The sequence below is a fragment of the Chiloscyllium plagiosum genome, unplaced genomic scaffold (genome assembly GCF_037043375.1).
Source record: "Chiloscyllium plagiosum isolate Xiang-an unplaced genomic scaffold, Cpla_swu_hap1 HiC_scaffold_9, whole genome shotgun sequence".
Classification (NCBI taxonomy): domain Eukaryota; kingdom Metazoa; phylum Chordata; class Chondrichthyes; order Orectolobiformes; family Hemiscylliidae; genus Chiloscyllium; species Chiloscyllium plagiosum.
Genome location: NW_028270147.1, coordinates 10,545,418 through 10,617,506, shown reverse-complemented (window position 1 = coordinate 10,617,506; position 72,089 = coordinate 10,545,418). Strand labels below are relative to the sequence as shown.

General features: G+C 43.5%; 1 pseudogene; it reads left to right on the top strand.

The window, feature by feature from the left end:
• The first annotated feature begins 12,203 nt into the window (after window positions 1-12,203).
• LOC148149084 (uncharacterized) lies at window positions 12,204-58,489 on the top strand (annotated as a pseudogene).
• The last annotated feature ends 13,600 nt before the right edge of the window (window positions 58,490-72,089 follow it).

The window sequence follows — 72,089 nt, the reverse complement described above, 5'->3', positions numbered from 1 at the left end:
TGTCGAACTGATGAGACAAGCAAACGGACAATTACCCAAACAGGATATTGACAGCCTTGTGTGTGATTAGACCGGACATTTATAACTCTGGCTCTGCTTGGGCAACACAGACCACCAGCTTCCCAGCTACAATCCCTGGTCTGCTCAGAATTAACTCATCCTAGCATGATGGTAGGGCTGATAAGTTTGGAGGAAGTGAGGACTGCAGATGCTGGAGCTCAGAGCTGAAAAATGTGTTGCTGGAAAAACGCAGCAAGTCAGGCAGCATCCAAGGAACAGGAGAATCGACGTTTCGGGCATAAGCCCTTCTTCAGGAATGAGGAGGGTGTGCCAAGCAGACTAAGATAAAAGGTAGGGAGGAGGAACTTGGGGGAGAGGCGTTGGGAATGTGATAGGTGGAAGGAGGTTAAGGTGAGGGTGATAGACCAGAGAGGGAGTGGGGGCGGAGAGGTTGGGAAGAAGATTGCAGGTCAAGAAGGCAGTGCTGAGTCCGAGGGTTGGGACTGAGATAAGGTGGGGGCAGGGGAAATGAGAAAGCTGGAGAAATCTGCATTCATCCCTTGTGGTTGGAGGGTTCCTAGGCAGAAGATGAGGCGCTCTTCCTCCAGGTGTCGTGTTGCTATGGTCTGGCGATGGAGGAGGCCAAGGACCTGCATGTCCTTGGCGGAGTGGGAGGGGGAGTTAAAGTGTTCAGCCCCGTGGCCATGTGGGTCCTTGACCTCCTCCATTGCCAGACCATGGCAACACGACACCTGGAGGAAGAGCACCTCATCTTCCGCCTAGGAACCCTCCAACCACAAGGGATGAATGCAGATTTCTCCAGCTTTCTCATTTCCCCTCCCCCCACCTTATCTCAGTCCCAACCCTCGGACTTAGCACCGCCTTCTTGACCCGCAATCTTCTTCCCGACCTCTCCGCCCCCACCCCCTCTCTGGCCTATCACCCTCACCTTGACCTCCTTCCACCTATCACATTCCCAACGCCTCTCCCCCAAGTCCCTCCTCCCTACCTTTTATCTTAGTCTGCTTGGCACACCCTCCTCATTCCTGAAGAAGGGCTTATGCCCGAAACGTCGATTCTCCTGTTCCCTGGATGCTGCCTGACCTGCTGCGCTCTTCCAGCAACACATTTTTCAGCTCTGATAAGTTTGGATTCTGGATGAAGGAGTTGAAAACTCACCAGCTGTTGACCCTTGCTGATAAGTGGACATTCGAATGCTGGAAAAAGACAGAATCTGGCTTCAATCTACTGTTCTCCATGAGTGCTCAGTGTCACCTGTAAGGCACAGTTTGGAATTTCCTGATTCCTGATGAAGGGCTTTTGCCCGAAATGTCGATTTTCCTGCTCCTCAGACCTGCTGTGCTTTGCCAGCACCACTCTAATCTTGTCAAAGTTTGGAATTTGTTAGCTGGGTGACCGCTTTGCAGAACACCTTTGGCCCATGCACAAGCATGACCTTGACCTTCCCACAGCCGGTCATTTTAACACAGCATCCTGCTCGCATGCCCACATGTCTGTCCTTGGCATGCTGCAATGCTCCAGTGAAGCACAGGGCAAAATGGAGGAACAACACCTCATCTTCAGTCTAGGCACTTTCCAACCTTCTGGACATAATATTGAGTTCAGCACCTTCAGATCTTGCACTCACTCCCAGTCCTTCCCTTTCTTTTAGCTTTTCTTGTTATATTCCCTGTCACCATGCCCTCTCTCCCTTCCCCTGACCCCAGTGGGACTGTCTGTTCTTTCCAGTCTGGTAGTTAGATACACCATTGTTCTGCCATTCTCCTATTCCAATTACTTAATCTGCACCATGAACATCCTTTCAACCGCTGCACTTCATTCCCCTAGTATTACATAAGTGCTGCCCCCTCCACACTTTCCTTCATCTCTGATGAAGAGTCATCTGGACTCAAAACGTTAGCTTGCTCTCTCTCCACAAATGCCGCCTGGCCCACTCTGATTTCCAGTGTTTGTTTTATTTATGGTCAAGATTCCAGCATCTGCAGTAATTTGCTCCTAAAATTTAATTCAACTGATTCAGCTCTTTGAGAATTCTGGATCTCTTTATTTCTGGCCTGGTTGCACAGCTTCAGTCTCTCCACTTCCCTTTTTCTACCACTGGTGGCTATGTCTTTAACTGCCCCTGAGAAATGGTGGCACAGTGGCAATGCCAATGGGCTTGTAATCCAGAGTGTGGTGCTGGAAAAGCACATCCGAGGAGCAAGAGAATCGATGTTTCAGGCAAAAGCCCTTCATTAGGAATGAGGCTGTGAGCCGAAGGGATGGTGAGATAACTGGGAGGGGATTGGGGCTGGGGGGAAGGTAGCTGAGAAGTGGGGGTAATGGTGATAGGACAGAGAAGAGAGTGGAGCGGATAGGTGGAAAGGAAGATGGACAGGTAGGCCAGGTCATGAGGGTGGTGCTGAGTTGGAAAGTTGGAACTGGGATAAGGTGGGGGGAGGGGAAACGAGGAAACTGGTGAAGTCCACATTGATGTCATGGGGTTGGAGGGTCCTGAGGTGGAAGATGAAGCATTCTTCCTCCAGGCATCGGGTGGTGAGGGGTGTGGTGATGGAGGAGGCCCAGGATCTGCATGTCCTTGGCAGAGAGGGAGGAGGAGTTGAAGTGTAATCCAGAGTCCCCAGCTGATATTCTGTGCCTACAGTTTAAAGATAAGGGGACAGAGATGTCTTCCCCCAGGGAGTGGTGAGCCTCTGGAATTTACTACAACAGGAAGTGGCTGAAGACAAAACATGCCATGTTTTCAAGAAAGAGGTAGATACAGCCCTTGTGGCTAAAGAATGGAACCATAGAATGATAAAACCATGCAGTACATAAGAAGTGGAGAGTGTGGCGCTGGAAAAGCACAGCCAGTCAGGCAGCATCCAAGGAGCAGGGGAACCAATGTTTCAACACCACACCCTCGACTCTGATCTCCAGCAGCTGCAGCCCTCACTTTCTCCTAGTACAGAAGGAGGCCATTCGACCCACTGTGTCAGTACTGGCACTCAAAAGAACAAGGAGACATTATGGACTGCAGGATGCTGGAAGTCAGAGTCAATAGATGTGAAGTTGGAAAAGCACAACAGGTCAGACAGCATCCAAGGAGCAGGACAATCAACGTTTATGGCTGAAACCCTTGTTAGGACTGCCGAAGGATTTTGGCCCAAAAAGTTGACTTTCCTGCTGCTCGGATGCTGTTTGATCTGCTGTGCTCTTCCAGCTTCACATTTGTTGATATAAAGAACTACCCAGCTAGTCCCACAGTCCAACTCGATCTCCATAGTCCTCTAAATTCACTACGTCCAATTAAAATGAGAATGATATGTTATTGTCACATGTACTCCGGTATAGGGATACAGGAGAACAGTGAAAGGTAAACAATGTCATAATTCCTGGTGCCATCTGAGATACAAAGGTACCGTAGTGCAAAGTGTTAGGTACAAAAGTAGAAAAACAAGAAATACAGTTACAAGTTCAACATTAAAGTCCTTCTTAAGTGCTTAAGCAAGCTGGCATTGCATTGTCCACAAGGGTTCAATCTCCCCTACTCTGGGCTCACTCTCCTCTGTGTTGGATTAGCTGTCTCACTGTTCCACGTGCTCTGTCACTGTTCTCTGTGCTGGCTCGATCTATCCACAGAAAGTAAGTAGATTAAAGCAATTTTTTTAAAAGCTATGAAGGAGGAAAAAAAAATGTTAAAGTGGACGGAGAGTGGACGAGCTCTGGGCAGAAGCTCACACACTGTGCTTCTGTTCTGTCATTATCTGGGAGATCAAAACATACATCAAAATACATAGCCAACTGGCCACTGAAACCTCCTATGGAATCCGCCCCCATCACTCTCCCTGGCAGCATATTCCAAATCCTAACAACTCTCTGAGTAAAGAAGTTTTCTCTTCATCTCACTCCTAGCTCTCTTGCTGACAATCTTGAAATGGTGTTCCCTCATTCCTGACCAGTGGAAACAGAATATCCATCGTTACCCTGTCAAATTGTTCATAACTTTGAACACTTCAATAAGGTCACCTCTTAACCTTCTTTGGTCCAGGGAGAACAAGCCCAATCTCTCTAATCTTTCCTTCTATCTAAAATCCATCATTCCTGGTATCATTCTAGAAAATATCCTTTGAACTTTCTCCATGGCTTTAACATCCTTCCTTAAATAAGTTGCCCTGAACTGAACATAATTCTCTCAATGTGGTCTGGCCAGTGATTTGTCAAGGTGTAGCCATCACTTCCTTGCATTTATATTCTACACCTCTATTTATAAATACAAGGATCCTATAAGTCTTTTTAACAACTCTTCAATTTGCCTGAATAATCCACATGGACCCCGAGGTCCCTCTGCCCCTGTACTCTCATCAGCGTAGAGCCTGTATTGTCTCTCCATGCATTCCCTCACTTTTCCCTGCATTGAAATTCCTCTGCCAGGTGTGTGACCAACTTGTCAATGTCCTTCTAAAGTTGCTTAGCATCATCGACACAATTCACTATTCTCCTTTGCTTAGTATCATTTCTATATTATATATCTTGCTCTCAACACCCGTCTCCAAATCATTTATAAAAATCAGAAAAAGCAAGGATCCCAACACTGATCTCTGGGGAACACCACTTTCAAGGACCAAGGAATATGAGGAGAGGGCACGATTAGGGTATTGATGTCAATGATCTGCCACGATCATATTGAATGATGTAATTGGTTCGATTGGCCGAATAATGTTTCTCCTGCTCCTATGTTCTATATTTCTATCCTACCATGACAGAAATTTGAGCTTAATAAAATCAGGAATTAAAATGCTACATTGTTTGTTGTTCCTTGAGGGAGGAAGTCTCTGCCTTAACTGGTCTGTCCTCTATGTAACACCAAACCCATAGAAATGTGGTTGATTCTGAACTGCATGCTGAAATGGCCAAGAAGGTAAACCAATTCAAGAAAAGGGCAACAAATCCTGGATTTGACAGTGACACCCATGTCCCATCAAGGTTAAAAAAAATAACCATTTGATCCGCCCTCCTGCAGCCTATCTCAAATTGTACCACTCTCTCTTCCTTTAAGACATCCCTCCCAACTTGTCTGACTTGGAGACTGTAAGGACTGCAGATGCTTGAAGCCAGAGTCAATACGAATAGAGCTGGAAAAGTACAACAGGTCAGACAGCATCCGAGGAGCAGGAAGGTCAACGTTTTGGGCCAAAACCTTTCCCCTGTCCTGACGAAGGGTTTTGGACTGAAATGTAGACATTCCTGCTCCTCGGATTTGGAGATGTTGGTGTTGGACAGGGGTGTAAAAATCACACAACACCAGATTTAATTGGAAGCACACTAGCTTTCGGAGTGTTGCTCCTTCATCAGGTGATAGTGGAGGGCTCAATCCTAACACAGAATTTATAGCAAAAATTTACAGTGTGATGTAACTGAAATTATACATTGGAAAGTGATTGTCTGTTAAGTCTTTCATCTGTTTGAATACCATGATAGTTTCACTTCTTTCATGTGTAAATCACAAAACCTTTTTTTAAAAAGTCGCATTCTCAGGTTAGCTGTTAACAATGGTGATAGCTAGACAATCACTTCTGCTCTTTGGATGCTGTCTGACCTGATGTGCTTTTCCAGCTCTACATGTTTTTTTTAGATTAGATTAGATTAGATTAGATTACAGTGTGGAAACAGGCCCTTCAGCCCAACAAGTCCACACCGACCCGCCGAAGCGCAACCCACCCATACCCCTACATTTACCCCTTACCTAACACTACGGGCAATTTAGCATGGCCAATTCACCTAACCTGCACATTTTTTGGATTGTGGGAGGAAACCGGAGCACCCGGAGGAAACCCACGCAGACACGGGGAGAATGTGCAAACTCCACACAGTCAGTCGCCTGAGTCGGGAATTGAACCCGGGTCTCTGGCGCTGTGAGGCAGCAGTGCTAACCACTGTGCCACCGTGCCGCCCACATGCCACCGTGCCGCCCATGTATTGACCCTTACAGCTTGTCTCCTTGACTGAGGCATTAATTTACATTCCCAAGATCCCTTGTGTGGCTTGGGGTCCATCTCTATCTGGCTTTATTCCTTCAGAGTGCATTGGGATGTTTTATTATGTTTAAAGATGCTTTACAAATGCACATGCTCTCAGATACTCTTTCAGTCACTCACAGATCCACACAAACTGTCTCATACACACTTCTGTTGCTCCACACCACTTTCTCAAACTTCTCACATCTAAAGCACGAGAGTTTAAAATGTTGGTGAAACAAAGAATGGTGGGTGGTGGAAAAAAACAAAACAAAAAGCAGAAACCACTGGAGAATGCCTTCTGCTGAAGAGTGGCATGGTGGCTCAGTGGTTAGCACTGCTGCCTCACAGTGCTAGGGACCTGCGTCCCATTCCACCCCTGGGTGATTGTCTGGGCGAAGTTTGCACGTTCTCCCTGTGTGTGTGTATGTGGGTGTGCTCTGTTTTTTTTCCCCATAATCCAGACATGCGTAGGCCAGGTGAATTGGCCATGCTAAATTGCCCATAGTGTTAGGCACATTAGGTAGGGGAATGGGTCTGGGTGGGTTACTCTTCAGAGGGTTGGTGTAGACTTGTTGGGCTGAATAAAGTGAGGACTGCAGATGCTGGAGATCAGAGCTTAAAAATGTGTTGCTGGAAAAACGCAGCATCAAAGGAACAGGAGAATCGACGTTTCGGGCTGAAGGGCCTGTTTCCATACTGTAGGTAATCTAATCTTTAAAAAAAAGAAGGGTCACTGGGCCTAAAATGTTAACTCGGCTTCAATTACACAGAAGTTGCCAGACCAGCTGAGTTTCTCTAGCAATTTCGGTTTTTGTTTAAAATGCTGGCAGCCTTTCAGAGTGCCAGCAAGTATTTTGTTTCAGGTCCCATTCTTCCCCATCCATTTCAATACAGTGCATCGATTCTTTCTTAGATGCCATTCTCACTGCTGTTTGAAGCTTTAGTTACTTTTGATAGAAAGAGGACACTGTTACTTGGTCCAAAACATGGACCTTACTAACTGTAAGGCAACGCAGTTTATGGCTTTAATGGGAAAAGCACAGTTGTTGTATTGGACTATTGGTCTGCAGAGCAGAATGTTGGAACTGGAGAAGAACGTTGAGCTTTGATCCATTTGTTGTTTGTTAATTTGCTACAAACCATGTAGCTTTTAGATCACATGATACTTCAGGAGCCAGATTGACTCGAAAGAGACAAGTGGTCAATGCTAAATCCATTCATTTTAACCACTGGGATCTCCACCGGTGTATAAGTAGTATAGCTTTCCATTACTGAGTCTGAACAATGAGCTCAGTTAATTTAATCAGTGATCAATACCAAACATTAGCTATCAAACAGAAAATATTTAACCTGGGTGAACATACAATGCTAGATCCTTTATGCAAAAGCCAGGGTAGGCAAAACCCAAATATAATGTAAAACATTCAATGGAAAATGCTGAATACACTCAGCAGGTCTAGCAACAAACATGGAGAGAGAAATAGAGTTGAAAATCTGGGTCATGAGATGGAACTCAAGTTGATTTACATTGCATTAACAGAGAATACAGTACATTAGTACAATATCCGAGTGTGACATTCTGTAATGATGTTATGAAGGTAAAGGGAAGGATGACCTGACTAAAACTGCAGACACCAAGAAATTACAAGCAAATTCATTCAGCGTTCGTACAATAATATCATACCTTCCAATTTCAATGCCACATGACCTTGTCAATGATATGTTTGACTTTGGGTTCTTAAGGCTTAAGTATTATGGTGGAAATTATAATAATCTTCGAATAGCATGGGCATTAATGCTGAGGAAAGTAATTAAAGGAGCTATAATACAATTTAATTCTGAGTTTTGATTATTAAGACAGAAGGCTTGCTCAGACAGTGAGATTTGTATCACTTGTGGACTTGCTGACGTTGATCAGGGAGCAATAGGTGAGCAGGATTTGTACAGTCAGCTGCAAAACGAGATAAGTCATATTACAAAAGAGGATCTTAATTACTTCATTCAGCGATTTTAATGCAGAGGGTGAGCATCAAGATGAAAGTGACAAAGTGTCACTTGGCATATTCTGCTTTGATATCATTGGTGAAGGAGCTGCTTCAGCTCATGAAGATAAGTGACTCCCATTAACCGATAACGACTTTGACAACTTGAGCATTGCTAACGCTGAGTGAAATGTCTCGGGATGCTCAGCATTGAGGAGAGCACATGGAAGAAACAAGAGGATGAAGGGTTTGCAAAATGATGCTCAAAGTAAGATGCATTTTAATTGGTTGCTGAAGGGAAACCACTGAGGGAGATTGTCGCAAACAGTAGGGCATTATGACTGAACAAAGAGCCTCCAGTAAGAAATCCACAGAGACACAGCAACAAATGCAGGTTTGAGACCTAATTTCTGCAGCCCCATGTTTGGCTTTAGGAATGTAAGTTTGGTTCCGTTTTTAAAATTCCTTCATGGGATATGGGCATTACTGGCGAGAGTAATTGTAATGAGATCAGCCAGGTGGACACATAGTATATGAGTTCCCTAATTGGGGACTGTTGATCTGGCCCAATCAGGGAGCCCTGGCTGACAGATATAAACAGGAGTGTCAGAGGTTTCTGTTCACTCTAGGAGTTGGTTCTGAGGGAGTTGGGGCAGTGTCAAGGACTCTCCACATGTAACTAAAGGATGACTTGGTGATGGAATACCAGCCATTGTGGAGTTATTTCACTGGCTGGTAATTTACTTATTATCCATCCCTTATTGCCCAGAGGGCAGTTAAGAGTCAACCACATTGCTGTGGGTCTGGAGTAACATGTGGGACAGACAAGGTAATGACAAAGGTTTCCTTCCCTCAAGGACATTCGTGACCAGGTGGGGGGGGGGGGGGGGGGTTTCCAACAATTGACAATGATTTCATGGTCGTCATTAGACATTGAATTCCAGATATTGTATTGACTTCAAGTTCCACCATCTGCTGTGGCAGGAGTTGAACCCAGGCCTTTGGATTAATAGTTTAGTGATAATATCACCATGCCATAACCTTCCTAATTCCCGAATTCCCATCCATGACATGCTTCAATAGCATGGGGTAAAAATACCTTTTATGATTCCAACATGGGTGATAAAGGAATCACTGGCCAGGTTTGTTAACCATCCCTGGTCACCTTTGAACTGAATAGCTCACCAAGCCATTTCAGAGTCCACTACATTGCTGTGGTTCTGGATTCACATGAAGAGCAGTATATTTCCTTCTCTGAAGAGCCAGAGAGGCTTTTGGCGCAATTTATGATGTTTGCCACAGTTATCATGACTGAGACCAGCCTGATACTTCAGATTTTCAGTAATTACCACTCCAGCTGAATTACTAACACGCTACCAACTCCAGTCTGAGATCTAGTCCTGCTTCAAGCAGTTCTGTGCTTGCTGATCTACTGGTGGATTGAGCATTTCTGTACCTTCCACATGTGCACTGCAATTTTCACAGAATCTCTCTGGCTCCTGACAACGGTTTACACCAGTTTAGTGATATTTCCAAACACGGGACTGACTTCTGTTCTGGAGTTGGGAAACTTTCAACAAGTGAGTTTGAAAGGTATTAACAATTTTTCATATATCATACTGTAATGCTGCAAGAATGATTAAGTTGTTTTTAGTAATTGATGAAGAACCAAAGATAAATCTTCAGATGAATTGTAGTACATAATCCTTTGGATAAAGTATAATGTTTATTTTCTCTGCAAACTGTCCTCTGTATGACAAATACTGAAATGTAGATTTGACCTGTAAAGTGGTCTTTTTCTGATAATCTTATCAATGACTGCTTGCCTGGATATTTGTTGGTTGGCTTTGAAGATTAAACAAATAGCTAAGTTCTTTGACTGATGTCAAGGTCTTCAACTTATTCAGTAAACCCTCTGGAATTTTGTTGATAGATCTGTCACGGACACTGTGATTTGATTATTTTGAAATTTTGATGACTTCCTAAAAGAGTAATGGTTTTGGTGAAATGGATTTTAGATGAATGTTTTATTATCTTGAAAGATATATGAGGCACTTATAAGATTGTTTAAAGCGTTTGAATGACTTTATTTATTTTAACAGTTGCATGAGCATTTCAGAAGCTTTGCAACTTTATTATAAGACTCAAATAGTGGATTTTGGCACTTGGAATGGACTTGTGGGAGCACAGTTGTGTGAATTGGGCAAGAATGAAGGAGTACAGAGCAATATGGTGGAGATGCTGAGTGTCTATGGTGAGAGGAGGCATGAGGACTGAAGTTTGACAGACTCATACTTATCTATCTATCTGGTAAGAAATGGAGGCAGGATCTTCTAATCCTGTCCACTTTGGCATCTGGGAGAAAGGGTCTTGTATCCAACCCACCATAGCATCCACCCACCCATCCATTTCCACATCAGGCCTGTTTCCAAAACTGACAACCCTGACCATAGCCCCCATCCTCACCTTGAAAGTAGCATGACTCAGCAGTGTGTTTTCAGGAAATGGCTTAGTGCTGTTATTGCTTGATTATTAATCCGACACCTGCCACAACAGATGTCAGAATTTGATTTCAATAAAGTATTTGGAATTAAGAATCTAATGATGACATGAAACCATTCTTAATTGTCATAAAAACCCATCTGGTCATTTGAGGGAAGGAAACCGCCATCTTTTTTTAAGCCTGTCAATCATGTGACTCTTGATCTTACAGCAATGTGGTTGATTCTTAACTGATCAGTTAGGGGTGGGCAGGTAATACCTGCCTTGACAGGTAAAATCCAAGTGCTTGTGTTAAATCAGGAGAGGCAACATAGCATAACTGAGCATGCAAACAGCAAAGACAAGTCTCTTAAGGTCAATGGAAATAGGGTTTCTTGCATTATTACTGGCTCGTTCATCAATAATTAGGATAAAAGAAGAGCTAAATATGATTTAAGTGGGGAGAGACCACGGAAAGTTGCAAAACAGAAGTCAAAAACAGGAGTATGTGGAAAAGCTCAGCAGGTTTGGCAGCATCTGTGAAGAGAAGTCAGAGTTAACATTCAGGGTCCAGTAACCCTTCATCAGAACCTTCTTCATCAGGGATTTGGGAGTCCTTGTGTATAAGTCACAAAAAGCTAGCATCCTAGTTCAGCAGGTAACAGAGATGGCAAATGAATTGTTAGCTTTTACTTCAAAGGGGAGTCTTACTAAAACTAGACAGACCTTAGGTGCAAAACAGGGCGCCTGTGATGTACGTCATTGTGATATATGTTATTTCACGCTCATGTCACAAACCTTTTGAGGAACTAAACATAAATTTGTCCACATTCCAATGCATAATTTTCAGCAATGTATAATTCCTAATTTACGTGAGTGTACTCTCAGTATCCTATTAGATAATTCTGAAGTCACTTTATGGTCTCTCAAATTGTTCATGGAAAGTGCTCTTTTGTAATTGATCATTGAAATCCTCCAAAAATGAGTAGCCATTGTAGCGCCAAGAATAAGCACAGTAGTATTACACTAGATGCTAAATTAGAAGTGATAAAACATATTAGAAAAAATGAACAGGCTGCTGTTTGAAACTTCCTCCAACAAACATACACACAATTGTGAAGAATCCTAATGGAATAGAACATAAAGCATTTTTTGATGTGTTCAGAGGTTAAACCCAGAGAGTGGTACGAGTCTGGAATGTGCTGCCGGGGTGGAGGTAGAGGCAGAAACGATAGGAGCATTATTGTGGAAAATAAATGGAATGATTGCTGGCCTTAAGGATACAACAAGAATGTTCTGATCAGTCAGCCCTCATTCAGGACGAGGCCCAAAGCCTGCATGAGCAGGTGAAAAAGGAGTTGAAGAGGAAGAAGCAGCGAAAGAGAATTAATTCAAAGCTGCTCGCAGGTTTCAGACTCAATAAAGTTTAAAATGCAGGGAGAGTCAGGCAGTGCCAACTCTCCAACATGGTTCCTGCAGAAGTGTCTCTGTAAAAACTTCAGAAAGTCACTGAAGAAGGTACAAAATTAAAAATCACACAACACCAAGTTATCGGCCAACAGGTTTATTTGGGAGCACTAGCTTTCGGAGTGCTGCTCCTTCATCAGGTAACAATGAGCTCCGAAAGCTGGTAGTTCCAAATAAACCTGTTGGACTATAACCTGGTGTTGTGTGATTTCTAACTTTATCCACCCCAGTTCTACACTGGCACCTCCAAATCATGACTGAGGAAGGTGGATATGATCCTGGACAGGTACTTTTAGATATGTATCCTACCAGGACATGTATTTTTGTCAGTGAGAACAGGCTTTGAGACCTCAAAGGACTAACTAGCTGTACTTGTAGGACAACGGTAAACGTCAGGAGAAAGTGAGCACTGCAGATGCTGGAGAGCTGAGGAAGGAGATGTGGTTGTAGTAGCAGGTCTGCTTCAGGACATGGCTGAAGAGCTTCAGGACAGAGGAGATGACCCGAGGGGTGCAGTGCGAGAGAGACTCACTGAGATCCTTGTGGAGTGAGGAGGAGAACTTCTTCATGGGCTGAGCATCCTGATGGAGGGCTTATGCCCGAAATGTCAACTCTCTTGCTCCTTGGATGCTGCCTGACCTGCTGTGCTTTTCTCGCGCCACACTTAAAGTCAGAAGTCACACAACACCAGGTTACAGTCCAACAAGTTTATTTGAAATCACAAGCTTTTGGAGTACTGCTCCTTGGTCAGGGAGAAAGTGAGGACTGCAGATGCTGGAGATCAGAGCTGAAAATGTGTTGCTGGAAAAGCGCAGCAGGTCAGGCAGCATCCAATGAGCAGGAGAATCGACGTTTCGGGCATGAGCCCTTCTTCAGGAATTCCTAAAGAAGGGCTCATGCCCGAAACGTCGATTCTCCTGCTCCTTGGATGCTGCCTGACCTGCTGCGCTTTTCCAGCGACACATTTTCTGCTTCTTGGTCAGGTAAACCTCCAAAACCCCGAATGGTTGGTGGATTAATTTTTGCTAGAAATGAAAAGTACTATGAGGAAAATAAGCTTATGTTTTGAGATTCTTCTTGTGTGAGATAATACTAGTGCCTGTGACTTGGATTCCGAACAGTTGTGTTGAATGATCAAAGTTCTCTTTCTGTCCCCAAAGACAGTTTGGCTTCTGCAGCCTATGGACAAAGGTGTTACTGCAAGCTTCGAGGTCCATTATTGAGGAAGGCATGCGCAATTGGCCCATGAGACTGATGACGATAACAAACTCACAGTCCAGGAATTCTGGAGGAATTGTAACATTTTGGACACAACTTTATTGACTAAAACTTCCTAGAAAGTAGAACTGTACAGCACACGAATGGGCCCTTCGGCCCACAATTTTGTGCCAAACATAACATCAAATTAAACTAATCCCTTCTGCCTGGCCTTGCTCCATATCCCTCATTCCTTGCATATTCATGTGCTCATCTAAAAGTCCCATATGGGCGGCGCAGTGGTTAGCACTGCTGCCTCACAGCACCAGGGTCCCGGGTTCGATTCCAGTCTCGGGCAACTGTCTGTGTGGAGTTTCCACATTCTCCCCGTGTCTGCGTGGGTTTCCTCCAGGTGTTCCGGTTTCCTCCCACAGTCCAAAGATGTGCAGGTCAGGTGACTTGGCCATGCTAAATCGCCCGTAGTGTTAGATTAGAGTGGTGCTGGAAAAGCACACCAGGTCAGGCAGCATCCGAGAAGCAGGAAAATCAATGTTTCGGGCAAAAGCCCTTCATCAGGAATGAGACAGGGAGCCTCCGGGGTGTAGAGATAAATTGGGGGGGTGGGGGTGGGGGTGGGACTGGGGAGAAGGTAGCTAAGAGTGCAATAGGAGGTGGGGATGAAGGTGATAGGTCAGAGAAGAGGGTGGAGGGATAGGTGGGAAAGAAGATTGGCAGGTAGGACAGGTCATGAGGATGGTGCTGAGCTGGCAGGTTGGAACTGAGGTAAGGTGGGGGGAGGGGAAATGAGGAAACTGGTGAAATCCATATTGATTCCCTGGGGTTGAAGTGTTCCGAGGCAGAAGATGAGGCGTTCTTCCTCCAGGCGTTGTGTGATAAGGGAGTGGCAGTGGAGGAGGCCCAGGACCTGCATGTCCTCAGCAGAGTGGGAGGTGGAGTTGAAATGTTGGGCCAGGGGGCGGTGGGGTTGATTGGTGCGGGTGTCCGGAGATGTTCCCTAAAGCACTCTGCAAGAAGGTTTCCAGTCTCCCCAATGTAAAGGAGACCACATCAGGAGCAACAGATACAATAAATTATATTGTTGTTTGTGCAGGTAAAACTTTGATGGATGTGGAAGGCTCCTTGGGGGCCTTGGATGGAGGTGAGGGAGGAGGTGTGGGTGCAGGCTTTGCAATTCCTGCAGTGGCAGGGGAAGGTGCCAGGAGGGTAGGGTGATATTTTGGGGGGGCATGCACCTGACCAGGTAGTCACAGAGGGAATGGTCTTTGCGGAAGGCGGAAAGGGATGGGGAGGGAAATATATCCCTGGTGGTGGGGTCTGTTTGTACTTGGTGAAAATGTCAGCAGATGATACTGTTTATGCGGAGGTTGGTCGGGTGGAAGGTGAGGATCAGCGGGGCTCTATCCTTGATGCATTTGGAGGGGTTTGAGGGCAGAGGTGTGGGACGTGGATGAGATGCATTGGAGGGCATCTTCAACCATGTGGGAAGGGAAATTAGAATCTTTTAAGAAGGAGGCCATCTGGTGTGTTCTATGGTGGAACTGATCCTCCTGGGAGCAGATGCTGCAGAGGAGGAGGAATTGGGAATACAAGATAGCATTTTTGCAGGAAGTAGGGTGGGAAGAAGTGCAATCCAGGTAGCTGTGGTCAATTCCCCATCCAAAAACACCAAGCATGTAATATGCCTTCTTTACCACCCTATCTACTTGCATGCTACTTTCAGGGAGCTGTGGACTTGAACCCCAGATCCCTCTGTACATCAATGCTGTTTAGGGTCCTGTCATGAACTGAATATTTTCCCTTAATATTTGATCTCCCAAAGTGCAGCGCCTCACACATACCTGGATATACCATACATTATGGAGGCTTTTGGTAAGGCTAGTGAGTTCTATTTAAGTACTTACCTCGAAGCCAGCTGTCTTTTTTGCAGCAGAGAGCGGCGGGAGCTGAGTGGAAGTGAGGTCAGAGCACTGCGGCTGTTGGGAAGGTTAGTGAGTTCTATTTAAGTAAGTGTGTTCTAGGCCCCAGGTCCTACACAGTAGGGCCTCCCTCCTACCCTTCTTTGTGATACCACAGATCACAGCAAAAAACAACGGGATCAAGGGAAGTGTCTGGTGAGAAACGTGTGAGTCTTTGGCTCAGGAGTCTTCGGCAAGGAGGCTGAGTGAGGAGATTACAGTTGAAGAGGGTGAAGACTTGACTGCCAAGCTGATTCAGTGTGTTGCGTTCATGATGTGGGAGGTCAGGGATACTGATGGTGTCTCTGGCTCCTATAGCTGTGGCAAGTGTGCAAACATTCAGCTTCTGAAGGAACCTGTTGCAACACTGAAGAAAGAACTAGATGACCTCAGGTTCATCCGAGAGAACGAGAATTTTCTGGACATCTTCAGCGAGGTCATTATACAGAGCATACCAGAAGAGAGAAGGGAGATGACGATGAGGAAGGAAGAGATGATTCAAGCAGAAGAGACCCCAGGGGAAGTACCTCAGGTGAACAGGTTGAATCTCTTGGAAACTGTTGAGACAGATGACACTGCCAGTCCAAGAGGCGGACAGGCCTGCCAATTGAAAATTGGCATGGAGGCAGAGCCAAGGAGTCAGACGTCATGCAGAGCCGTGGTAATAGGAGACTCCATAGTGAGAGGGACTGAAAAGGGTTTCTGTGGCAACAGGTGGGATTGGAGGATGGTGTGTTGCCTTCCTGGTGCCAGGATCCAGGACAGCACCGACAGAGTGCAGAGACTCCTCAAGGGCCAAGGTGAAGAGCCAGAGGTGGTGGTGCATGTCGGCACAAATGACGTCGGGAAGGAGAGGAGGGACATTCTACAGCGGGACTTCGGAGAACTCAGAAGAAGGCTGAGAAGCAGGACCTCCAGGGTGATTATCTCTGGTTTGCTTCCAGTTCCTTGAGCTGGAGAGGGCAGGAACAGGGAGATAATGGACTTGAATGTGTGGCTGAGGAGCTGGTGCAGGAAGCAAGGAATTAAATTCTTGGATCACTGGGGTATGTTTTGCAGTAAGGATAAATTATACAAGAGGGATGGGTTGCACCTTAATAGGTAGGGGACCGGCATTCTGGCAGGCAGGTTTGCCTCTGCAATACAGGTGTGTTTAAACTAAGTAGTGGGGGGGGGGGGGGGGGGGGGGGAAACAAACTGGAAATTTAAGAAGGAAGTCAAAGGGAAAGTGAGAACAAGAGAAGTTAAGAAAGACAACAGAATCAACAGAGCAGCAAACTCAAGAATGGACAATACAGTATAGTGAAGTGAAATAGGGATTGATAGGAAAGCTGAAGGGAGTAACGAATTAAAAATATTATATATGAAAGCACGAAGCATAAGAAATAAGGTGGATGAGCTTCAGGCTCAGTTGTAAATTGGCAGGTATGATGTTGTGGGGATAAATGAGACATGACTTCAAATGGACAGGGCCTGGGAAATACTCAAGGCTATACGTGCTATCGAAAGGACAGACTGATGGGCAGAGGGGATGGGGTGGCCCTGTTGGTAAGGAATGATATTCAGTCCCTTGCGAGGGGGACATAGAATCAGAAGATGTAGAGTCAGTATGGATAGAGCTGAGAAATTCTAAGGGTAGAAAGTCCCTCCTGGGAGTTATCTACAGGCCCCCAAACAGTAGTCTGGCTGTAGGGGGTAAGTTGAATAAGGAGCTGAAATTGGCCTGTCGCAAAGGTATTACTACAGTTGTTATGGGGGATTTCAACATGCAGGTAGACTAGAAGAATCAGGATGGTACTGGATCCCAAGAAAGGGAGTTTGTGGGGTGCCTCCAAGATGGATTCTTAAAATAGCTTGTACTGAAGCCTACAAAGGAGAAGGCAATTCTGGATCTGGTGATGTGCAAGAAACAGATTTGATCAGGGACCTCAAAGTAAAGGAGCCATTAAGAGATAGTGACCATAATATGATAAGTTTTAATCTGCAATTTGAAAGGGAAATGGGAGAATCAGAAGTATCAGTATTGCAGTTGAACAAAGGGAACTATGGAGCTATGAGGGAGGAGCTGGCCAAAGTTCAATGGTGCAATACCCTAGCAGGGATGGCAGTGGAGGAACAATGGCAGGTATTTTTGGGTATAATGCAGAAGGTGCAGGATCAGTTCATTCCAAAGAGGAAGAAAGATCCTAAAGGGAGGTAGGGGTGGCCATGGCTGACGAGGGAAGTTAAGGACTGTATAAAGGTAAAAGAGAAGAAGGATAACATAGTAAAGATGAGCAGGAAGCCAGAGGACTGAGAAACATTTAAAGAGCAACAGAGGATAACTAAAAAGGCAAGACGCGGAGAAAAAATGAGGTACAAAGGCAAACTGGCCAAAAATATAAAGGAGGATAGTAAAAGCCTTTTTAGGTATGTGGAAAGAAAAAAGAATGGTTAAGACTAAAATTGGGCCCTTGAAGACAGAAACGGGTGAATTTATTATGGGAACAAGGAAATGGCAGAAGAGTTGAATAGGTACTTTGGATCTGTCTTCACTGGGGAAGGCACAAGCAATCTCCCAGATGTAAGAGTGGCTGAAGGACCTAGGATAATGGACGAACTGAAGGGAATTTATATAAGGCAGGAAATGGTGTTGGATAGATTGTTAGGTCTGAAGGCTGGTAAGTCCCCCGGACCTGATGGTCTGCATCCTAGGGTACTGAAGGAGATGGCTCTAGAAATCGTGGACGTATTGGTGATCATTTTCCAATGTTCTATAGATTCAGGCTCAGTTCCTGTGGATTGGAGGGGGCTAATGTTGTCCCACTTTTCAAGAAAGGAGGGAGAGAGAAAACAGAGAATTATAGACTGGTTAGTCTGACATCAGTGGTGGAAAAGGTGCTGGAGTCAATCATAAAGGACGAAATTACGACACATCTGGATAGCTGTAACAGGATAGGTCAGAGTCAGCATGGATTTACGAAGGGGAAATCGTGCTTGACTAATCTTCTGGAATTTTTGACGATGTATTGATGAAGATGAACAAGGGAGAGCCCGTGGATGTAGTGTACGTGGACTTTCAGAAAGCCTTTGATAAAGTCCCACATTGGAGATTAGTGAGCAAAATTAGGGCACGTGGTACTGGGGAAAAATATTGACTTGGATTGAAAATTGGTTGGCTGACAGGAAGCAAAGAGTAGTGATAAACAGGTCCCTTTCGGAATGGCAGGCAGTGACCAGTGGGGTACCACAAGGTTCGGTGCTGGGACCGCAGCTGTTTACAATATACATTAATGATATAGATGAAGGTATTAAAAGTAATATTAGCAAATTTGCTGATGACACAAAGCTGGGTGGCAGGGTGAATTGTGAGGAGGATGTTATGAGAATACAGGGTGAGTAGGTGAGTGGATAGATGCATGGAGATGCAGTTTAATGTGGATAAATGTGTGGTTATCCACTTTGGTGGCAAGAACAGGAAGGCAGATTACTACCAAAATGGAGTCAAGTTAGGTAAAGGGGCAATACAACAAGATCCAGGTGTTCTTGTACATCAGTCAATGAAAGCAACATGCAGGTGCAGCAGGTAGTGAAGAAAGCTAATAGCATGCTGGCCTTCATAACAAGAGGAATTGAGTACAGGAACAAAGAGGTCCTTCTGCAGCTGTACAGGGCCCTGGTGAGGCTGCGCCTGGAATATTGTGTGCAGTTTTGGTCTCCAAATTTGAGGAAGGATATACGGGCTATTGAGGGTGTGTCGCGTAGGTTCACGAGGTCAATTCCCAGAATGGCGGGACGATCATATTTTGCAAGATTGGAGCAACTGGGCTTGTATACACTTGAGTTTAGAAGGAGGAGAGGGGATATGATTGAGACGTATAAGATTATTAAAGGATTGGACACTCTGGAGGCAGAAAGCAGTTTTCCGCTGATGGCTGAGTCCAGAACCATGGACACAGTTTAAAAATAAGGGATAGGCCATTTAGAACAGAGTTGAGGAGAAACTTCTTCACCCAGAGAGTGGTGAATATTTGGAATGCTCTGCCCCGAAGCAGTGGAGGCCAAGTCTCTGGATGCTTTCAAGAAAGAGATGGATAGAGCTCTTAAAGATAGCGGAATCGAGGGTTATGGGGATAAGGCAGGAAGATGACACTGATTGTGAATGATCATGATGAATGGCGGTGCTGGCTGGAAGGGCCAAATGGCCTACTCCTGCACCTATTGTCTATTAACATCTGCCATTTCTCTGTCTATATCTGCAAATGATCTATATCCCGCTGTATCTCTTACCAACCTTCTACACTATCCACGAGTCCACTGATCTGTATATCATCTGCAAACGTACTAACCCACCCATCTACATTTTCATCCAAGTCCTAGGGTCATAGAGATCTATAACATGGAAACAGACCCTTTGGTCCAACTTGTCCATGCCAACCAGATATCCCAACCCCATCTCGTCCCACCTGCCACAGCCATCCCATATGCCTCTAAACCCTTCCTATTCATATGCCCATCCAGATGCCTTTTAAATGTTGCAATTGTACATCACTTCCTCTGGCAGCTCATTCCATACACATACAACCCTCTGTGTGAAAATATTGCCCCTTAGGTCTCTTTTATATCTTATATATCTTTCCCCTCTCATCCTAAACCTATGCCCTCGAGTTCTGGACTCCCCCACCCCAGGGAAAAGACTTTGTCTATTCACTTTATTCATGCCCCTCATAATTTTATAAACCTCTATAAGGTCACCCCTCAACCTCTGATGCTCCAGGGAAAACAGCCCCAGCTTATTCAACTCCTCCCAATAGCTCAAATCCTCCAACCCTGGCAACATCCTTGTAAATCTATCTGTGGAATTCTTCACCATGAAAAGCTCTGGTTTCCCTGAATATGTTTAAGAACAAAGCGGACAAATTTCTCGTGGTTAATTGTACCAAGGGGCAAGAGGAGAGGGAAAGAGAATGGCATTGAGGTAAAGGATTAGCTCAGCTCATGTTGAATGGCAGAATGGACTTTATATGCCAAATGGACTTCTGTTCTTTTTTTCTATATTGATAAAGCATGGCACTAGACAAAGTGAAGCAGGACAGGCAGCCTGCGAGGAGCAGGAGAGTTGAGGTTTCGGACAAGACTCTTCTTCAGGAAGTCCTGAATCCTGAAGAATGGTCTTGTCCGAAACATCAATCCTCCTGCTCCTCGGATGCTGCCTGACCTGCTGTGCTTTTCCAGCACCACACTTTATCAACTCTGATTCCCCAGCATCTGCAGTCACAACTTTCTCCCTATTTTCAATGTTTCCAACATTAATTAAGCATCTTAATTAAGCTACTCACATCAAACAATAGAACATAGAATGTTACAGTTCAGTACAGGCCCTTCAGCCCCCGATGTTGCGCCGACCTGTGAAATTAATCTGATGCCCATCTAACCTACACCGTTCCATTATTATTCATATGGATGTCCAATGCCAATTTAAATGCTCTTAACGTCGGCGATTCTACTACTGTTGCAGGCAGGCCCCTACTACTCTCTGAGTTAAAAAAAAACACTCCTGATATCTGTCCTATATCTATCACCCCTCAATTTAAAGCTATGTCCTCTCATGTTAGTCTTCACCATCTGAGGAAAAAGGCTCTCACTGTCTAACCCTGTGATTATCTTATATGTCTTGATTAAGTCAACTCTCAGCCTTCTTCTCTCCAACGAAAACAGCCTCAGTTGCCTCAGCCTTTCCTCATAAGACCTTCCTTCCATATCAGGCAACATCCTGGTAAATCTCCTCTGGACCCTTTCCAAAGCTTCAACATCCTTCCTATAATGCAGTGACCAGAATTGTACGTAATATTCCAGGTGCGGCTGAAGCATGACCTCGTGGCTCCGAAACTCAGTCCCCCTACCAATAAATGCCAACACACTATATGCCTTCCTAACAACCCTATCAACCTCAGTGGCAACATTCAGGGATTTATGCACCTGAACACTGAGATCTCTCCACCCATCTACACTGCCAAGAATTTTCCCATTAGCCCAGTACTCACCTCGATCTTCTAATGTTCTTCTTCCATCTCTCAGACTATCTCCCTCCTCTCAGTTGCATAGTTTACCACTCGCCTCTCTTGGGATCTCACCATTTCACAATCCATGGCAACCATGGACAAGGGGAGAAGGAAGAATCTAAGTTAGAGAGTTCCTGTTGAATAACTTGTGATGGGATAACAGGCAGAGTCACCTTCAGCTTGGGTCAGTTTATCTGAAGGCTTGAAGGTACCTGGTAAGTCTCTGTGAATATTTTCAGCACATCTCCATGATTTTTGTTTCTGCAAAAATTGAAAAAACTTTTATATCAACTCCAGGTAGCTAGCAAGCAAGAATTTTAAATTATAGGACAAATATATTCAGTTGACGTTTGTCAACGCTTCTCATTTGACAGCCTGTTTTTCTGAATCTGTGGGTTGAATCTTCAGAAATCGGAGCAGGTGCAAACAGGCAGGTTTTTTTTATAATAGCTCCAGACTGTGTTGTAAATGAATATTGCATGTTAAAAGTTGACAGCCAACTTAAATTTCATGGCTTCCCCAAAAGAAAACATAAAAGTTCAGACATAGTATCATTGGGCTAATAATCCAGAGCCTTATGCTTATGATCCCAGTAATGAAGCCATCATGAATTATGGTAAAGCCTAGCTGATGATCTTTAGTGAGGGAAAATCAACATGTGACTCCAGACCCACAGTACTGTGGCTAACTGTCAGCTACCCCCTCAAACTGTCTGACAAGCCATTCAGCTTAAATGTGATGGGACTGGGCAGTGACACCTCCAAACAATAAAAGATAAAGTTCTGAGAGCATCAAAAAATAGGCCATTTGGCCTCACTAACCTATTCCATGATGTGGAGGTGTCAGTGTTGGATTGGGGTGGATAAGGTCAGAAGTCACACGACACCAGGTTGTAGTTCCAGAGGTTTATTTGAAATCACAAATTTTCGGCGCGCTTACTCATGCCAATGGCAGGCAGTAAGGTCGAATCATAGAACGTCGACACTGTGGAAGGAGGCCATTTGGCCCATCAAGCCTGCACTGAAACTCCAGAGAGCATCCCACATGGATGCCTACCCTATAACCCTGCATTTACCATGGCTAACCCACCTAGCACGCACACTATGGGTAATTTGGCATGGCCAATCCACCCCAACCCACACACCTTTGGACTGTGGGAGGAAACCAGAGCACCTGGAGAAAATCCACACAGACACTGGGAGAATGTGAAAACCCCATTCAGAGAGTTACCCAAGACTAGAATCAATCCTGGGCCCCTGGCACTGTGAAGCAGCAGTGCTAACCACTGAGCCACCTCTTGCTAGTCTTCAATGCGATGGAAAGATATTGGAATGTCTGTCATCATTGCCCAATACTCCAGACTACAATGTTCATGTAAAGTTGCATGGTGTTACAGCAATTCAGACTCTTTACATGAACTGTAATACATTAAACACCAAATGTTAAAGGTTAGTTAGACAGAGTCCAGGTATGTTTTCTGGTCAGAGTTTTATTCCAGCTCAGGCATTGCAAGCTTCAACAAACCACAGAATGATTGACACCCATAAATTACACCCCATTCTCAACCAGTTATGTCTTAAGTAACATGTAATTATCAACAAGGTTTACCAGGAAGTTGCCTAATTTGGACAGTATTAGCTATGAGGAGAGATAAGACAAACTTGGTTTGTTTTCATTTGAGTGTCTCAGGATGAGGGGCAAACAGATAGTTGTTTTCAAAATTATGAGAGGCATGAACAGAATGGATAGTCAGAGTCTTTCTCCCATGGTAGAAATATCAATTACTGGGGGATAAAAGTTTAAGTTAAAATGGAGAAAGTTTAAAGGAGATGTGAGAGGCAAGTTATTTATACAGAGGATGGCAAGTGCCTGGATCACGTTGCCTGAGGAGGTGGTGTAAGCAGGTACGATAGCAACGTTAAAGAGACATCTTGACAGAGTCATGAATAGGCAGAGAATAGAAGAGTATGGATCATATAGAAAATAATGGTTTTTCGTTTGGAAAGATGTCACGTGTTGGCACAGGCTTGGTGGGCCGAAGGGCCTGTTCCTGTGCTGTACTGTTCTTTGTTCTAAATGTTCCTTAGTTCTAGTTGGTCTCAGACAATAACACACCACTGATGGCTCCAAGTTCTAACATCCCTCATGAGTGGAAAAATCTTCTCTACATGCATCTATCAATCTCTTTCATCATCTTATAGACATCTGCAAGGTCATCTCTTAGACTTTTCTTTCAGGAGTCAAGATTTCTAACTGGTTTAGTCTTTCCTGCAGGGTACAAGCTCTCAGTTCTGATAGGATCCTAATATTCATTACACCTTTGCGAGTTTCTCAATATCACTTATTGTTTTGGCAACTGAAGTTCCATAGAACCACAGTGTCCGAATGTGGTCTAACCTTCGCTTTTTGTTCAAAAACAAAAGAATTAAATACTGATAGTCTCTTACTCACTGGCGAACATGGTATGCTTCTGCTCTTTGTATTTTTGTTTGTCTTCCACTCTGCTTTCCCATGCCGCAGTCATACCTAACTCCTTCTTCATTTTCCTTTCTCCCTCTCTCTCCAATTACTATTCTGTCCCTCTGTATCTCTGATTGGCCTTGTCTCCCTCCCTCTCCAATTGTTACTCTGTTTCTCTCTTTGATGGTTCCTTTCCCTCTCTGTTCCTTTCTCCTGCTCTCTGATTGTTCCTCTCTCTTCAAGTTGTTCCTCTCACTCTCTTTAATTCATGTGGAGATTCTGGTGTTGGACTGGAGTGGACAAAGCTAAAAATCACACAACACCAGGCAGATGGAGTTTAATTCAGATAAATGCGAGGTGCCGCATTTTGTGAAATCAAGTCTTAGCAGGACTTATACACTTAATGGTAAGGTCCTAGGGAGTGTTGCTGAACAAAGAGACCTTGGAGTGCAGGTTCATAGCTCCTTGAAAGTGGAGTCGCAGGTAGATAGGATAGTGAAGAAGGTGTTTGTTATGCTTTCCTTTAATGGTCAGAGTAGTGAGTACAGGAGTTGGGAGGTCATGTTGCGGCTGTACAGGACATTGGTTAGGCCACTGTTGGAATATTACGTTCAATTCTGGTCTCCTTCCTATTGGAAAGATATTGTGAAACTTGAAAGGGTTCAGAAAAGATTTACAAGGATGTTGCCAGGGTTGGAGGATTTGAGCTATAGGGAGAGGCTGAACAAGCTGGGGCTGTTTTCCCTGGAGCATCGGAGGCTGAGGGGTGACCTTATAGAGGTTTACAAAATTATGAGGGGCATGGATAGGGTAAATAGGCAAAGCCTTTTCCCTGCGGTGGGGCAGGTCAGAACTCGAGGACATAGGTTTAGGGCAAGAGAGGAAAGATATAAAAGAGATCTAAGGGGCAACTTTTTCACATAGAGGGTGGTACATGTATGGAATGAGCTGCCAGAGGAAGTGGTGGAGGCTGGTACAATTGCAGCATTTAAGAGACATTTGGATGGGTATATGAATGGGAAGGGTATGGAGGGATACGCACTCGGTGCTGGCAGGTGGGACTAGATTGGATTGGGATGTCTGGTCGGCATGGACGGGTTGGACCAAGGGGTCTGTTTCCATGCTGTACATCTCTATGACTCTATGGTGTTGTGTGATTTTTAACTCTTTTAATTCCTTTGTCTCCATCTCTCCAATTGCTCCTCTCCCTCAGTTGTTGTCTGTCTGATTGTTGCTCTCTCTGTATGTCTCTCCCACTCATTAACCAAGACATTCACTTGCTCTGTTTCAGCTGCAACCCCTACCATAAATGTGAGCTCATCCAAACCTCCAATGTTCATATCCTACCTCGCACTGAGTCCCGTGCCATTTGCCTTGTGTTTCCTGACCGATGCTGACTAATCATCTTATTCTTATATCCAATCCCTCCATGGCTCCACTCCTCCCTATGTCTGTCAGCCCTTCCAGCCCTCTGTTATATCTGTGTTTCTTCAGTTCTGTTTTCTCGATCATCTCCAATTTCCATTGCTGCCTCACTTCCAAACTTTTGCTTTTTGCCTCTGTGCCCTTTCCACCTTTAAGACAATTCTAAAATCTACCTGTTTGATTAAACTGTTGGTCACTACTAATAATTCTTCATGTGATTTTCAAAGTTGTTTCTGTGAAATGCCTTGGGATGTTTAATATCCTTAAATGGGCTATCTAAATGCAAATTGATGTTGTTGTACCCAGCAGTTGAAGTGCTGCTTTAATAACAAATGCATTAACATGCTTATATCAAATTTCTCTGTCTGCTGTTTTAACAAAGACTCTAATGATTTTATTTAAACAATTTACTGTTGTGGTCAAAAACTTTTTACAGGGACAGGCTAATATGTTCATTGCTGATATTGCAGTGTGATTTCAAATGTGAGTTAAAAATGTAATGAGCAAATAATTGAATTTGGAAAGACAGGAAATTAAAAACCCAGTGATCACTTTGGAGTACACAACTTTATGTATTGCTGATAAAAGGCAGCCAAGGAGAATACTCCAGGAAGCTATTGTCCCATTTTTTATAAACATAATTTAAAGCAGGTACAATGTTTGGACCTGCTTCTTATGTCTTTAGAGGGGAACCTCTCCACCTGCAAACATATCACTTTGAACAAGCATAAGTGAGCCACATTATGAGTCAATGACAACTATAAATTAATTGTCCCAACGCACTCAGGATTTTGCAAGTACTGCCCAATTGCAGGAACATACTTAACATTAAGCATATGTTCTTAGTTTTGGAAGCATGACCTGGTTACATGCGGTCAGTAACACACAAAAACAGAAATTTTTGGAGAAACTCAGCAGCTCTGGCAGAATCTGTGGATAAAATTCAAAGTCAACGTATCCAGTCCAGTGATTACTAAGAACAGTGACTGGGCTCAAAACATTAAATCTGTTTTCTCTAAGAAAGGTAACAACTCTTTGGATGCAGGTATAAGAGGCACAGTTAGTAAGTTTGCAGATAACACCAAAATTGGAGGTGTAGTGGACAGCGAAGAGGGTTACCTCAGATTACAACAGGATCTTGACCAGATGGGCCAATGGGCTGAGAAGTGGCAGATGGAGTTTAATTCAGTTAAATGCGAGGTGCTGCATTTTTGGAAAGCAAATCTTAGCAGGACTTATACACTTAATGGTAAGGTCCTAGGGAGTGTTGCTGAACAAAGAGATCTTGGAGTGCAGGTTCATGGATTCTTGAAAGTGGAGTCACAGGTAGATAGGATAGTGAAGAAGGTGTTTGGTATGCTTTCGTTTATTGATCAGAGTATTGAGTACAGGAGTTGGGAGGTCATGTTGCGGCTGTACAGGACATTGGTTAGGTCTCTGTTGGAATATTGGTGCAATTCTGGTCTCGTTCCTATTGGAAAGATGTTGTGAAACTTGAAAGGGTTCAGCAAAGATTTACAAGGATGTCGCCAGGTTTGGAGGATCTCAGCTACAGGGAGAGGCTGAACAGGCTGGGGCTGTTTTCCCTGGAACGTCGGAGACTGAGGGGTGACCTTATAGCGGTTTACAAAATTATGAGGGGCATAGATAGGGTAAATCGGCAAAGTCCTTTCCCTGGGGTCAGGGAGTCCAGAACTCAAGAGCATAGGTTTAAGATGAGAGGGGAAAGATATAAAAAAGACCTTAGGGGCAACGTTTTCATGCACAAGGTGGTACGTGTGTGGAATGAGCTGCCAGAAGAAGTGGTGGAGGCTGGTACAATTGCAACATTTAAAAGAAATTTGGATGGGTATATGAATAGAAAGGGTTTGGCGGGATATGGGCTTGGTGCTGGCAGGTGGGACTAGATTGGGTTGGGATATCTGGTCGGCATGGACTGGTTGGACCGAAGGGTCTGTTTCCATGCTGTACATCTCTATGACTCTATGATAACTCAAAACATTTACCCTGTTTTCTCTGAGATCACTGGATTGGAAATATTAATTTTGTTTTCTTTTCATGGATACTACCAGGCTTGCTGCATTTTTCCAGTAATTTCTGTTTTTGTGTGTTTCAGATCTCCAGCATTGGCAGTTCTTTGCCTTATTTCCATACCGTGTGTGTTCATTCTGTTCTGAACAACCAGAGATATTGTTAGTTAATCCAATCCACCATGCTGTGGAACATAAAGGCATCACACTGGCATTAACATTCACAAACCACATTTATTTTTATGGCAGGCAGAATGTTATTCTAACTTGATGGCAGATTCTGATGGTGGGAAGAAAAGCCACTCACCTTGCACCTGTACTGTAGCATGTAAAATGGTCAGGTTTTTCTGTTGCTGTTAGGGAGATACTGAATCCTTCAAGTATACCTAGGACAGACCAAGCCTTAGCCTGTTTCAGGAGTATGCATGATGTGGTTTGCTAAATGATTTAATTGGGGTAGCCAATATCCGACGGGATACAGTACCTTTAATGCAGCCAATTTCAGCACCTAAACTGACAGGTGAACAAATGACTCAAAACCTATTTACGATATTGTCTCCTCGGCTAATCTTGAAGAAGTTGAAGCTGTGGGAATTCTGCTGTGTGTATTAACCAGTGAGGGTATGATTTCAGCTGACAGTAAGGGAGAATGGTCTGGCAGATTTCCCAAGTAATACATTGAGGAAGGGGAGCATGTTACACTCCTGCATTGAGACATATAGGCACAGTACCTCAAATCCAGTACTCTTGGGAAAAAAACGATATTGGGTTTTGGTTACTTTCAGATTTCACACTAAGTGTTTTGGATCAGACTGGGTTGGGTGAAGTCAAGGGTCACTCAGGTAGACAGGCATGCAAACAACTACTCTGCAGCCACTCTGCAAGACCTAGCTGAATAGACCAGGAAATATTTCTGATCAAATTGATACATGCATTACGATGGACATGTCTGGCTTTTAGAAAAGTCTGGTTTTCTGCTTTCTGGAGTCAAGATAAGAATCAAAAACTCAATAGATCCAAGCTGTCAAATTTTAGGCTTGCATTCACGAGACATGTAAGAATCTCTGCATTGATCCTAACTACGACATTACTCAGCTGCAATTACTGACTTACAATCTAAAGTAATATTTATTTTTATAAATATGTTTCATAATGAAAGAATACAAACTTCAAAAAAGATACGTGATATTGTTTTATGTCAGAGATCGTTTCCATTGATTGTCAATGGGGTTTGTAACAGGTCAGGTTAAAGTTAAAAAAACCTAATCTAATTATTTTAATTGGTTACAAATAATGTATCCCTTTCAGATAACTACACTCAGAAGTAGTCAGATCATGTGTAGAGGTGTCCTTTGATCCATACTCAGTCTACACTGTATCGATTGAATGAATGACAAAACAACTATTTTCTGAAAGCCTGCATTAAGCTAGAAATGTGACTTGAAATCTTGCTGCAGACGATTGATAAACTTTTTTTCATGAATAGAATTCCTTTAAATGCTCTTTTTAAGTAGTATAAAATGCCAAAGCAGCCCCCGCTTACCTGCCCGTGACATTACTAAGGCCTTGGGAAGCAGCATTGCATCCATTTACCATTCTGAGGGCCTTCCCCAGTGGTAATGGGTAATTCTCCTCCTGACTCCTCATGGCCAATCCATCATAAATGAAGTGCCCATCGATTTCTTTCTCTACTACCTCCAGGGGGTGCTAATCTCACAAAGGTCACTTTATTGTGAACACCGCTCTAACATGGAGTGTGACGCTGCTTGTGGGAACACAATGCGGTGGCCAGCTGACATTACTGAGCCTTGACTACCCATGTAGCGGCAGCCATTTTCTTGGCCAATTTCAGTGTCCAAATGAGCAGGTGGATCAGTCTGAGAGGCAAGCAGTAGGACAGTGCCCAGTAGCAGCTCCTGGAAGCAAAAGCCAAACAGTCAACATTTCGATCAGCGCACATGGACCCCCTCACACACTCGGAGCAGCTTAGGAGGAACATTGGCAGGATACACATGTGTGGTTCACTGACAACACCAGAGTAGGGATCAGTGAGGGGAGGAACTGGAGGGAGTTAAAAGATGGAGGAAGTCACCTCGGCCAAAGCGCATTCATCATGCTTGCACCCTCTGTCATCCATCACCAACATCATCCACCACCTGATCATCTCCCACCCCAGGGAGGGACCCTGCCCAAGCTGGGGGCTGCTTCAGTGCCTGTTACCCCTCCTCACTCACCTGCTGCCTCCCCTTGCACCGATCCACCTACTCATCCAGATGCCAAATTGGCCAATAGAATCACTGCAGCTACATGCGTAGTCAAGGCCAGTGTTTTTAATTGGACACAACGTAGTGTTCCTTCTTGGAGATCAAGCAGATTGTTCCTTCAAGCAGTTTGGACTCAGTTCTCCACTTTGCGTTTGTATTCACACTAAAAGTGACCCATGTGAGATTAGCACCCGCCACCTCCTGCCCAGGAGTTAGGTGCATTAGTCTGGGGTAAATGTTGAGTAAGTTAGGTGCATTAGTCTGGGGTAAATGTTGAGTAATAGGGTGGGGGAATGAGTCTGGGTGGGTTACTCTTCAGAGGGTTGCCGTGGATGCATTGGGCCAAAGGGCCTGCTCCCACACTGTCAGGGTTCTATGAAACGTAGTGTTCATTTTATTTATTTCTGGGAATCACTGGCCGTATATAATTATACAAGAGAGGTTTTGAGCTGCCATCTTAAACCACTACAATCCTTGAGTGTCATGTTGTTTGGGAGCTCAAGGATTTTGACTCAGTGACAGTGAAGGAACAGTGAGATAGTTCCATATCTGGATCATGTGTGGCTTTCTGGGGACCTGTTGGTGGGTGTTGTTCCTATGCATCTGCTACACTTGTCCTTCTAGATGACAGTGCATGGACTTGAAAGATGTTGTCAGAGGACCCTTGGTGAATTTTTGCACTGCATCCTGTAGATAGTTAAAAATCACACAACACCAGGTTATAGTCCAACAGGTTTAATTGGAAGCACTAGCTTTCGGAGCACTGCTCCTTCATCAGGTGGTTGTGGAGTACACAATTGTAAGGCACAGAATTTAAAACTTAAAATTCTGTGTCTTACAATTGTGTACTCCACAATCACCTGATGAAGGATCAGTGCTCCGAAAGCTAGTGCTTCCAATTAAACCTGTTGGACTATAACCTGGTGTTGTGTGATTTTTAACTTTGTACACCCCAGCCCAACACCGGCATCTCCAAATAGTGTTATGGAGCAAAGGTCAACATCCCTCTGATAATTAAAACCGAAACACCCAGAGAAGCTCACCTCACCTCATAATCTAATAAGAGAAGTATGAGAAATGGTATAACCGACCTCTTACCCCCAATCTGTTGTAAAGGAGTGGCTAAATGGAATGGAATCCTTTCACTCACTCAATAGTTAGCAAGTAACAATTTATTTATCTAACTCCAACAGTGAACAAATTAGCAGAAATACTAACAAACCTTCTCTAATTACCTATCTCCAAAAAAAACAAGATTCTGAATAGTATACTGATCCAAAAATACCGGTCCAACTTTTAAAATCCAAGTAATAAGAAAACAATAAGTTAAAATTTAGACTCTCAAAGTTCACAAGAAATGTGTCTTCAAGAAAGTTCCTCTCTCCATCCTTTCGCCTGCTGATCTCAAGTCACAAATGCCTCTTTTCTGCTGTCAAGGATGGTTTGCCTGTAATTTCTTCTGTTCTGAATGTTTCTCTCTCCCGAATTCTGGTGTCAGGAATATTAATTAAGAGTGCTGTGTACCGTTAGGAATAGATGGTGCTTTAGAACATAGAACATAGAACATTACAGCGCAGTACAGACCCTTCCGCCCTCGATGTCGCGCCGACCTGTCATACCAGTCTGAAGCCCATCTAAACTACTCTAATCCATGTACATCCATATGCTTGTCGAATGACGACTTAAATGTACTTAAAGTTGGTGAATCTACTACCATTGCAGGCAAAGCATTCCATACCCTTACTACTCTCTGAGTAAATTCTGTCATCTGTCCTATATCTATCACCCCTCAATTTAAAGCTATGCCCCCTTGTGCTCACCGTCACCATACTTGGAAAAAGGCTCTCCCTGTCCACCCTGTCCAACCCTCTGATTATCTTATATGTCTCTATTAAGTCACCTCTCAACCTTCTTCTCTCTAACGAAAACAGCCTCGAGTCCCTCAGCCTTTCCTCGTAAGACCTTCCCTCCATACCAGGCAACATCCTAGTAAATCTCCTCTGCACCCTTTCCAAAGCTTCCACATCCTTCTTATAATGCGGTGACCAGAACTGTACACAATACTTCAAGTGCGGCCGCACCAGAGTTTTGTACAGCTGTAGCATAACCTCATGGTTCCGGAACTCGATCCCTCTATCAATAAAAGCTAAAACACTGTATGCCTTCTTAACAACCCTGTCAACCTGGGTGGCAACTTTCAAGGATCTGTGTAACTGGACACTGAGATCTCTCTGCTCATCTACACTACCAAGAATCTTACTATTAGCCCAGTACTTTGCATTCCGGTTACTCCGACCAAAGTGAATCACCTCACACTTGTCCACATTAAACTCCATTTGCCACCTCTCAGCCCAGCTCTGCAGCTTATCTATGTCTCTCTGTAACCTACAACACTCTTCGTCACTATCCACAACTCCACCGACCTTAGTGTCACCAGTGAATTTACTAACCCACCCTTCCACGCCCTCATCCAGGTCGTTTATAAAAATGATGAACAGCAGTGGACACAACACCGACCCTTACGGTACACCACGGGTAACTGTGCTCCAGGATGAACATTTCCCATCAACCACCACCCTCTGTTTTCTTTCAGCAAGCCAATTACTGATCCAAACTGCTATATCTCCCACAATCCCATTCCTCAGCATTTTGTACAATAGCCTACTGTGGGGAACCTTATCGAACGCCTTGCTGAAATCCATATACACCACATCAACTGGTTTACTCTCATCTACCTGTTTGGTCACCTTCTCAAAGAATTCAATAAGGTTTGTGAGGCACGACCTAGCCTTCACAAAACCGTATCCCCAATCAAATTATTCTTTTCTAGATGATTATAAATCCTATCTCTTATAATCTTTTCCAAGACTTTACCAATAACTGAAGTAAGGCTTACTGGTCTATAATTACCTGGGTTGTCTTTACTCACCTTCTTGAACAGGGGAACCACATTTGCTATCCTCCAGTCTTCTGGCACTATTCCTGTCGACAATGACGATTTAAAGATCAATGCCAAAGGCTTGGCAATCTCCTCCCTGGCTTCCCAGAGGATCCTAGGATAAATCCCACCTGCCCCAGGGGACTTATCTATTTTCTCACTCTGTGGGATTTCTAATACCTCTTCCTTGTGAACCTCAATCCCACCTAGTCTGGTAGCCTGTATCTCAGTATTCTCCTCGACAACATTGTCATTTTCTAGAGTGAATACTGTTGAAAAGTAATCATTTAGTGCTTCCGCTATCTCCTCTGACTCCACACACAACTTCCCACTACTGTCCTTGATTGGCCCTAATCTTACTCTTGTCATTCTTTTATTCCTTAAATACCTATAGAAAGCCTTGGGGTTTACCCTGATCCTATCCACCAACAACTTCTCATGTCTCCTCCGGCTCTTCGGAGCTCTCTCTTTAGGTCTTTCCTGGCTACCTTGTAATCCTTAAGCACCCTAACTGAGCTTTCACATCTCATCCTAACATAAGCCTTCTTCTTCCTCTTGACCAGAGATTCCATTTCCTTTCGAAACCACAGCTCCCATGCTCTACAGCATCCTCCCTGCCTGACAGGTACATACTTATCTAGGACACGCAGGAGCTTTTCCTTGAATAAGCTCCACATTTCTAATGTGCCCATCCCCTGCAATTTCCTTCCCCATCCTATGCTTCTAAATCTTGCCTAATCGCATCGTAATTGCCTTTCCCGCAGCTGTAACTTTTGCCCAGTGGTATACACCTATCCCTTTCTATCACTAAAGTAAACATAACAGAATTGTGATTGCTATCACCAAAATGCTCACCTACTTCCAAGTCTAACACCTGGCCAGGCTCATTACCCAGTACCAAATCTAATGTGGCTTCGCCCCTTGTTGGCCTGTCTACATACTATGTCAGGAAGCCCTCCTGCTTCCTGACACTGGACCAAAACGGACCCATCTATAGTACTCATACTATCGTGTTCCCAGTCAATATTTGGAAAGTTGAAGTCCCCCATGACAACTACCCTGTCTCTCTCACTCCTATCAAGAATCATTTTTGCTATCCTTTCCTCTACATCTCTAGAACTGTAGAAAACTCCCAACAGGGTGACCTCTTCTTTCCTGTTTCTAACCTCAGCCCATGTTACCTCAGTTGACGAGTCCCCAAACATCCTTTCTGCAACAGTAATACTGTCCTTGACCAACAATGCCACCCCCCCCCCCCCCCCCCCCCCCCCCCACCTTTTACCATCTCCTCTGTTCTGACTGAAACATCTAAATCGTGGAACCTGCAACAACCATTCCTGTCCCTGCTCTATCCACGTCTCTGAAATGGCCACAAAATCAAAGTCCCAGGTACCAACTCATGCTGCAAGTTCACCCACCTTATTCTGGATGCTCCTGGTGTTGAAGTAGACACACTTCAAACCAACTTCTTGCTTGCCGGTGCCATCTTGCGTCCCTGAAACTTGATTTTGGACCTGCCTACTCTCAACCTTTTCTATACTTGAACTACAATTTTGGTTCTCATCCCCCTGCTGGATTAGTTTAACCCACCCCAATAGCCTTAGCGAATTTCCCCCCCAGGATATTGGTACCCCTCTGGTTCAGATGAAGACCTGCTTGTAGAGGTCCCACCTACCCCAGAAAGATCCCCAATTTTCCAAGAATCCAAAACCCTCCCTCCTGCACCATCCCTGTAGCCACATGTTCAACTCCTCTCTCTCCCTATTCCTCACCTCACTAGCACGTGGCACGGGCAACAAACCAGAGACAACAACTCTGTTCGTCCTAGCTCTAAGCTTCCATCCTAGCACCCTGAATTTCTGCCTTAAAGCCCCATCTCTCTTCCTACCTACGTCGTTGGTGACTATATGGACCACGACTTGGGGCTGCTCCCCCTCCCCCTTAAGGATCCCAAAAACACGATCAGAGATATCACAAATCCTGGCACCTGGGAAGCAACACACCAACCATGAGTCTCTCTCGTCCCCACAGAACCTCCTATCTGTCCTTCTTACTATGGAGTCCCCAATGACTGCTGCTCTGCTCCTCTTCCCCCTTCCCTTCTGAGCAGCAGGGACAGACTCTGCGCCAGAGCCCTGTGCCCCACTGCTTTCCCCTGGTAAGTCACACCCCCCAATTCTATCCAAAACGGTATACATATTGTTGAGGGGAATGGCCACAGGGGATCCCTGCACTGTGCTTTGTTTCAGAGAGCGTGGAGATTCCATGTCGGAGCCCAGTGTTTATTTCTCAGATGGCAGGTTTACCCTGTTTTCAGATGGCAATTGGCTCTCCCTGCATTTTCAAAATGCCCGCACCTTTTATATCCTTGATTACTTATTAATTTCTTTACAACCAGATTGGTTCAAGGTTGTCAACACCATCAGATTTAAATTTGATAGGTTTTCAGTATCTAAGGGTTTGGTTTAAATTAATTGGCTGATTCAAGCTAGTTACCAACACAACAAACAAGCCTAATGTTTTCCAGTCACATAGCCAATTGTTACATGTTTCCATTTTAGAACTATCTGTGCACCTAGAGTTGCTTGCAGTCATTTTTAAAAAAAAATCTCCAAGCTTGAGAAACACTTTATCTCTTAAAGGGACCATGCACTGCCTTTCAATACATGAGTATTCCACACAACTTTGTAACAATATTACACACTGCTGTATCTGATCGTTGGTGGTGGAGGGAGCAGATGCTTGTGGATGTAGTGCTAAGTGTGCTTCTTTGTCCTGGATGGTGTCAAGCTTCTTGAGTGTTGTTGGAACTGCCCTCATCCAGGTAAGTGGGGAGTATTCCATCACACTCCTGACTTGTGCCTTGTAGATGGTTGATAGACCTTGGGGAGTCAGGCAGAGAGTTATCTACTACTGGATTCTTAACCTCTGATCTGCTTTTGCAGTTAGTATATTTTTATGGTGAGTCCTGTCCTCTTCAGTTTCTGATAGTTATTCTTCAGGATGTTGATAATGGGGGAATTAAGGATAGTAATGTCATTGAATTGTTCGGCACAACATCGTGGGCCGAAGGGCCTGTTCTGTGCTGTATTGTTCTATGTTCTATGAATGTTATGGGTGGATGGTTAGATGCTCTTGAGTCCAATTGAAATTGGCTGTTTCACATCCCTGACTGTTTTCACATTCTTAATAAGGCCCATTTGCAAATAGACTGATGATCCATCTTTATGGCACTTTTTCAGGGAGTACTGATAATGGAAAAGCATTATATGATCCACTTTCATTACCTTTTTCTCAAGAAACCAATGTCTGCAGTCTAAGACAGTGGGCTCTGATGGACTGAGACCTTCACCAGTACCTGTTGGAAAAAAACATGGTTGATTGGAAAAGACAGCTTCACTCATTTACACAACCCATGATGAGAAGGGACAGTGTTCACATGGATTTATTTGATTTCAACTGAAGCGTGAAACTTGGATGTGTTGTGAGTCGACTGGTGTTCTTTATATTTATTGAAGGCCAATAAACAAGATAAAGGAGAGGTTTTAAGTTTGGGCCTCAGGTGCTTACAAACTCATTAACTTACCTCATAGTACTTGTAAGCAATAGAGGTACTGGCAACATAAGTGGTTTGATGATTTAAAGAGATTGACTGTTCGGACTTGAAGCAACAAAACAGCAGTTTGTAGAATTGAACTAACAAGCAGCACTGGGTTTTTTTTTGATAGAACAGTACATCATGGACTCACACAGAAGGTGGCTACTCTGCCCATCCAGAGGAAAAGCTGGAAATTGAGGGGTAGTAGATTTAAGACATGTCAGAGGCAGGTCATTTACTCAGAGAGTGGTAAGGGGTGAAATGCCATTCCTGCCAATGTAGTTAACTCAGCCACATTAGGGGTATTTAAACAGTCCTTGGATAAGCACATGAATGATGATGGGATAGTGTAGGGTGATGGGCTTACATTAGTTCACAGATTGGTGCAACATTGAGGGCCGAAGGGACTGTTCTGCATTGTTCTGTGTATTATTCCCAAACTCCTCTGCTGTTTTCCCCATTGACCTGCTTGTTTAGATTCATCAACCTGTTCAGAGATGCTATTACACACCTCTGGAGCAGATGGGACATGAACTCATGTCTCTTCATTGAGAGGTAGGTACACTACCATTACGCCACAAGAACCCCCTCCTCATTCAGTCCCAGATCTGGCCTGCTGTCAGCAGAAAACCCCTTATGGGAGAGAGAAACCCATCTGACATGGTTTGGACTTAAGATTATTCAAAGATCGACCCCCAACATTGCTCAATGCTGTATCTCTTTCTCAGAATGAGGGACAGAGAATTAGAAGGATATATCAATAAGGTGGGATGAAGTTAGTAAAGTGGGAGGAGACTTTCGCAGAGCACAAGTATAGAATGTCCTGAGTCTATGCTGTAAAATCTGCATTTTCATGCCTTGATTTGCATCTGTAACATCCTTTAGAATATAAAATATCCTCTAGAGTTTAGAAGAATGAGTGAGAGGTGATCATAAAATTCGTACTGGGCTTTTCAGAGTGGAGACAGGGAGGATTTTCCCCCTGACTTGGGTGGGGTGCTGTAGTTGCAAGGAATTCAATCTCAGAACAAGAGGCAGGTCACTTAGCAGTGAGTGAGGAGGAATTTCTTTACTCAGGGGGTGGTGCCCCTTTGGAATTTCTCTGCCCCAGATGGCTTAGGAAGGTCAGAGAGTATTCAAGATACATTCCGATAGCTTTCTGGATATCAAAGACATTAAGTGGGATGGAATGCATTGAGGTAGATGATCAGTCATGTGTTATTTCAGTGTCACCAATGTTTGTTTTCTTTGCTGAGTCTGACAATCCATTGCCAGTGGTAGAAGGTAAGCCACTTTGGAATCTTAACACAGGGGATTTTGTATTCTGAAACAGGATGCATTTATTGAACTGAATTGAATTTATTGTCACGTGTACTGTGGCACAATGAAAAGCTTTGTCTTGCGAGCAATACAAGCAGATCACAGAGTTAAGTAACAGAGATAAATAAATAATAGGTAAACAGCGGCAAAAACAAAAACACAGGTACAGGCGAATGTTAAGAGTTTATGAGTCCATTCAGTGTTCTAACAATAGTAGAGTAGACACTGTTTCGAAACTGGCTGGTGCGTGTGTTCAGGCTTCTGTACCTTCTCCCCGATGGTAGTGGTTGTAGAAAAGCATTGCCAGGGTGGGATGGATCTTTGAGAAAGCTGGCGGTCTTTCCTTGACAGTGGGCCTGGTAGATGGATTGTATAGATGGGAGATTGGCCTTTGTGATTGTCCGGGTCGAGTTCACCACTCTCTGTAACTGTCTCTGACGTTGAATGGTACAGTAGTCATACCAGATAGCGATATATCCAGCCAGAATGCTCCTGATGGCTCACCTATAAAAACTGGCAAGGGTATTCGCTGTCATGCCAAATTTCCTCAGCTGCCTGAGGAAGAAGAGATGTTGTAAGCAGTGCATCTGCATGAAAAGTCCAAGAAAGCTTGTTGTGATTAGATTAGATTCCCTGTAGTGTGGAAACAGGACCTTCAGCCCAACAAGTCCACACCTACTCTCCGAAGAGAAACCGATCCAGACCCATTTCCCTCTGACTAGAGCACGTAACACTATGGACAATCTAGAATGGCCAATTCACCTAGCTTGCACATCTTTGGAATGTGGGAGGAATCTGGAGCACCCAGAGGAAACCCACGCAGACACGGGGAGACTGTGCAGACTCCACACAGACAGTTACCCAAGGCTGGAATCAAACCTAGATCCCTCGTGCTGTGAGGCAGCAGTGCTAACCACTGAGCCACTGTGCCACTCCAATGGAAGCACTCCCATTGTATCGTAATAATAACTTTATCAAGTTAGGTATAATTAGAACTATCAGGAGCTTGGTAATAAATAAGGCTTCTGACTCATTGTAGAAAAGAGCATTGCTAGTTGTGAAATATGAGAACATATGTTCCACCAGTGTTCTTGACCATCAACCAATACAAGGTGAGTAGTAGTGGGATTCAAATTTCACTTGACATTAAAGGAGGAAGTAAAACCTTGAAGAAAATTTATTTTACTGCTTTAAGAACAGTACAATAAACGACCAAGGAGTGCAGAGAAAACAGCTTGAGCTCACAAAAGAGTCAAAGAAAGCCATACTGGGGAGAGACTGACACCTTCGAGAAGATTGCTTTGCCCTGGGTGATTGAGTACTCCCAGAAGTAAAGTTAGAGATTCCTTTGGGAACAAAATATGAAAAACCTCACAAAGATGGTGCAAGTATTAGACAGGGAAGGATTGGTGGTGAAAGAAAGAGTGTTCACCATTTTCATCATCAGAGAACAAGGTGCATGAGGGACAACTGCAGGGGTCAGAGCAAGGGCCAGAAAATAATATATACCAGGGTTTACTATTGGAAGTGCCTCACACTTTATTTAAGGCAATAAAAGTGAAAATTTACAAGGGTTGACACAAGAGTTTAACAGAATAAGAAAGTGTGAGCAATTTTGAGGCTTTTAGAAGATTGGGAAGCTCAGAATTTAAACTGCAATTTAAGCAGAAACATATTAAGGCTGTAGTTGAAGGTATTATTTTTTTTAAATTGCAAAGGGAAGTGATTTGTGCATTGAGCTGTGAAAAATGGGAGAGAATCCATTTTATGGAGAAAAAAAACTTAGGGAAACTCAATTTTAACTGCAGGAAGTGGGGAAGTTCTACAAAGAACAGGAATCCATCATTTTAATAGTTAAAAAGAAAAACAGTAAACTCCCAGCAAGCAGAGGAGAGATGCAGAATTGCTACTTAGCAGAAATGGAAACTTAAAAGAAATAACACAACACAGTATTGCTAATTAACTCAATTACAGTACATTGTTACAAGAACCTGTGTTCAAGTCCTATTTGCTCCAGAGATGTGTCATAAAATCTCTGAACAGGTTGATTAGAAAATATGTGCTGAAAATGTGTTGCTGGAAAAGCGCAGCAGGTCAGGCAGCATCCAAGGAACAGGAGAATCGATGTTTCGGGCATAAGCCCTTCTTCAGGATTAGAAAATATGTGTCATACAACATTGCTGTAAAAGTGAGTTTAAAAGATTAAATACAAAGATTAAAAATTTGAGGAGAACAACAAGACCAAGGAATTCATTATTGACTTTCGGCAAGATGTTACTCATGCCCCCCAACACATTAACAGCACAGAGGTGGAACGAGTGGAGAGCGTCAAACTCCTGAGAGTGGTCATCCACAACAAGCTTTCTTGGACTCTTCATGTGGATGCACTGGTTACAAAGGCCTAACAATGTCTCTTCTTCCTCAGGCAGCTGAGGAAATTTGGCAAGATGGCAAATACCCTTGCCAACTTTTATAGGTGTACCATTGAGAGCATTCTGTCTGGATGTATCACTACCTGGTATGGCAACTGTACCCTTCAAGATCAGAGACAGTTACAGAGAGTGGTGAACACAGCCCGGACATCACAAAGGCCAACCTCCCATCTATAGAATCCATCTACCAGGCCCAATGTCAAGGAAAGGCCGCCAGCATTCTCAAAGATCCATCCCCACCGGCAATGCTTTTTTATTACCTCTGAGGAGAAAGTGAGGTCTGCAGATGCTGGAGATCGGAGATGGAAATGTGTTGCTGGAAAAGCGCAGCAGGTCAGGCAGCATCTAGGGAACAGGAGAATCGACGTTTCGGGCATTAGCCCTTCTTCAGGCATTAGCCCTTCCTGAAGAAGGGCTAATGCCTGAAACGTCGATTCTCCTGTTCCCTAGATGCTGCCTGACCTGCTGCGCTTTTCCAGCAACACATTTCCATCTCATTTTTTATTACCTCTACCATCGGGGAGAAGGTACAGAAGCCTGAACACATGCACCAGCTGGTTTCGGAACAGTTTCTACCCTATTGCTGTTAGAATACTGAATGGACTCACAAACTCTTAACACTCACCTGTACCTGTGTTTTTGTTTTTGCCGCTGTTTAACTTTTATTTACTTATCTATGCTACTTAACTCTGTGATGCTCACAAGACAAAGCTTTTCACTGTGCCTCAGTACATGTGACAATAAATTCAATTCAATTCCATTCAACAGCATTAACATCACACGTAGTGGAAAGGAGCCTTTCAAAATGGAGACCTGTACCAGTAGTGTCCCACAGAGATCCGTGCTGGGATCACTTGTTTGTGATATACATAAATGATTTGGAGGAAGGTATTGGATGCCTCGTTAGCAAGTTTACAGATGTCACTAAGATTGGTGGAATAGCAGATAGTGAAGGGGACTGTCTGAGAGTGCAGCAGAATATAGATAGATTGGAGAGTTGGGCAGAGAAATGGCAGATGGAGTTCAATCTGGACAAATGCGAAGTGATGCATTTTGGAAGACGCAATTCAAGAGCAAACTATGGAAAGGTCCTGGGGAAAATTGATGTACAGACAGATCTAGATGTTCAGGTCCATTGTTCCCTGAAGGTGGCAACACAGGTCATTGGAGTAGTCAAGAGGGCATACAGCATGCTTTCCTTCATCGGACAGTGTATTCAGTACAAGAGTTGGCAGGTCATATTATAGTCGTATATGACTTTGGTTCAACCACATTTGGAATACTGTGTACAGATTACCAAAAGGATGTGGATGCTTTGGACAGGGTGCAGAGGAGGTTAAACAGGATGTTGCCTGGTATGGAGGGTGCTAGCTATGAGGAGAGGTAGAATAGATTATAATTATTTTCATTGGAAAGAAGGAGGTTGTGGGTTACCTAACTGAGGTTACAAAATCATAAGAGGTGTAGACAGGGTGGATAGCAAGAAGCTTTTTCCCAGACTGGAGGACTCAGTTACTAGGGGTCACGAGTTCAAAGTGAGAGGGGAAAAGTTTAATGGAGAGTGGAAAGTTCTTCACGCAGAGAGTGGTGGGTGCCTGGAATGCACTGCCAGTCGGGTTGGAAGGAGTAGGAACGATGGCGTCATTTAAGACGTATCTAGACAGATACAGTGGAAAGTATTGTTTGGTGTGCTATCCAGGCAAATCATACTTTACATAAGTTCATCAGGGTAATAGAGAATGGAGAATATCGTGTTACAGCTACAAAGAAGGTGCAGAGAATGATCAACTCTAATCTATGAGAGGTCCATTCATAAGTCTGAGAACAGCTGGCAAGAAGCTGTCTTCAGTTTCTTGGTCTGTGTTTTCAAACTCTTGTATCTTCTGCCCGATGGAGGAAAATAAAAACAAGGTGGGAGGTATCTCTGATGATGTTGGCTGCTTTCCCAAGGCAGCGGGAAATGTAAACAGAGTCAATGGATCAAAGGAGAAAGTGAGGGCTGCAGATGCTGGAGATCAGAGTCGAGAGTGTGATGCTGGAAAGGCACAGCAGGTCAGGCAGCATCCGAGGAGCAGGAGAATTGACATTTTTTGCATTAGCCCTTCATCAGGAATGAGGGGATTCCTGATGAAGGGCTTATGCTCGAAACGTCAATTCCCCTGCTCCTTAGTTGCTGCCTGACATGCTGTGTTTTTCCAGCATCACACTCAATGGAAGGAATGCTGGTTTCCATGATGGATTGGGCGGTGTTCACAACTTGCTGTAGTTCCTTTTGGTCTTGTACAGAGCAGTTGCCGTACCAAGCCATGATGCATCTGGATAGGATGCTTTGTATGGTGCATCCATAAAAATTGGTAAGAATCATAGTGGACATTTCGAATTTCCTTAAACTTCTGAGTACCTAAGGGAGTTGGTGTGCTTTCTTGGCTGTAGCTTCGACATGGATGGACCAAGACAGATTGTTGGTGCTATTTACTCTGAGGAACTTGAAGCTTTCACCGATCTCCACCTCAGCTCCATTGTTACAGACAAGGGACATGTCCTCCACTCCACTTCCCGAAGTCGATGACCAGCTCCGTCGTTTTCTTGACATTGTGGGAGAGTTTGTTGTCTTTACACCATACCACTAAGCTCTCCATCTCCTTCCTGTACTTGGTCTCATCATTGTTTGAGATCCAACCTACTATGGGGGTGTCATCAGCAAATTTGGAAATAGAATTACAGCTTAATTTGGCCAAACAGTTATGAGTAGTAATAAACATATTAAGACGAACCAGAAGGATTAACAATACTTCAAAAAAAAATTAATGTCAAAAATTGGCTGAATAGAACTTATGACTGGACGTTAAAGAAGATAATTCTCAACACGCAAAATTGCTTCAAAATTAGATGCCACATCCGAAGCCGAACAAGTTAATACGGTATTATATTCCTTAGGTGGTATAACAGAAGATGCTTATGGAAATAGAACTTCATGGCTTTGGCAGAATAACTGACAAGATATTAGGAATAAAAGTGCTTTGGGAAGCAGTTGAAACTTTATTGCTGGAACAGCACAGCAGGTCAGGCAGCATCCAGGGAACAGGAGATTCGACGTTTCGGGCACAGGCCCTTCTTCAGGAATGAGCAGAGAGTGTTCAGCAGGAGAAGATAAAAGGTAGGGAGGAGGGACTTGGAGGAGGGGAGTTGGAAATGTGATAGGTGGAAAGAGGTCAAGGTGAGGGTGATAGGTCGGAGTAGGATGGAGGCGGAGAGGTTCTTGACCTCTCCGCCTCCATCCTACTCCGACCTATCACCCTCACCTTGACCTCTTTCCACCTATCACATTTCCAACTCCCCTCCTCCAAGTCCCTCCTCCCTACCTTTTATCTTCTCCTGCTGAACACTCTCTGCTCATTCCTGAAGAAGGGCCTGTGCCCGAAACGTCGAATCTCCTGTTCCCTGGATGCTGCCTGACCTGCTGTGCTGTTCCAGCAATAAAGTTTCAACTTTGATCTCCAGCATCTGCAGACCTCACTTTCTCCTGCTTTGGGAAGCAAGCAGGAAAGTGGAGTTGAGACCAGGATAAAATCAGCCGTGATCATGTTGAATAACACAGTGGACTCGAAAGGGTAAAATGTCTACTCCCACTCCTAATTCCTATGTACATTTGCTACGGGGGAAAAATGTTCAGGGGAGATGTTGCATAAGTTAATGAGTCTGGAAAACTTAATTTGCATTTCATTGAGCTCCACTCAACCTGATGATGCAGCACAGTTTTTGGATTGAGAGACAATTAGTTTTTGCACAAAATTGAGATGGAAATAGATGTGACATACAAAATTCTTGATGGTCATGATAATACCCAATGTGATTGATGCTAATTGTGGCTATTCGTACCATGGAATAAATGGCATCTTAAGATTTGTCGATAGGATATGTCCCTCTGCTTATTAAGACTCTATAGTGGTCCATACTCTACCTTGTTAATAAATAGGTCCTTATACAGAGCCTGGAAAATACAGTCTGTGGCAGTGAACTATCCTAGCAACAAACCGCTCATGCCTGATAACCATGGTCCAATATGATGGGGATTGCCAAACTATTACTGTAAGAAACTACAGAAGGTGGTGTGCACAGCCCAGACTATCACAGAAGCTAATCTTACATCCATGGGCTCCATTTACATGGCTCGCTGCCACAGAAAGGCTGCCAACATCATCAAAGACCCATTGCACCCCGGTAATGATCTCCTACAACCTCTTCCATCAGGCAAAGATATAGAAGCCTGAACACCTGCACCAGCAGGTTCAGGAACAGCTTCTTCCTGTCCATTATTAGACTGATGAATAGACTCTCTATATTCAAATAATGCTGATCTTGCTAACGCTGACTTTGTCTAGCATATGCCCTGTGCAATGTAACCTGTATGCCTCTGTCTAAGTCTTTTTGATCTATACATCCTTGCTCATTAGGATCTCTCTGGACTGCTTGCAAACAAAGCTTTTCACTGTACTTCGGTACATGTGACAATCAATCAATGATCGAATTTTGCAACACTCCTTGCAGCAGCTAAAACTATTCAAGGCACAGGTCTGATCACAGGCAGATTAACATTTAAATTATATTAGATACCCTACAGTGTGGAAACAGGCCCTTCGGCCCAACCAGTCTACACCGACCCTCCGCAGAGTAACCCACCCAGACCCATTTCACTCTGACTAATGCACCTAACACTATGGGCAATTTAGCATGGCCAAGTCACCTGACCTGCACATCTTTAGACTGTGGGAGGAAACTGGAGCATCCAGAGGAAACCCACACAGACACAGGGCGAACGTGCAAACTCCACACAGACAGTCACTCGAGGCTGGAATTTAACTTTGGACCCTGGTGCTGTGAGGCAGCAGTACTAACCACTGAGCCACCGTGCCTCATTAAAGATCTGGCTTTCCTAGAGAGAGTGAAAAATGGTTCTTTAGACGATCTCCTCAGGTGAGGGCGTTGTTCTGTGAGGAAAGGTTGAAAGACTAGGTTGGACTCCTTACAGTTAATAAAAGGAACAATGTTCTAATTGAAACATTTAAAACTTTTAAAGACCTTAGCAGATTGGATCCCGAGAAGATGTCTCCCTCAGCCCAGGAATCAAGGGCACAGGGTCGTAGGAGTCAACCATTTAGGGATGTGATGAGAATATGCTTCACTGACAGGGCTATGAATTCTCCGTTGCAGAGAGATGTGGAAACTCAGACAGTCATTAATAATCAAGACCGTGGCCAGGGCATTATTGTGTTTTCAGTGAGTGAAGTGATGTGGGGATAGTGCGAGAAGTGGGATTTGAAGTGCACAATCAGCCATGATTGTATTGAATGAAGGAGCAGGGTCAAAGTCAATCTGACACACTGCAGCTCCTATTTGTTCATTTCCCTGCTTACCCTGAAAAACCAGAGCAAGAAAGGATCGAACCAGATGCACACGTAAATGAGGGTGGATTTTGTGGAGAATAAAAGCAGGGGAGGCAAAAGATGCAGTTGTTGTGTGGCTTCTTCTTCCAAAAAAATCAAGCAGGCATACAATAATGCAGCTGCTCACTACATCACTGGAGCCACTGATGTTAATCCCTTTACCCTTTTCCACTTGAAGCAATGTGACATTCTCATTGCTCATGCCAGCTACCAAAGAACATAACAGACATTTTGCCAAATTGTGGGTTGGAAAATAAACACATCCGCTGACAACTGAGTCGAAGCTTGCCGATAAGCAGCTCACTCAACACCTTTGGCTGTGACAGAGAGGGAGAGGAAAACAGATGGGATAGCATTCCTCAAGACTGGACCGGCTGTGAACTTTGGTTTTTCAAATGAAAGGAACACTTCTCACGTCCGCTGCCCAAGAATGTGGCACTTTCATGTATTTCTGAACTGGGGGATGGGTTGCTTTGTTCAGTGTGGAGGTGCCAGTGTTAGACTGGGGTGGACAAAGTCAGAAGTCATGCAACACCAATCTATAGGCCAACAGGTTTATTGAAAATCACAAGCTTTTGGAACGCTCCTCCTTCATCAGATGAAGAGGCGGCGCTCAGAAATCTTGTGATTTTAAATAAACCTGTTGGACTATAGCCTGGTGTTGTGTGACTTCTGACTTTGTTCAATGTGCAAGACAATATTATAAGCATTTTTCAGGAATGAAACCAGTTTTCATTTCTTGAGACGCTGCAACTTATATGTACTCCAGCAACTGGAATTGCAAAACCACTGCCTTCTTAGAACCACTCGCTTGATTGAGACTCCAGAGCAGAATGTAAACATTGTGAAGTGTACCAAACCTGCACTTTCTTCCGTAGCTTTTTGAAATTGTGTGGAACTCTCAGACTCTGAGGGGGCCTTTAAATGAAGTTAAAAATCACACAATACCAGGTTATAGTCCAACAGGTTTATTTCGAAGGACAAGATCTCGGAGTGCAGCTCCTTTGTCAGGTAGCTAGCTAATGAAGGAGCAGCACTCTGAAAGCTTGTACTCCCAAATGAACCTGTTGGACTATAACCTGGTGTCATGTGATTTTTAACTTTGTCCAGCCCAGTCCAACACACACATCTCCACATCTTGCCTTTAAATGAGGCAAATGTAAATGGCAAAAAGATCTCAATGTGAGGTGCTCAACCTGAACTTATTAATTTTTCGCTCGCAGTGAATAAGATATCACCAAGCTGCCCAAATACCCCCATGCGGCAACTTTGCAATTCATATGATGATGTGCGCTCCTTTAATTCCTCAGAAAATTATTGCTCATTACTTGTCTTGTGTACAAAACTGGTGCTGTTGTAAATAAGAAAAAGGTTGGCAGTTGCCTTCTAATAGATAAATCAACATCATCTTTATCATGTTGCTTGTAAACTGCAGGACTGATTTTGTAAACAGGCAATTATCAACTAGGCAGAGAACAACTAATTGTAACATGTTACCTGAGGGACAATCACAGCTGACGGGAACTGATGGGATTATATACATTGCCTTTATACAATGCTAGAACAGAAAGGTGACACCTCTACAGAGAAAAATAAATAGTACTGTCCAAATGATGCTAAATACAGCGCTGAGGAGACCCAAGAAGCTACAATGGTTCTCTCTAAAGCAAGAGGAGATTTGAAACTCAACTGGACTCACCACATAAATCCAATGGCTACAAAAGCAGGTCAGAGGCTAGGCATACTGCAGAGAGTAACTCACTTCCTGACTTCCCAAAGCCTGTTAACCATCGACAAGGCACACGTCAGGAATGTGATGGAATATTCCCCACTTGCCTGGATGAGTGCAGCTCCAACAACACTCAAGAAGCTTGACACCATCCAGGACGAAACTGCCCAATTGATTTGTTTGATTTATTGTTGTCACATGTACTGAGATACAGTGAAAAGTGTTGTTTTATGTCTTCTCTACAAGCAGCTCTCACTATAAAAAGTTCATCAGGGTGATAGAACAAAGTGCAGAATACAATGTTACAGCCACAGAGAAGGTGTATATAGAGAAAGAGAGTGAGAGAGAGATAGAGAGAGAGAGATCAAAATTAATCTTTAAGAGGTCTGTTCACAAGTCTTAAAAGCAGCAGAGAAAAAGTTGTACTTGAATCTGTTTGTACTTGTATTCAAACTTTCATATCTTCTGCCCGACAGAAGAGGATGGGAGAGATTATAACTGGGGTGGGAGGGGTCTTTGATGATGTTGTCTGCCTTCCTGAGGCAGCAGGAAGTATAGGTGGAGTCAATGGATGGAAGGCTGGTTTGCAAGATGAACTGGGCTGTGTTCATGACTCTCTGTAGTTTCTTGCGGTCTTAGGCAGAACAGTTGCCATACCGAGCTGTGATACTTCCAGATAGGATGCTTTCTATGCTGCACCTACAAAAAGTTTTTAGAGTCCTTGTGGACATGACAAATTTCCTCAGCCTCCTGAAGAAGTAGAGATGTTGTTATGCTTTCTTAACTGTCGTGTCGAAATGGGCAGACCAGAACAGATTGTTGGTGATCGACACTCCCAGGAATTTGAAGTTCTCGACCATTTCCACATCAGCTCCATTGATTCAGATAGAGCCATGCCCTCCACTCGGCTTGTAAATGGAGGTTAGGGCAGAATTTGCCCACACACAGTCGTGATTGGCAACATATCCACAAACATCCATTCCCTCCACCACCGACGCTCACCAGCAGCAGTGTGTACTCTAGAAAAGATGCACTGCAGAAATTCACCAACAATCCTGAAATAGTACCTTCCAAACTGACAACTACTTCCATCCAGAAGGATAAGGACAGCAGATACATGGGAACATTACCCCTTGCAACTTCCCCTCCAAGCCACTCACCATCCTGACTTGGAATATATCACTGTTTCTCAATGTCGCTTGGTGAAAATCCTGGAATTCCCTCCCTAATGGCATTGTGGATCATTTTGCAGCAGATGGACTGCAGCGATTCAAGAAGGCAGCTCACCACCACCTTCTCAAGGGCAGCTAGGGACAGTCAATAAAAGTTGGACCAGTCGGAGATGCCCACATCCCACTGGTGAATAAAAAAAGGAATTTCAAATTATGATTCGCTTTGTTAGAGTAAATAAGAAGAAGCTTTCTCCACTGTTACTAGGATTGCTAATCAGATAGAATAGATTTAAACTAACTATGAACTGAACTAGAGGTGATCTGAGGAATTTGAGGAATCCCTCTAGGGATTCTATGAATTTTGCTTTGACACAATTTCTTGCTATGAATGTGCGCACACTCCCTGAAATAACGGTGGAAGCCACTATTTGATTTTCGAAAGGGAATTGGATAACAGCTTGAGAAGGAATGGTGAGCAGGACTGAGTGAAAAGAGAAAGGAACCAGGGACGATTTGCATGGCTCCTTTAAAGGGATCATATTGTAGTTTCTAGAAATCTGAAACAAAAACAGAAATTATTGCAGAAACTCAACAAGGTCTGGCAGCATCTGTAAAGAGAAACAGAGTCAGTGTTTCGGGTCTGACATGACTCTGCTTCAGAGCGCTGAAGAACATGAATGTTTTCTTCAAACACACAACATTAACTGTGTTTCTTTCTGCAGATGCTGGCAGGGCTGTATAGTTTCTCCATATTTTCTGTAATGCTTTCCTTTGATTTGATAGCACAGAATGATGGACTGAACAGGTTTCTTCACTGATTCATTGTCCTGAGGGAAACAGTGCACCTAGGATAGACATTTCTCACTGTATTCCCTCTTACAGCAGTTGCCGTACAGTTACTCCATAGACATATAACCCAGAAGGAAAAATAGTAGAGAGACTCATTGGTGAGGCCTCTTCTGGAGTACTGTTTCCAGTTCTGATCGCCCAGTTATAGGAAGGATATGATCAAGCTGGAGAGGGTTCAGGATATTTCTGGATATGGAAGGTTTGAGTTATAAAGAAAGGCTGGGACTTTTTTCTCTGTAGCATAGGAGGCTGAGAGATGACCTGATAGAAGTTTATAAAATAATGAGAGACATTGATAGAGTTGATGGTAGTTGTCTTTTCCCAAGGATGGGGGATTTCAAGATTAGGGGGCACATTTTTAAGGTGAGAGGAGAGAGATTTTAAAAAGACATAAGAGGCAAATGTTTTACACAGAGGGTGGTTTGTGTGTGGAATGAACTTCCTGAGGAAGTGGTGGATGTGGATACAGTTACAATGTTTAAAAGACATTTGGATAAGTACATCAATAGGAAAGGTTTGAGCCAGGAGCAGGTAGGTGGGACTAGTTTGGGATTATGGTCAGCATGGACTGGTTGGATCGAAGGGTCTGTTTCCATGCTGTGTGACTGCATGACTATCATTTTAAAAGAAACATTTGGATATGAATGTGCTCAGCATACTGAAGCTGCTCCCTTTTGAATTATACAAGATAAGTTGGACCAGTATGCAACATTTGCAAGTTTCATTGATGCTGCCTTCTGGGATTAAATGGGATTTCTGTTTTGCCTTCCATGTAGTCAGCCGGTAGAGCCAATAGGGAAGTCTATTGGGACACAATACTTGTGTAAGGAGGTCTGATGCAACTTGAGAGGTTTGGACACTTTACCAGAGAGGCAGCAATGCGCATGTCCCCCACACGCATGTACTAACCTGTCATGGGTGGCTGAATTTGGAACCAATTAACTCATTCCAGTTCGGAAGAAGGGTCACTAGACCTGAAAGGTTAATTTTCTCCACAGATGCTGCCAGACCAACTGAGTATCTGTGGCAAATTCTGTTTTTATGTGTGATTCCACACTGAGGCAGAGGTGGTGACAGTGGGTGTGCTTTGTAGGAAGGGGCTGCAGTTCCCACATTATCCTTGTGGAGCTCCCTGTTCTCTTAAGAAATGAGAGAATGGTAATTAGTGGGCAGTACATCAGTACCATGACTTCAGCCCAGTTTCTGTTGATCGGAGAGGGAGTATTAAAATTGTCTTGGTGTCATTATATCGCACCTTTTATTCAAAAACGATATCGTAGGGTCACTGCTTGCTTGGTAAAAGAGGCTTCTAGCCTGAAACAGGCTGGTGATTTGTTTACCAAATCAAAAACCTCTGTAAAAGGGCAGTACATTTCTGAAAGATGATGTGCAACAGGGCTGTTTTCCCTGGTGTGGCAGAGGCTGAGGGGTGACCTTATAGAGGTTTATAAAATCATGAGGGGCACGGATAGGATAAATAGACAAAGTCCATCCCTGGGGTGAGGGGATTCCAGAACTAGAGGGCAAAGGTTTAGGGTGAGAGGGGAAAGATATAAAAGACCTAAGGGGCAATGTTTTCATGCAGAGGGTGGTACGTGTATGGAATGAGCTGCCAGAGGGAGTGGTGGAGGCTGGTACAATTGCAACACTTAAAAGGCATCTGGATGGGTATATGAATAGGAAGGGTTTAGAGGGATATGGGCCAGGTGCTGGCAGGTGGGACTAGATTGAGTTGGGATATCTGGTCAGCATGGACAGGTTGGACCAAAGGGTATGTTTCCGTGCTGTACATTCTGTGACTCTCTGACCAATGTGATTGTGTAACAGCACTGTCAAATTTTCAAAGGAATCCTGTATGGACTGAATGACTGGAGGTTGTGATTTACTGCTGCTCTTTTAGCAGCACCATAAACAGATCAAATATTGTCAGAACATGGAGGACAAATTCCCAGTGCAAACATGTGCATGTTGAGTGCATTGGCCATGGGAAATGCAGGACTACGGGGATATGGTGGTGGTGAGGGTGGGGGTGGGATGGGAATGGATAGGATGCTCTTTGGAAGGTCAGAGTGGACACAAAGGGCCAACTGGCCTTATTCCATACTGTTGGGATTCTATGATTCGATTTGTGGATGTGTGTTTGTGTGTGTGTGTGCCTATCCTGCACTTCCGTTAACCTATCTTTGAAAGCCTCCCACATCTCAAATGTGGACTTCCCTTCAAATAGCTGTGTCCAATCCACATTTCCCAGCTCCTGCCTAATTTTGATATAATCGGCCTTGGCCCAGTTTAGTACTCTTCCCTTAGGACCACTCTCTTCTTTATCTATGAGTATTCTAAAACTTACAGAATTGTGGTCACTGTTCCCAAAGAAATCCCCACCGCAACTTCACCCACTTGTCCTGGCTCGATCCCCAGTACCAGCTCCAATATGGCCCCTTCCCTCATCGGACTATTGACATACTGCTCTATAAAACTCTCCTGGACACTTCGTAGAAATTCTACTCCATCCGACCTCTGACGCTAAGTATATCCCAGTCAATGTTGGGAAAATTAAAATCTCCCATCACCCCTACCCTACTGCCTCTACATCGATTCATAATCTGTTTACCTATTTGTTCTTCTACTTCACACTCACTGTTGGGAGATTTGTAATACAGCCCCAACAATGTAACGTCACCTTTCTTATTTCTCAGCTCCACCCATAATGCCTCACTACCCAAGCCCTCCATAGTGTGCTTCTTTAGCATAGCCGTGATATCGTCCCTGACCAGCAATGTAACTCCACCCCCCCCCCCTTTTACCTCCCTCCCTGTCCTGTCTGAAGCGTCTATATCCTGGAACATTTAGTTGCCAATCATCACGCCCTTCCTTCAACCAAGTTGATGTTCATATATCTTGGTGGCTAGTTTTCTGCTGATTTGTCCAATGCAGTGTTTGTTACAGTTCTGGCAAGGTTTATTTGTAACTGACCTTAGTTTTGCCTGTTGCCTGTAAAGGGTCTTTCAAGTTCATTAGCTGCAATTTTCGTGTTTGGTGGGTTTGTGGACTATCATGATGCTAAGAAGTCTAAGTAGTCTGACAGTCTTTTCTGAGATGCAGTTGATGTAGGGGAAAGAGGATGTGTTTTGTAATGTCCAGTTTACTCCCAGCAACATTCTGATAAATCTTTTCTGAACCGTCTCCTGTTTAATAATATTCCTCCTGCAACAGGGCAACCAGAACTGTACACAGTTCTCCAGAAGAGGCCTCACCAGTATCCTGCACAATCTCAACGTGATGTCCCAACTCCTATACTCAATGCTCTGACCAATAAAGGAAAGCTTACTAAGCTACATTTTGAACACCTCCTACGATGGAGAAGTCCAAAACAAGGGGGCGTATTTTTTTAAGGTGAGGGCAACAAGATTTAAAAAGGAAACGAGGAACAATGTTTTTACACAGATAGTGGCTCATGTGTGGAATGTACTGCCAGGGAAAGTGGTGCATGTGTGTACAGTTACAGTTCATAAATAGGAAAGGTTTGGAAGGACATGAATCAAGTGCAGCCAAGTGGGACCAGATTGGTTGGGGAACATGGTTGGTATAGATCAGTTGCACTGAAGGATCTGTTTCCATGCTGTATGACTCTATGACTCTATGGCATTTAGCAATTGCACACATGCATTGCATATATGCAGAAATACTAGCGTATTGTTACAGCCAGACACCCTGAGAGAAATATCCCAAGTAATTATAATTTATGACAGGGCACTTCAAATTGTCAAGCTTCTAGGTGAGGAGGGATGTTGAGGCTCTCCATTTTATCACCCAGCCCCTCGTAACTAGATGCATGTTTGAGCTTCTACAGCATACAAGGCTATTGACCAAGTGCTGGAAAATTACATTAGAATAGTTTGGCTTGTTTATGACTGGCAGGTAACCGATGGACTAAAGGGCCTTTTTCTGTTTTGTCGATCTCTATGATTCTACCTGCACCCCAGATAGTGCGAGTGTCTGAGCTCCTTTCCAGCTGGAGTTTTGCCCCAGTCCATTTGAAGGAGATAAGCTCGGTAGACAATATCTCAATTTGGAGAAATGCCTTTGTCCTGTTTCCTGGAGGAGGGGGGGGCGGGGCACAGTGGCTCAGTGGTTAGCATTGCTGCCTCACAGCATCAGGGGCCTGGGTTCGTTTCCATCCTCAGGTGACAGTCTCTGAGGAGTTTGCACATTCTCCCAGAGTCTGCAAAGTATTCCTCTGGGTGCACTGGTTTCCTCCCACAGTCTAAAGATGTGCAGCTTAGATAGATTATCCATAGTAAATTTTCCATATTGTCCGAGGATATGCAGACAAGGTGGATTAATCTTGGGAAATTCAGGGTTATGGGGATAGGTTGGGGGACTGGATCTGGGTGGGATGCTCTACGTAGGTTCAGTGTGGACTCGATAGGCCAAATGGCCTGCTTCTACACTGTGGGGATTGTATGAACTGAGAGCCCCTGAGTGAGATCAGTGTTTAAAATGTAATCAGTCCTCAGGTTTCTACTCCTGATTACTGTGGAACAGTCTGCTGGGAAGTGTATCGACAGGTAATGCACTCTTTAATCAGATATGGAAGATACGCCCTTTTGGGAAGGGGCTGGCATAAGATTACGAGCTGTGGGAGTGGGCCATTTTGCCCATCAAGTCTGCTCTGACATTCAGTGAGATCACGGGTTTATCTAATAATCCTCAACACTTTCTTGTCTATTCCCCATAAACCTTGATTCCTGCACTGATTAAAGATCCGTCTACCTCGGCCTTGAATATACTTAACAACCCAATCTCCACAGTCCTTTGTAATAAAGAATTTCACAGATTCACTATCCTCTAAGCGAAAATGTTCCTCTTAAATGTGTGATCCCTTATTCTGAATTTAAGACATTGGGTCCTAGATTCTCACACAAGGGAAATTAACTTCTCTGCATCTACCCTGTCAATACTGTTAAGAATATTATAAAGTTGAACACAGTCACCTTTTACTCTTCTCAATTCCAATGAATACAAATCAACTTACTCAACATCTCCTCATAACAAAGCCCCTCTGTAACTTGATTCATCCCAGGTAACCTTCTCTGGACTGCCCCCAACATTAATATATCCTTCTTTAGGTAAAGGAACCAAAGCTGTTCACAATATTCCATCTGATTAGTGACGTGTTTGGTTTTAGCAAAGCCTCCATATTTTTATATTCTATTCACCTGAAATAAAAGCTATTACTTGGTGAACTTGGGTGCTGGCTTTTCCTGATTCCATCCCTCTGCTCGGCAGTCTATTTAAATAATATTCAGCTCCTCTATTCTTCCTGAAGAAGTGCATAACCTCACATGTTCCCACATTATATTCCATCTGGCAAGTTGTGTCCATTCACTCAACCTGTGTATTCCCTGTGTAAACACTGTGTGTCATTCTCACCACTTACCTTCCCACTATACTTTTTTTGTCATTCAGAAACCTTGGCAATGTTACATTCATTCTCCTCATCCAAGTCATTAATGTATGTTGGCAATAATCTTGACTCCAACATTGATCCCTGTGCACTCTACTAGTGCCATCCTAGAAATACTCCCCTTATCACACCTCTTAGTCTTCTATTAGTTAGAGAATTGACCATCCATGCTAAAATTCTACCCACAATACCCAGAGCTCTTCTCTTATTTAGTAGCATGTGGTACCTTAACAAATGCCATTTGGAAGTTTAATTCATTACATCTAATGCTTCCCCTTTATCTATCCTGTTTGTTTGCTCCTCAAAGAACATGAATCTATGAAGCCACACTAACTTTACTTGATCATCAACAAACGCATCCTTTATGATGGTTTTTTTTGGGTTGCGGGATTCCAGAAATAGAGGCCATCGGTTTAGGGTGAGAGGGGAAAGATTTAAAAGGGACCTAAGGGGAAAGGCGCGTGTATGGAATGAGATGCCAGAGGAAGTGGTGGAGGCTGGCGCAATTACAACATTTAAAAGGCATTTGGATGGAGACATGAATAGGAAGTGTTTAGAGGGATAGAGGGCAAATGCTGGAAAATGGGACTAGATTAATTTATGATATCTGGTTGGCATGGATGAGTTGGATCAGAATGTTTTCATCTTTATGGCTCTATAAACCTAAGACTCTTAACAATTTATGAATGACAGATGTTAAGCTATCTGGTTTGTTGGCTCCCTCCTGTTCTGAATGTGGACGTTACATGACACTTTCCCCAAAACTAAGGATTCTTGGAATATTACTAGCAATGCATCCATTATCTCTATATCTACTTCCTTTAATTACTAAGGAGACATCTCACAAGTTCAGGGCACCTATCAATCTTTTGTTCTGTTAGTTTCCCTGGTACCTTTTCTTGAATGATCGTTGTTATTTCTTAAAAACATAGAAATATAGAAGATAGGAGCAAGAATAGGCTAATTGACCTCTTGAGCCTGTTCCGTCATTTAACATGAACATGGCTCTATATCGTGCCCCATACTCTTTGAACCCTTTAGCCATAAGAGCTGCATCTACCTCCTTCTTGAAAACATAATGTTTTGACCTTAACTGTGCTTTCTGTGGCATTGAACTCCACAGGCTCACACTCTCTGGGTGAAGACATTTCTCCAAATGTTTATTCCTTATCCTTATAGACCATAACACCATAGCACACAGGAACAGAAATTAGGCCATTCGGCCCATTGAGTTTGCTCCACCATTCAATCATGGCTTATAAATTCTCAACCTCATTCTCCCACCATCTCTCCATAACCTATGATCCCCTTAAACGATGGTTCTGGACTCTCCTACCATTGGCAACATCCTTCCTGCATTTATTCTGTCTTGTCCTGTTAGAGTTTTAGAGGTTTCTATCAAATCCCCCTCATTCTTCTAAACTCCAGTGAATATAATCCTAACCGACTTAATCTCTCTTCACACGTCATCCCAACCTCCTACCTTATCCTGACCCCATAACTCCACACTTACCATGGCTAACCCACCTAGCCTGCACAACTTAGTATTAATAATCCACCCAACCTGCACATCTTTGCACTGTGGGAGGAAATCATAGCACCCAGTGAAAACTCACACTGACACAAAGAGAATCAAACCTGGATTCTTGGTGCAGTGAGACAGCAGTGGTAAATACCAAGCCACCACTGCATCCCTCAATCTTCCACCCAGCTTTGTATCACCTCTAAATTTTGAAAAATTATATTTTGTTCCCACATCTGAATCATTAACATCTATTGTGAATCCTCTAATCATCTTGTATGTCTCAATTAAGTCGCCTCTCAACCTTCTTCTCTCTCATGAAAACAGCCTCAAATCCTTCAGCCTTTCCTCATAAGACCTTCCGTCCATACCAGACAACATCCTAGTAAATCCTCTCCGAACCGTTTTCAAAGCTTCCACATCCTTCCTATAATGCGGTGACCAGAACTGTACACAATACTCTAAGTGCAGCTGCACCAGAGTTTTGTATAGCTGCAACATGACCTCGTGGCTCCGAAATTCAATCCCTCTACCAATAAAATCTAACATGTTGTATGCCTTCTTAACAACCCTATCGATCTTGATGGCAATTTGCAGGGATCTATGTACATGGAAGCCGAGATCTCTCTGCTCATCTTTACTCCCAAGAATCTTGCCATTATCCCAGTACTCCTTATTCCTGTTGCTCCTTCCAAAGAAAATCAACTTACTCTTTCCCATATTAAACATTATTTGCCACCTGTCAGCCCAGCTCTGCAGCTTGTCTATGTCCTTCTGTAACTTGCAACATCCTTCAGCAGTATCCACAACTCCACCGACCTTCGTGTCATCCACAAATTTACTAACCCATCCTTCTATGCCCTCATCCAGGTAATTTATAAAAATGATAAACAGCAGTGAACCCAAAATTAGATCCTTGCAGTACACTACTAGTAACTGAACTCCAGGATGAACATTTCCCATCAACCACCACCCTCTGTCTTCTTTCAGCTAGTCAACTTCTGATTCAAACCGTTAAATCACCCTCAATCCCATGCCTCTGTATTTTGTGCAATAGCCTACCGTGGGGAACCTTATCAAACCCCTTACTGAAATCCATACACACCACATCAACCGCTTTACCCTCATCCACCTGTTTGGTCACAATCTCCCAGAACTCAATAAGGTTTATGAGGCACAAGCTACCCTTCACAAAACCATGTTGACTATCCTGAATCAACTTATTCCTCTCTAGATATAAACCCTATCTCTTATAACCTTTTCCAACACTTTGCCCACAACTAAAGTAAGGCTCACTGGTCTATAATTACAGAGTTGTCTCTACTCCCCTTCTTAAACAATTGTTATCCTATAGTCTTCTAACACTATTCCTGTAGACATTGATGACATAATGATGATCAAAGCCAAAGACTCTGCAACCTCCTCCCTGGTTTCCCAGAGAATCCTAGGAGAAATCCCTACTTGCCTGCCATTTAGAAAATGACCCATTTGTTGTTACATTTCATTTCCTGTTTGATAATCAATTTTCTATCCGTCTCAATACCCTACCCCAAGCTCATGTGCATTAATATTGTGCATTAATCTCTTATGTGCGACTTTGTTGAAAACCTTCTGAAAATGCAAATAAACCACATCTACTGGCTTCCCATAATCAACTTTATTATTTATGCCCTCAAAGAATTCCATTAGATGAATTCACTTTTGTAAATCCATGCTGATTGCATCTAATTCTACTACTATTTTCTAAGTGCCCTGCTATAAAATCCTTGATAATGGGAGTCTAACATCTTCCTTACTATCAACGTCAAACTCACTGGTCTATAATTCTCTATTCTGAGGAAGGGTTACTATATCCAAAATATTAACTCTGATTTCTCGCCACAGATGCTGCCAGACTTGCTGAGCTTTTCCAGCATTTTCAATTTTTGTCTATAATTTGCTGTTTTCTCTCTATGTGCGTTTTCAATTAGGGGGCATTACATTAATCACCGTCCAATCTGTAGGAACTGGCCCAGAGTCTAAAGAATCTGTGAATACGACCACCATGCATCTAGTATTTCCAGGCAATTCCCTCCCCTTTTTACTTCCTTGACTATTGAGTATGTTCAGAATGCTATTGGTTTCCTCCGGTTGCATATGAGAACTCCAGGTCACAGAGAAGGATCCAAATTCAGAAGGTGGAGGAAGAGAGAAGTTGATGTAAGTAGCAACAAAAAAAAAAATCTCTGCCTGAACTTACACAGCGATAATGCATCAGTCTCAATCAGCCATAGAATTATTTTCGTGCAGAAGGAGGCTATTCGGCCCATTGTTTCTACACAGGCTCTACAAGTGATCAATTCGCTTAGCTTCATACTTCAGCAATCGTGCATACCTTTCCCTTTCAGACAGCAGTCTAATTCCGTGTTGAATACACTGGTTTGAACCTGCCCCACCACTCTCAGCCAGTTTATTCCAGATCCTAGCCACTTGCTGCAAGGGAAGTCTTTGCCTTAGGTCACCATTGTGTCTTTTGCTTATTCCTCACAATTACTGTGCTCTCTGATTCTTGATCCTCCCACAATAGCAACACGTTCTCCATATTTACTCTGTCCAGACCATTGACAGTTTTGAATTTCTCCATTATGTTTTTATCTTTAGGTACTGCCATGCAGGGATTCAGGGCTACAATTTAATGACCTAAGTTCCCTTCTAAATGCAGCTTCTGTGCTTAAAGTACAGAATTAATCTTATAGCATATAAAGCCAGCATACTGACAGACTACCCGGACTGCTCAGCCACCTTAAAATTGGCATTTTCTACGTGATTGTAGTCTTCAACAAACCCTTCATCAGTTACATTGTAATGTAAAATTGTCATTTGGATTGTTCACTATATTGAGCCCTCATCGATGTCTCTGGAGGACAAAAAACATGGCATTTCTTTGAAGAAGAACACAAGAGTGCTCTCCTGTGTACTGACCAACACTTATCCCTCAACCTACATCACTAAAAACAAAGTCATAAGTCACATCACACCAGGTTGTAGTCCAACAGACGTCTTCACCCGACAAAGACGCAGTGCTCTGAAAGCTTGTGATTTCAAATAAACCTGTTGGACTAGAACCTCGTGTCATGTGACTTCTGACTTTGTCCACCCTGGTCCAACACCAGCACCTCCACATCATTACTAAAAGCAGGTCACTCTGATATTGATTCATTGCTTCTTTTGGGACCTTCCTGTGCACAAATTGGCTGCCATGTTTCCGGAGTTAAGAGAAAGGAAAGTCACCCATATTCGCAGAGGGCTGCTGTGCATTGGAGAGAGACAACTGCCTGGTGCAATAACCTGAAGATCATTGCACCAGGCAGTGCAGAAACTGAATCCCTGGTGGTGGAATTGCTCCATATTGCAAACCAGCCATCGAGCCAACTGAATTAACCAACCCCCCGTTAAGTACAATGACTGACAAGCATTTTGGGTCATTTTAAGAACATGAAAAGAGTGATACAAGTGCAAGAGTTTCTTTGTTTTAACTGTGACTCTGCAATTAATAGTTTTTGTCATCTTCATATCACAAAGAGCATTAAAAGCCATTTCATAACTGAAATAATAAAATCAGATGGTATCATGCTGGGATTCTGGGCAGCTTCTGCCTGACTTCAGTGGATCACACTACTGTAATCAATTAGCAGACAAGGCTTGCCAAGTACTTCAAACAATGCAGCATTCAGTCCGAGATTTAGAGAATATTCCAAGGTCCTGACTGTTCTGGGTTATTCCCCTTCACTTCCACAGGTGGAAACCCCTGCTGACAGTCAGTGAGATGAATATTACCGTGAATGGAGTGCTATGGCTATTGCTTAATGTATTTGAGTTCAAATCTCAGCAGAGCAGCTGATGGACTTTAAAATCAATTAATAAAATTTGCAATATGAAGTTAGTCTCAGTAATGGTGACCATTACAGCAAATAATGACCATTACTGTCAAATAAAAACCTTTTGGTTCGTAAATGCTGTCATTATCTGGGCCAAGTCAAAACTCATATGATACCCAGTTTTGGTCCAATAAATTTATTTAAAACACAAGCTATTGGGGCACTGCTCCTTTGTCAGGTGAAATGGAGGGGGGCACACAGGCACAGAATGCATAAGAAGAGAGATCATGGCAAAGTGTGGTCAGCCCACATTTGGAGTATTGTGCACAGTTTTGGGCCCCATATCTCAGGAAGGATATATTGGCTCTGGAGCATATTCGGAGGACGTTCATGAGAATGGTCCCAGGAATGAAAAGTTTAACATATGAGGAACATTTGAGGACTCTGATTTTATATTCAATAGAATTTAGAAGGATGAGGGGGAGGATCTAATTGAAACATACAGAATACTGAATGGCCTTTACAGAATATATGTTAGAAAGACATTTTCATTGTTTGGAGAGACTAGGATCCAAGGCACAGCCTTAGATTAAAGGGAAGACCTTGTAGAATGGAGATAAGGAGAAACTTCTTCAGCCAGAAAGTGGTGAATCTATGGAATTCACTGCCACAGCAGGCTGTGAGGCCAGGTCATTGAGTATATTTAAGATGGAGATAGATAGGTTCTTGAGTATAGAGGGGATCAAGGGTTATGGGAAGAAAATTAGAGAATGGGGTTGAGAAACTTATGGTGGAGCAGACAGGCTGAATGGCCTAATTTCTGCTCCTATGCCTTATGGTCTTAAAATAATTGCAGATAATTAAGAATGTCAACAGATAAGTATAAATAGTGTGAGTGGAACATCAACAGGCTGAATAGCAAGTGCAGGGATGACCTATGAACTGATTAATTAAGGCAGGGAGATAATTACAAATCATCGAGACAAACCAATTAGCTGGAATATCAAAGTCGCATGACGAGGGTCTAACCAAAGTAACAAATAATCAAAAACCATACAAACTAACTCAGGCAGCGAGATAACCACAAGTAATCAAGGTAATGGTGTCAAAGTAGGTTAGTTGGGAAGATTTTAAAAGCACAAAACAGTATGATGCGGTTACATGTAGCGCGACATGATCCCAACATCGTGTTTGAGGTAGTCCTCATAAGTGTGGAACTTACTGTCTGTTTCTGTTGGATAATTCAGCGTTATTGTTTATCTTGACGGCCGACTTGGAGTACACTTACCCAAGGAACGGAGGCTCAATGTCCTTATAAGGGCTGACCCAATATGTCTCACATTTCACAGCAATGTGGTTGACTCTTATCTGCTTTCTAAGTGACCAGGCAAACCACTCTATTCAGTTAGAGATGGGCAACAATTGCTGCTGGTGAAACACACACCCAATGAAAGAACAAAAGACAGAAAGTAATGGTATGCCCTTGCAAGGAGTGTATGTCACTCATTTCTCTACAACAAAGTGGATTTGATCCTCTGCCTGTATTGTTCATTAGCGCGGCATCTCTCTCTGCTGGACCTTCCCTGAAATATCTCTCCTGCAGTGTTTTGAGGAGGGAAGGCTTTTTGTATACAGCTGCCTTGTTACGCATGGTGGAAAGATTTGGCCTTCACCTCCATTATCCCATCTGTGAGAAACAAAACAGTTTTCGGTGTTTTGACCGTGTGTGAACTCATTTTATGCATGACTTTCAAAACCTTTATCTTCTCGCTGAGGGTGGGGAGAGAAAAGGTTTGGAGTGGGTTTTAACTCCTTTCAGCTGTGTTTGATTAATATTTAACAAAACAGCTTCTTTCGTTTGTTTTGGACTCAGGCTATGAAATTGTGGCAATGTGTGGGAACATTAAAGAGAGCAATTTGGTGCATTGCTTGTGCATGCAAGTGGAAAAGCTTAGATACAATTGTTCTGTGCATTCCTTGGGATTCTGTGAGCTTTGTTGTCAGGAAGTGCAAAGAAATCCTAAAGTTATTCATAACTAAAAAGTTAAGTGACATTTTTCTCTGGTCAATTTTTCTTTCTGAATAAAGTCTTCCTCACCATCCCATTCTTCAACAATCCTTGTCCATCTATTCCCCACCACTAACTCGCCTCATCCAAATCTTCATCCTCACAACCAAATCACTGCACTGCCTCACGGTGAATGCAATGACTTAGTGGTATTGTTGGCGGACTGTTAACCGAGAGAGCCAGCTACTGTTCTGGACACCTAGGTTCAAATCCGACTGCAGCAGAGGAACCTCTTTGAAAAACAACTGTAAATGAGAGTCTAGTGATGACCATGAATTGATTGTTGGGAAAACCCATCTGGTTCACTAATGCCCTTCAGGGCAGGAACTGCCATCCTTATTTCTTCTGGCCTACATGGGCAATAAATGCTGACCTTGCTAGTGATGTCCTCATCCTGTGAATGAATAAGAAATAACTGCTCTTGGTCTCTGTCACAGGCCAGAACAGTTTGGACTCATAGAACACAGAAATATACAGCACAGAACAGGCCCTTCAGCCCTTGATGTTGCGCCGACCTGTGAACTATTTTCAGCTCGTCCCCCTACACTATCCCAAACTCATCCATATGCTTATCTAAGGATTGTTTAAATCTCCCTAATGTGGCTGACTCCATTCCCATCCTCCAGTGCGTTGCATGCCTCACGCAATTTTGTCTTGAAACACTAAACCTCCCTTCACAAACCCGAGTTGCTTATTTCCAGAGAATCAGACAGTGATCACTGAAACAATTAAACTGAGAGTGGTCAAGGCTGTAAGCTTGCTAGTTCAGTGTTTCACTGCGATGGGCTTAAGGGCTTAAGCCCTTAAGGGCTTTTGCCCGAAACGTCGATTTCGAAGCTCCTTGGATGCTGCCTAAACTGCTGTGCGCTTCCAGCACCACTAATCCAGAATCTGGTTTCCAGCATCTGCAGTCATTGTTTTTACCTTGTTGATTTTAACCCTACTGCGAATCCTCTTGCAAGAATGCCTGCCTTGAAGAAGTTTTCCTCCTCTCTCTACAAGAATCTCAGGGAGTCCCTCTCCCACTGCAACTCCCAGGTCATTTCCTCTGCCCTGAAGCTCTTCAACCATGTTGTGACACAAACTCACTACCACAGCTATTCCTGATGAAGGGCTTTTGCCCGAAACGTCGATTTCGAAGCTCCTTGGATGCTGCCTGAACTGCTGTGCTCTTCCAGCACCACTGATCCAGATTCTTCAGTTTATCCTCATAGCTGAAGTTTCTCATTCTTGGAGCCAACTTTGTAAATCACTTCTGCACTTTTTCTAATTTATCCACGTCTTTCCTAAAAGTGTGGTATACAGAACTGTGCACAATAGCCAGAACTGAGGTCTGACAGAGGACAGTAAATGGGTGACCAGCCAGGAGTACATTGGAAAAGTCAAGTCTTGAGGTAGCAGGCATCAGTGAGGGTTCTGTAGCAGCAGTGCCAAGCCAGGGGCAGAGTCACTCAAAGGCATGGACATGGGGATGTGGTCAACACTCAGTTTGGTCTCAAACATGGCACAAAGGTTATAAACAGTATGATTCAGGCTCAGTTTGAAGAGAGAGGGAGAGGATGGTGCTGGTGAGTAAGGTTGGTGGCATAGATCAAAGACACTGGCTTCTGTCTTCTCAACATTTAATTAGACGAGATCTTGGCTCATCCAGTACTGGATATCAAGCCAAGTGATAATTTAGATACAGCAGAGGGGTTGAGTTAGAGGGGTAAACGCTGCCAAAGAATGGGCATGCAAGCTTGATATAATCCTGGAGAGTCTCAGTAGGTCTGGCAGCAACATTTATCACTTTGTTCCGGTCAGTTTCACCTTGTGACAGGCCAGGCCACCCACCAGACAGAGGGGGTCGTATAAAAACCTGCATGGGTTTGGGATATGGCCATGGGTTTGGAGAGGACAGGGAGATTGGAGGTGGGGCAAAATGCATTACTCCATTCATGGCTTCCTGCCATTATAAAACAATCTTATGATCCTGTCCCACTAGCTACCTGACAAAGGAGCAGCGCTCGGAAAGCTAGTACTTCCAAATAAATCTGTTGCGTTGTGCGATTTTTAGCATTATAAAACACTATCAAGCTTTAAGCAGGAAGGAAACTTCTGATGACTTATAAATATATATGTTACAAATGCAGCATTTTTTTTCTTAATAAGCGCTCTTCATCACATCGCATCCAAACCCCCAAATAGTACATAGTTGCTAGGAGCAATGGTGACTGCGTTACTTGAGATTCATTATGATGCAAACGATTCTGCATATCTTTGCTCACTCCTCATTTTGCTGGCTCATCTTTTAATCCTATTATTTTTTGCTGGTGATGACTGTGCTAACACAATCCGAGGGGGGTCATAAAAATTTTGAATACAATTTATTGCCTCAAAACAGGTCAAGAGTGTCCAGCATTGGTTGTACACTGCCAAGTACTTAAATGCTGGCCCAATTCTCTGCCTCCTCGTGGAATACTGTTTGCTGAACAGCTGAGCAGACTTGACATAAATAAATCTTGGAGCTGGATTAGATGCGTCTGAGAACCCTTGCCACACCGAGGAAGGGAATTGTAACCAATCCTCCCGAACTGTCTGAATAGTGGAGAGGTGCCTACAGGGACTGCTGAAAGGCAAATGTCTCTTTAACTTCTTAAGGACTGAGACTGAGGGAAACAACGGGCTCATGACTGTAAGGCTGACAAAACTTTTTTAGCCAAGATCAGGGAGAGTTTAAATAGAAAATAAGTCATCAAAGTAGCTATCAGGGATTCCTGAAGGGGCAGTCGGGTTAATTTATTTGTTTGTTATGAGCATATGACAAGGACCTTGATTGGGGTAAGACCGTCGATCTTTAAAATCCAGTTTGTTGGTATCCATACTTTTTTTAAAAATTCAGTCACAGGAATGTGGATGTCGCTGGCTGCCCAGTATTATTATCCGTTCCTAATTGCCCCTTGAGAAGCTGATGGTGAGTTGCCCTCTTGAACTGCTGCAGTCCATGTGCTATAGGTTGATCCACACAATATCATTAGGGAGGGAATATTCAGGGGCAGTGAAGGATTTGGGATATAGTCCCAAGTTGGGATGCTAAGTGGGTGGTACGGTGGCTCAGTGGTTAGCACTGCTGCCTCACAGCGCCAGGGAGCCATTTTCGATTCCAACCTCAGGTGACTGCATGGAGTTGGCACAGTCTCCCCGTGTCTGCGTGGGTTTCCTACCACAATCCAATGACGTGCAGGCTAAGTGAACTGGCCATGCTAAACTGCCCATAGTTTTGGGGAATGTATAGATTAGGTGCATTAGTCAGGGTTAAATGTAGGGAATGGGTCTGGATGTGTTACTCTTCGGATTGTCGATGTGGACTTGTTGGGCCAAAGGGCCTGTTTCCACACTATAGGCTTAGAGGGGAACTTGCAGGTGGTTCCATGGGTCCACTGCCTTTGCTGTTCTTTGGTGCTGCCTCATTTTCAAAATGGCACCAAACCACACAGGAACATCTCCAGTATATCTGACACTGATGGATGCCACTTTGAGGAGGTCTGCGGCACAGTGGTTAGCAATTCTGCCTCACAGTGCCAGCGACCTGGGCTCATTTCCACTCTTGGGCGACTGTCTGTGGAGTTTGCACATTTTCCCCATATCTGTGTGGATTTCCTCCGGTTTCCTCCCACCCAAAGCTGTGCAGCCTAGATGTGAATTGGTTGTGCTAAAGTGCACCTGATGTCCAGATGAGCCAGGGTCAGGATAGGGGAGAGCCAGTGGGATGCTCTTTGGAGAGTCAATGTGGACTTAATGGGCTGAATGGTCTGCTTCCACGCTGCAGGGATTCTATGATATTTGGATAAAGGTGGTATAAGTGCAAGTATATCCCCTTTTGAGTTCAATAATTGAGATAAAGCCTTTTCTGAAACACAAACAATGAAATATGTGATGAGCAGCTTCAGATAAGCCCCACACCACCACCAGACAGGAGATCCTTAACCACTGTCAGGTTCTTAGTTGATAGATTCAATGGATTGTCTCTGGGTTTGTTGATGAGCCGGGGGATTTGCTGAGTTGTTTCAGGCTGCTGTCATCAACAGTAAGTATTGTTGCGAAGGACCTCTTGTGTATTTCCCTGCATGTAGGGTTAAGGTAATATCATATCAGCCATGAGCTTATTGAGTGGCAGAACGGGCCCGCGGGGCCAAATGGCCTACTCCAGTTCCTATTTCTTGTGGTCTTAAACCCACAACACCTTACTGAGCGCCAGCCCAGATGGTGGAAACTATTTGCCTGGACACTTGACCTGGACCTTCTCTGGTGTTTGTTAAATACTAACGATGACAAGTTGAGAAGTTTTAAATTTCCATTAGAGAACTCAAAGTTAAATAGACCACCCATCTACTCTCAACAAATTAGAGGGTGTATCACTGATGACTGAAATGTAAACTCATGACCACTGGGGTATCAGTCAGTACCACAACCACAACATCACTGGCTCTGTTGATACCAGACAACTTCCTCATCTTGTATGTACTTCATAGAGAATTTATGATGAGTATTCGATGTTCATTTCTTTCTTAAAAATTGCAAGGAGAAAAGGATAAGAAGATTGCTATGCGGAGATGATTAATCAGACTCCTGGTAGCTGTCCCACCGCTGGTAAAATTGCAGCGAGGAACATGGGAGATGGGAAAGTGACAGACGTGTCTCCCACAGCATTTTATGGATGGACGAAAGTCTAACAGGGAGAAGGTAGGAAAGTGGAGTCAAGGATTATCAGATCAGCCACAATTTCATTGAATGGCAGAGCTGACTAGATGGGCTGAATGGCCTACTTCTGTGACCTAAATATAATTGTCTTATGGTCTTGCCCCTTCTTGCCAACCCACCAGTCCAATACTTCCTCACATTGCCTCTGATTCTTCTATCAACTGTCTTAAATTTCTGTCAGGACAATGAAAGACATCAACTGGTCCAGATTAAGAAAGAAGTGATGCACTCAGCAGCAGAGGGCAAAGCAAAGCACACCTGTTCAAGGATCAATACTGAACAGAGACACTGACGTAATCCTGCTACATTTGAAATTATTGCTCCAATCACATTTTGAACTCTGAGTACAAAAAAATACATGGTAGTTAACACAGGAAAGAGCAATCAAATTGATTTATGGAGGGACTGGACATAACAAATGACTTGTGTAAACTAGTCATTAGAAGTCAGGAGATTGAGAGGCGAACTGATCACTGCTAACGTTTCAACACAAATTCTCTTCCTTGAAGGGTCTTATTGATAACAATTAATTGCTCACTTCCTGTCAGGGGGCAGGACTCTAAGTTAATCAGTTTAGTACACTTAGTTTTATAACTTGTTATTGATGTTCACTATCAGCAGGTTGTTGTGCAGATAATACACAAGTCTAAAGGTCATACAAACATACTAAACATGGAGCAGGAAAAGGCCATTCAGCCCTTAAGCATGCTCTCTCTCCTCGTCAATAAAATCATGGCTGGGTCTGATTACAAGCACGTGCCCAAATTCCTGCCTTACACTGATAATCTTTCACACTCTTCCTTAACAAGAAAATCTGCATTGTAAGTATTCAAAGACTCTGCTTCCATGCTTTGTGAGGCAAACACTTCCAAAAATCCACAGGCCCATGAGAGAAAACTGTCACCTCATCTCATCTTTTTCAATGGGCTGCCCCTTATTTTGAAACAGTCTGATTGCTGGACCACCCAGTGGGGGTTCTTTATCTCAGTGTTTCCCTCCTGGAAACTTCTGACCAAAAGTGGGACAATCCTGATGCAAGTCACACATTTTTATTTGTTATATCTGACTTACATTGGGTTCCAATCTCTAAAATGCCTCTAGTTTAAATTTCTTCTGAAATCCCATCACCCCTCTCATCTTTTTTCCAACTTCAGAACAAAGTTCAAAAGAGAAGTACAGCACAGGAACAGGCCCTCCGGACCTCCAAGCAGATCATCATGCCCCAAATTAAACTAAAACACGAACTTTCTGTCCTTAATTACTCCTCCTTCCTCTACGCCCTCATTATTCACAGAACCATCCCGATGTCTTTTAAATGTCTTTTAAATGTCACCAATGTGCTTGCTTCCACCATCTCTTCTGGCAGTGCAGACCAGTGCAGACCAGAGTGAAAACGATTCTAGTCTTTTTAACCTTTCCTCATAGCCAACACCCTCGAGACCAGGCAACATCCTTGTGAACCTTCTCTGCACTCTCTCCAAAGCTTCCACCTCCTTCTGGCAGTGTGGCGATCAAAGCTGTACACAATATTCCAAATACAGCCTGACAGGGGTTTTATACAGCTGTAACATGGTTTGCTAACTCTTTAATTGAGCTGTTCTTCCCGCTGAAACTTGACTTTCATACCGTCCTTATTCCTTCGTTGTATCATCAGAGTTACACCACTTAGACTCAACACACTGAAGTTCTTCAGCCAAAACCTTCTGTTTTTGTGTCTAAGTCACCACTTACAAGCTTCCCTCCAACTAAAATCCCTCCCTGTTGACCAAACCATCAGTCACTCCTCCTTTGGCCCAATATGTACTTCCTGATGATGATGCATCTGTTGGGTGCCTTGTTAAAGACATTAAGTGGATGGAAGTTGTTGTTGGAACTCCATACAGAGGCTGATCAGTTTTATTAATGTTCAATGTGACGAAGGTAAGCTGATCTGTCGTATTTATAAATGGGGAAAAGTTTCATACAGCATTCATCCAAAGGGCAATAGGAATCTGTGTCCATTGTTTGTTAAATTGTTTTGGATAGGTGCAGGAAATAATCACACAGGCTGGTGGAATGCTGGCCCTTATATTTAAAACAATATCTAGATTCTAAGAGTAATTTTCGAGCAGAAATTGCATAAACTCAGATGGATCTTGAAAGTTTAAGGGGTGATTAAATCCAACTTTCAAAATGTTAAGAAGATCTGATGGGATGGAGAGAATATGAAGTTATTTCAGAGGTTGGGGAGGGAAGATGAAAGTAACACACGCAGTCAAGAAATACGAACCACTTCATTCAGGAGCTAAGTTAAGAAAAATCTCTGTGAAGAAAGTATTGGTAATATTTTGGGACTCAACTCCCAGAGTGGAACTGGATGCTCGTCCATTTCAAATCTGAGTTTGATAGATTCTTGTTAACCAAAACTACAGGGGATAGAGGCAGGTAGATGCAGTTGGCTCACAGATCACCATGATCTCACTGAGAGATGAAACAGTCTTAAGGGTTAAATGGTCAACTCTTATGTACCAATGAAAGTGCATTGGCAAAATGGTTATCCAAGGAAAACGGTTATCCAAGGCAAGGAAATGATTGAACTGTTTGCAAGTTGAGGCTGCCCATGTAACCAAATGTCTTCTCTCAGAGGGCTATGAGTCTATGGAATTCTTTACCAGAGATGGCTGTAGAGGCTAAATCATTAAGTATATTCAAGGTTGAGATTGACAGATTTTTAATCAGGAAGGGTATTCAAGGAGTAAGAGGGAAAGGCAGGAAAGTGGAGTTGAGAATTATCAGGTCAGCCATGATCTCATTGAATGGTGGAGTGGACTTGATGGGCTGATTGGCCTAATTCTGCTCCTTTGTTACATAGGCTTGAGCAACAATGCCAATGGACAAAATGTTGGATGGAGAGGCTACCTAGAAGGCAAAAAAACAGTAAAAAAAACACTTCCAATATTTAGAAATGAACATCTTGGTCAGACTGAACATAACTTTGAAGTACACAAGACAAGTCAGACCTAGTCAGATTAGTGTACCTAATCAAAAATCAAAATAGAGGATGCTGGAGAATCTCAGCCAGTCCAGCAGCATCTGTGGACAGAGAAACAGAGTTATTAAACAAAGAACAAAGAAAAAATAAAATTTACAGCCTGGGAACAGGCCCTTCGGCCCTCCAAGCCTGAGCCAATCCAAATGTACTCTCTAAACCTGTTGGTCAACTCCTAAGCATTTGTATCCCTCTGCTCCCCACCTACTCATACATCTGTCCAGATGCATCTTAAATGAATCTACCGTGCCTGCCTCTACTACCTCTGCTGGCAATGTGTTCCAAACACCCACCACCCTCTGTGTGACTTACATGCTGTGTGTATCCCCCTTAAACCTTCCACTTCTCACCTTGAAAGCATGACCTCTCGTTATTGAATCCTTCACACTGGGAAAAAGCTTGTCTCTATCAACCCTGTCTATACCCTTCATGATTTTGTAAACCTCAATCAGGTCCCCCCTCAATCTCTTTTTTTCTAGTGAAAATAAACCTAACCTACTCAACTTCTCTTCATAGCTCCCACCTTCCATGCCAGGCAACACAGCTCCTCGATGTTGCCTGAATTGCTGTGCTCTTCCAGCACCATTGATCCAGAATCCACATTCCTCATAAACCTTCTCTGCACCCTCTCCAAAGCGTCCACATCCTTTTGGTAATGTGGCAACCAGAACTGTACACAGTATTCTAAATGCGGCTGAGTTGAAACTTTATTGCTGGAACAGCACAGCAGGTCAGGCAGCATCCAGGGAACAGGAGATTCGACGTTTCGGGCACAGGCCCTTCTTCAGGAATTCCTGAAGAAGGGCCTGTGCCCGAAACGTCGAATCTCCTGTTCCCTGGATGCTGCCTGACCTGCTGTGCTGTTCCAGCAATAAAGTTTCAACTTTGATCTCCAGCATCTGCAGACCTCACTTTCTCCTCTAAATGCGGCTGAACCAATGTCTTGTACAATTTTAACATGACTTGCCAGCTCTTATACTCAGTACTCCATCCAATGAAGGCAAGCATACTATATGCCTTCTTGACCACTCTATCCACCTGTGCAGCAACCTTCAGGGTACAATGGACATGCACTCCCAGATCTCTCTGCCCATCAACTTTTCCCAAGGCTCTTCCATTTATTGTATAATTCACTGTAGAAATTAGTCTTGCCTAAATGCATCACCTCACATTTGTCTGGATTGAAAGCCATCTGCCACTTTTCCGCCCAACAATCCAGTCTATCTATATCCTCCTTATTCTCTCACAGTCCCTTATGCTTTCTGCTACTCCACCAATCTTCATGTTATCTGTAAACTTGTTGATCATACCAACAGTGCCCTCTTTCAGATCATTTATGTATATCACAAACAACAGAGGCCCCAGCACTGACCCCTGTGGAACATCACTGGTCACCTTTCTCCATTTCGAGAAACGCCCTTCAACTACTACTCTCTGTCTCCTGTTGCTCAACCAGTTCTTTATCCATCTAGCTAGAACACCCTGCACACCATGTGACTTCACTTTCTCCATTAGTCTACAATGGAGAGCCTTATCAAATGCATTACTAAAAGTCCATATATATGACATCAACTGCCCTTCCTTCATCTAACAACTTGGTCACTTCCTCGAAGAACTCTATTAAGTTGGTAAGGCACGATCTCCCCCGCACAAAACCATGTTGCCTATCACTGATAAGCTCATTCTTTTCTAAATATAAATAGACCCTATCTCTCAGTACCCTCTCCAGTAATTTCCCCAGATCGATGTTGGGCTCACTGGTCTGTAGTTACCCAAAATATCCCTACTATCCTTCTTGTATAGGGGGACAACATGAGCAACCTTCCAGTCCTCCGGCACTTCACCTGTATTTAAGGATGCCACAAAGATATCTGTCAGGGCCCTAGCTATTTCCTCTCTCGCCTCCCTCAGCAACCTGGGATATATCCCATCCTGTCCTGGGGATTTGTCCACCTTAATAACCTCTCACATACCCAACACATCTTCCCTACTTATGCCAACGTGATCCAGACTAATCAAACTTCTATCTCTAATCTCAAGATTCAGCATGTTCCTCTCGTCAGTGAACGCTGATGCAAAGTAATCATTCAGAATCTGACCCAGACTCTCAGGTTCGGTACACAGCCTTCCTTCATCATCTTCTAGTGGACAAATCCTTTCTCTAGTTACCCGTTTGCTTCTTATATAAGAATAAAATGCTTTGGGATTTTCTTTAAATTATTGTTTTGAGTCCAGATGATTCTTCTTCTGCTTAAGTTTTGAAGTAAATTTATACCAGACTTGAAACATTAATTCTGTTGCTCCACCAACAAATGCTGCCAGATCTTTAAGTCAGGATCATACAAATGCTTTGGTGCAGAGGCTATTTGACCCACTGAATGTGTGCTGACCTTCCAAAGAGCATCCCACCCAGACTCACACCCATACCCTATCCTTGTGATCCTGTTTTTCCCATCGCTAATTCATCTAGCCTGTCAACACCAGGGGTAATTCAGCATGACTAATCCACCTAACCTGCACATCTTTGCAATGTGGGATGGAACTAGAGCACATGGAAGAAACCATAGCGGAGATGGGAAGAA